Source organism: Aphelocoma coerulescens, chromosome 1, assembly GCF_041296385.1.
Source record: "Aphelocoma coerulescens isolate FSJ_1873_10779 chromosome 1, UR_Acoe_1.0, whole genome shotgun sequence".
Lineage (NCBI taxonomy): Eukaryota > Metazoa > Chordata > Aves > Passeriformes > Corvidae > Aphelocoma > Aphelocoma coerulescens.
Window position 1 is genome coordinate 20,928,413 of NC_091013.1, and position 72,089 is coordinate 21,000,501.

The 72,089-nt window shown below is 39.0% G+C and overlaps 1 long non-coding RNA gene across 1 annotated transcript; it reads left to right on the forward strand.

Moving 5' to 3' along the window:
- Positions 1-14,220: 14,220 nt before the first annotated feature.
- LOC138118040 (uncharacterized) lies at positions 14,221-54,185 on the forward strand. Its single transcript, XR_011154970.1, has 3 exons — positions 14,221-14,294; positions 38,947-39,040; positions 53,938-54,185. It is a non-coding gene; the product is annotated as an uncharacterized lncRNA (long non-coding RNA).
- Positions 54,186-72,089: the final 17,904 nt, after the last annotated feature.

The window sequence follows — 72,089 nt, forward strand, 5'->3', positions numbered from 1 at the left end:
CATCACTCAGCAGCTATTTTAGTATAAATAGATAGGTTATTTGGGCCATTGAGATAAATGTGTATTTCTGACCTTTTGCTGTCCTGGGAAGGCTGTTGGAGACTGATGCATGAGGCATTCTCCCTTGCCCTTGGCCGTGCAGTGCAACCCATCCCAGCCCAGCCTCTTTGGCTCGTCTCAGAAGGCTACTTGATTTATGAACAGACTTTTTCCTTTGTCCAGTTCACCACTCTGGTAGATTTTTCAACTTTCATCATGTTCAACACCATAGGAACTTGCAAAGTTTGTCTAATAAAAAATACTGTTTTTGTTCCAGAGTGACTGTAATGAACCTCAAGGTAGCTAAAAAAGTTTGCAGGATTGCAGAAAAAAAAAATCACTTGATGGGTGAAAACTTTCACTGAACAATTGGATAGAAAGGAATGAACTCTTCCACTGAAGTCAGAACAGCTGCAGAAACACTGGTGCTTTGGTGACATCAAAGAGCAGGTGGTGAAGTTCTCTGACAAGGTGGAGACTGCTGAGCAGTCAGCCTCAGATCATAGCTGCACAGTGTGCACAGAACACCATCTGCCAAGAAATGGAGAGGGTCTCCCAGAGGACTGACAAATGGGTCTTTTAGGGTCCTGACAAGAGCCAGTGATAGGTAAGGGGTTTGTTAAGAGTGTGCCAAGGAGACTCCATGGAGGCTTCTGGGCTGTAGACCTTTGAGAGCCAGGCTAGAGAATATGAGAAAGGTGGAAGTGAGCTTAGGGAAGGACTGGAGAATGTTTCTTTTCACTGCTGTACATTAGCAGAAGACTTGCTCTGGAATGGCTGCTAAATAAGAGATGCCTTCTAATGGGGTGAATGGAGATAATTTTTAAATATTTACTGTGACATTATGTGCAGTGTGTGTTTTATGTTTTGTGCAGCTTTTCATGCATTTTTAACAGAAAATATAGAAAATAAATTAATGAAATATTTCATACCATCATTTAAGCATACGATGTGTCTCCTCATGAAATATATTATACTTTTTAGTCTTAATATTACTTTTCCTGATGAATTTTAAAGCCAGAGGCAATGTTTCAAGTGGTATTGTTTCATACTGAAAATACCAAATCTTAAAAATCCTTGAAGCCTTTTTCTGAAGTTCTGAAGTCCTGAAGTTTTTCATTATGTCAAGCTTGTCTAGGGAAATTTTTAGAAGATATATTTCCACTGGGTAAAGCTATTTTTTTAACTAAAGTTCTGGCTCTGTGATATCATGAATAGGAAGATGTTAGAAGTAACATTAAGGATAAAGGAAAATTAAGACAACAGTGAAAATATTTGAAATTAAAATTTCAAACTCTTGTGCTTTAGAGTATTTTGTTAAAAATATATGTAGTTTTTTGCCTTAAAGCTTTCAACTCTATGATTTTTAAAAATATAGGCCTAATTATCATTTAGAAAGCTTCAGAGTTACAATAGTGGGACAGCAACCTGGCTGGAGCAAGAAAAGGGCATTTCAGAAATAATTTTTAATTTCCAGTGGAAGAGCAGTGCCTGCAAAACTGAAGATAGAGCAGCACAAAAGTTGTGTGGTTTCTTCCAATCCTTTATCCCTCTTCTCTGTGCCCTGCTCTCTCCACTACAATTTCAAGCTGCCATTCTTAGGAGCACTGAGAACCCATAAAGATGATAAATGATTTTTTTATGTTGCCTCGTGTGTTTCTTGACACCACATCCCTCAATGCACTGCTGCAGTGTCTTGCAGAGGGTTATTGGTTTGAATGGTGTGACAATATCCTGTGAGTCCCACAGGACACACTGGTTTCAGGCTCCCCACTGCCCTCCTTTCCTTTTTTGGGGTGCGTGCAGAGTGTGGGTGGCATGGCAGCTCTGTGCAGGAATGCTAACACCCCCACGGGGCACTTTGAGCTCAGTTTCTATTTTCTTTTATTCCTGCAGACATGCATAAAGTTCTCAGCTTGAAAGACTGACAATATCTCATATTTCTGACTTACTGATGTGATGCAACCTATTTATTTCCTAATGGCATTCAGCCAGCTTCTGTGTCCATAAAGGCAAATTAAATTGTATGGAAATCCTATGCTTAGTACTTGAAAATGCAACTGTAAAATATGCCATGTATTTGAAGGTGGAATGCTTTTAAAGGCAATTAATAAAATGACTTGAAAACTGTGGTGTCCAAAAAAAGGCCAAACTACGAGATAGATAGTAGCCAAGCTGTATCTGTCCTTCATCAAATGTAACATTCTTCCCCCAACAGGTTTTCATGATAAGGTTTTCTAACGTGAATGTGTGTGCAAAGGCTGAGGTAGTCACAGGGCTGAGTTCAAAGGGAAGGATTGCAAGGTGGGCTGGAAGCTGTGACAGTTTCTGGTGGAGGGCTGAGAGTGTTCAAATGCACACATGGAACCTGATCTGGGACAGAGTCACCCATTGTGGTCAGTATTTTGGCCAGATGGGAGTGTGCATGAAACTCAGGTATGGCAGCTCCTCAGATGCCATGATACCTCACATGCACTTAAATAAAGCCCAGGGAATGTCACAACAGGCAGTACCTTTTTCTTTTTAAAATAAACACTGTGACTTTAATGAACAGAGTTCAGATGAGCAGTTTTCCTCTGCAAATTACTAGTGCTGGTATCTACAGAATTGGAGGCCCAAGTTTTCCAGGGGCTGGGTATCCATGGCAGCATCTGGTCTTCCTACTTGTCTTGTCTCTGCTTGGCTTTTGCACTGCATTAAGGTTTTACTTCTTCCTTTCTGTTTGTAGAGGTCCTGAACTGCCACCAGTTCTGGAGGCTGAAGCTATGTCTGCCTCTCCTTACTGCTGTGGGATTAAATTCTGCTCAATCCCTTGTAATAGTCATAAAATTGTAGAATCATAGAATGGTTTGGGTTGAAAGAGATTTAATGTTCATCAGGTTCCAAAACCCCTGCTATAGGCATGGGACCTGCCAATAGACAAGGTTGCTTTATCCAACCTGACCTTGAACACTTCCAGGGATGGGGCATCCACCACTGCTCTGGGCAACCTGTTCCAGTGACTCACATGTGAGGGTGGTGATATTGACACATGATCTAATAATTCCTTGTGATCCTGGAGTTTCCTCTGAAACTTTTTTTCTGCACTGGCATTGTAAACTGGATTTGTAGTTTTGATGTCAAGCAGCTAGTCCAGTAGTGAGGGCTTTCAAAAGTGTCCTTGTGATAACAGTATATCCTCAGGAATCTCTGAACCTTCATTTCTTCTGCCTGGGCAAAGAGATCCTTACTCTGCAGAAGACATCAGTTATGCTGCCTGCAGTTTGCAGATGCTGAGTGCAGGAGCAGTGACAATGTAGGGAGTGACAAAAGCTCTTTGCCAGCACTGAAACTGTGGGAAAGCCTTGGGATGGCACATCGTTATTGAAGCAGCAGGGTAGGTCAGCCAGGCAGGGGGTTTTCCTTTGTGTATAAGACAGACAGAACACCACTATGCCACTACAACACATTTATAATGGAGAAATGAAATCCCACTATGCATAGGGAATTTTAGAAAACCACATTAGAAATGGTGCAAACCTGAAATTCTGAGACTCAGGAAAACATTCTCCTAAACTCTGAATTTCATTGCTTATGCACATATCTTATTTCAGAGCAAGAAATAATCTGGGCCTGATTTCTAATATGTAACAAAACCCCCAATCAGTCACAGAGTACACACACACACACACAAGAAATGCAGCAATAATTTCTTTTCTGATGAGGAAATCCAAATTGCATAAACTTTCAAATGTAAAGGGAAGAATAAAGTAGATGCAAAAATATTTAAAACGTGACAAAAACCATCTACTGCATCATGGGAGGAAAATTCTACAAATTAATATTTTCCTCCAGTTCACTTCTCCTTCAGAGAAATCTATTTAAATGTATGTGAAAATATTATGTCAGACACTCTAAGAAAGCAAAAAACACCCTCCTTGTATATAAAAAATTTCTGAAGAGAGAGAAAATCAACTTATCTTCCAAGTAACACGTGATTTCATTACACCTGTATGAATTAGAAGGGTTTATTAAGATATTAGAGTTTGCAGTTATGAGAATAATGCTGGCTAATTGTGTTTTGAAGAGCTTTTAAAAAGTTGGAAAGAGGAGGAAACCACTTTAAGACCTCTTCTATTTGAAAACTAATTGTTTTTATAAAATACAACTTACATTAACTGCAACTGCATCTGTCATTGGCTTTTTTTTTTTAAGTATATATTAAATATCTTCTCTTCCCTGCTGCAGCATGAAATGTCCACAAACATAGACTAGGGAATTGACTGACTAATTATGTAGTGAAAGCAGTAAAATGGAATATGGATAAAATATTATCAAATGAACAGGGTTATCAGCTTCAAAGATGGGGCTATTTTTATTTAAGTTATATTACATTTGATTTTCTTTATGAACTGTGCAAAGTACAATATGTTCAGACAGAATGTCACTCTAAAGCAGACAATAGCCTTTCAATAATTCAGTCTCTATCAGAAAAACTCAAGATCAAACTTGACACTATTTCTCAGTTTAGAGATGTATTTCATAGAATCTCTACAGGCTTGCTAGCCAATCACCCCTCTTGACTTTCTGAAAAGAGGGCACAATAGGAAAATGATGGAAGGAGAATACATGAGAGATAATGTTGGAAATATATTGTTTATTACAGTCAAGACATACTGTTTTTTTGCTTGACTTCCCAGTCAAGGAAATAAGGCTTATTCAACTGTGTGTGTAACTCTGAAATCCATTTCATAACTTCAGTTTCATCTAAATGGGAACAAGGAGTTCCCTACTATTTTTATATATGTACAAAACTATGCAGTGGAGTAGAGGAAAAGGAACAAATTCCAACAAGGAAAGACATCAGTTTAGGATGAAGAACAATGCTTTCTGTCCACTGTGCCAGTCACCTGACAACATGCTCATACTGACCAGCCAGTTGCTATGTGTGGATTGCAGTATAGGATACCACAATCTTTTCCCCTGACTGCATTTCAGTCAGTCAGGGAAAAAGAGACAGAGATTGATGGGGGAAAACAGTTACGAAGTACATACTGATTTTAAGGGCTTTAGGGTTGATAAGAGTATTGAGACAATCACAGACCTAAAGAAGCCTAGATTATATGTTGGAGATTCCCAATTAAGAGATGGGGTAAATGTTCCCTCTCTTGAGAATAAGAGTACATTGCAGAAGAACACTGGAGGGAAGACGTGTGAGGGAGGTCACAGAGCAGCACTCACCTGTATTAGAGCTGCTGCTCCTAGCACGATTTCCTTTTACTCCAAATTATGCTTTAAGGTGATGCTGCTATATCTATCTCCAGTGATATTTCTTCCACTGCAAGTATATATGGGGAGAATCATTGCACTACTCATCTACAGTTTAGTCTTCTAATCAAATTATCTGGATCCTTTTATTTCAGTGAAGGTGGGTATGTCGTTCCATGGGATCATTCACGATGTCTGTCCAAGGGTGAAATGAATTTTCTTCTGAAGAAACCATTCTCTTCGTGATGATAGAGGTCATCTAAATGACTGGCTTAGACTTGACAGCTGACTTCAGGTAATATCAAATATTCTAATACTGATGAGCATCTTCTGTTCTCACTCAATAAGGCTGGAAACAGAAGGTCTCTACACTTGCAAGAAGTTAACCAAAGGGCCTTGACTTTCTGGAGTCCTTCCTTGAAGAAGCAAAAAGCCTCCTAGCTGTCTAGTGTAGCTACAAGAAACATAATGGTGACAGATCTTCACATTTGATTTCTATGCTAGTTATACTGCCAAAAATGTCAGTGTGGGAGAGTAGTTATATTAGGAGATTGGCTTGAAACCAAACAGCCAGTCTTGTAAATAGAAGGAGTATTCTCAACATATTTCCCTGTTTTCCATAGAGGGGATGAACAGTGGGATGATGAAGTTTGCTGTTAATAAAAAAGTGTCATCACAGTCTCAAGATACATCAAATGTGATGATGATTCAGAGAGTAACAGAAAGATGATAGCATGCAGTGCAGTGCACATATACTCTACTGATCAGTGCAATGACATAAAATTTAATGTCTGCATGTGTAAAAGAAATTTTATTTGTTGAGCAAACCAAAAACAGGCCCTGTCCATACCTGAATTGGGGGAGTCCTAGAAAAAGGGCTTGGGAAAAGGCAACTGCAAAGGGCATATGACAGGGCAGGCGGATGGTTAATGAGCAGTAACAGTTTACTCTTTTTCAAAGAAGAAGAACTACCATGTCTCTTGAGATGACTAAAGAAAACACTTTTTAGTGACCAGATGAAATGATGCCATGTAACTCTTCCATGGGATCTGTGGAGGTCAAAACCACTGTCAGGTTACAGTAATTGTTGAATATAGCATGTACAACGCAGTCCCTTAGACACTGGGTGCTGCAAGCTGAGGGGCCACATCCTCTCTGGGCTCTCTCCTATGTAGCAGACTTTTCCTAGTTACTCACTGCTGCTGCTGCTGCCAGAGACAGGTCCCCAGCCTGGGTGACACCGTGGCTTATCTGCTGCAGCTGTTCCTGTGGCCTGTACATCAGTACAGCCAGAGCCATCCTACAGCCACAGCATCAGCTGCCCAGAACCATTCCAAGCAACCCCACAGATGCATGGCATCACTCTTTAACATTTATTATTGTAACCTGTGTTAGATTTTCCCGAGTACCCAAGTTACTGAAGGTGAGTGCAGCACCGCCTGAGGAAGCAAACAAACCTGAACATCTGAAAAATCTGCAGGATAAATAGATTCAGGAATACTTTAGCTTTCACCTTCACAAGACAAAAACCTGATTTTTATGGATAATAAACTTAGTAGCAGAGTTGGTGTTTATATGGGAACATATCCATGCAAATGTTAGACATGACAAATCTATTTTGCCTTTTACATTTTCTGCTATTTAATCAGTAGCTATTTTTCCTCTTTTTTTTTTTTTTTTATTTTAACACAGAATTGTTAGATTCACTTACCAGTGCAAAATGATAAGAGAAAGCCTTATGATTGATATGACAGTTTCTTAATTGTGAAATTGTTTGGTTGCACCTAGTGATCACATAATGTTCCTGTTATTAGACATCATATTGCTACTTTTGCATCTAAAAATGTCTAAGCATGGTACAGTTTCTAATTTCTTTCCAAAGTTATATATCCTAAGCAGAATAATGTGAAAGGGATGAAGGGATTGATTGAGCACCTAAACGAGATTGGCTGTGTGCACCTTTGTGACTGTATCAAAAAAGTACACAGTATCCCCAGTCAAAGATTAGGTCAATGAAGTACATACTGATTTTAAGGGCTTTAGGGTTGATAAGAGTATTGAGACAATCACAGACCTAAAAAAACCTAGATTATGTGTTGGAGATTCCCAATTAAGAGATGGGGTAAATGTTCCCTCTCGAGAATAAGAGTACATTGCAGAAGGTCTCATTATTCCTTCCCTTACTGGATTTTCTCCAGGTACCAGCATGGTTCATGGGTCTCTAAACAGCCAGGATTGGTCTAATTTTACAAGTTCCTCACGTCCTTGCAGTAGAGTGTTTTAGGTAGGTATGTTAAATTTCAGGAAGAAGAATATAAATACAGCTTGATATATGTCATATGTATTCACAATGACAAGAAGATGTGCATTTGCAGAGTGGCTGTGAAAATGTGAGTTTGGTTCCAATAATTATACCTGCACCTATGAAAAAGAAGTTGTAATAATAGAGTAGAGCTTTCCATCCTGTTTTTGAAGGAAAATAGGCAGCAGGTTGACATAAATCTTGTAAATTCTTGGGAAATATTTTTTGCATATATTGTCCAAGCAACAGTGACAATGTACTGGTAAACATACTCCTGCTGTTTAATGTGGATTTCTGCCTGGGTTCACTACAAATTTTAACAAATGACAGGAAAGAACTTGTTTTTCTTGGTATTGCTGGAATATGCAAGCAGCTATACTGAAGAGAGTATTATTTTACTCATCTGTACTAGGGAGGTTCAGAGTGGTTTCTGTATAATTTAGTTCTTAACAGCTCCATGAGTGGCAGCAGTGTGAAGTTGTAACAGCCTTTCAGCTCTGTTTTTTGCACTGCAGTGAAGCATCTCTGCCTTTTGTTATGAAATTTTAAAATGTATTTAGTGATTTGGGACTACAGGCACATAATGTATCTGAAACTCTTTAGGCACTCAAAAGTGAACAGCGCACATTCAGATGCCAGCCTCAGCCTCAGCCTCCTTTCAGGAGAGCTGGTTCCTCATGGGTGCTCGTGCCGTGTCTGAGAGGGTGAGGCTATACCCCGAGATGGGATCCCTTAGCAGAGGGCTAATGTAGGTGTTGTCAGATAAATATTTTCAAGGGATGCTGCAGCCTCACTGGATTCTGTTCCCAGCCTTTTACCTGACACTTAACAGTAAGACTGCATCGTGGGGGTCAGTGTATTTTAATCAGATACTTTAAATTAGACTGCTAAAGCCATATTTCAGTTTGGAAGTCTACACTGTATTTCTGAGATGCTTGGATGTTTTTGAAAATTCTCTGTGCCTATTCTGTGATGAGCTGTAACCTGACAAAAGTATCTCATAAATCTGTAATATTATTCTTTAATGTTATTCACAAACTTCAGCGCCTCTCTTCCTTGCACTTTAAATTTCTACCATTTTTATTTGATTTCTAATAAAAAATCCCATTAGTAATAATGGTCCCTTGAAATGTTCAGCTTCAGATTTCACCCAGCTACAGTCTGGCACTCTTAGGCATTTTGAGTGCTGCTGAGTAACAGGCAAAGTGCATTTCTCAGTGTCAAATGTCTCACCTGATAGGGCTCACAAGAGAGGGAATAGGGATGAGTGAAATTATTTTAATCCAATTACTCTTAAGGACAGAATCAATACAAATATCCTTTTTTCTGAGACAACAAGGTAGAGTGACCCTCCCCCTCCCAAATCTTTGCTGCAATTTTGAGCTTTTTAAAAATCTGTTTGTGTGACTGGAAGAGTGAGATGTGTCACTTTTGACTGGGAGCATCAAGCCATGAAAGTGACTTGAAAAACAAGGCATCCATGCTTCTGCCAACATAAAATAGAGATCTGGTTTGGCTGACTTTAAAGCTTGCAGCCTAGTCTGTAGTAGCAAATACGCCTGGGGACTTGGAAAAGTCAGAAATTTACTACAATTAAAAAAGAGTAAAAGGATTAAAAGAAACCCTTGGTAAATTTGCTTGCAGAAATCAGGGAGAAAACCTTATCCCCAATAAAACCAGTGACTCTTGTGGAGTTAGGCCTTCATCCTTCACACTCCTTGTGGGAAACATGCCCAGGGGCAGTTCTCCAGGGCTTTTTTCAGGCACTCACCTTTGGGCATCTCGAGCAGTCTGAGCCTGTGCTCTGGGCTGGTTTCAGGCACATTCACTGTTCTCACAAGGGAACAAAAATCCCCATAAATACTCTGTTGGAAAAACCCATGTAATATTCTCATATATAAGCACAGAATTCTGTGTACATTCTTAAAGGGTTTTTTTTTTCATTTTTATAAATGAAAGGGAAATGCTCTCAGACTCTTGTCTCAAAGGATGCAAATGTACATCTCTTCAGATCGACTGTCATCTCTCAGCTGTATGTGCCATGTCATACTTCTGACAACAGTCATATCAACACAGCAAGATATTGGTGTGACACGTGGTAGAGAAATGTGTCAACAGGGGAGTCTGAGCAAATGTCTGAAAATATTTCATACTTCATGGAGGTAAAAAAGAGAAGGATGTAAAATTGATTCATTTATGTCCAGATAGATTGTTGTTTAAATCTGGGTAGATGAATTCAGCTCAGGTGAGTATTTATGTCTGTGATGTAAAAAGTAAGCAGCTGCATTAGGATACAAGCCTATCTGGATAGGGACTCAAGGATGAGCCAGGCTAGGGTAATCAGTCTGCCACTCCTGGAGGCATTGACTCCTCCTCCCCCATCACTGACATTCAACTAAAACCCTAATGGCAGGGCTGCAATTAGTGCTGGGCTGGGGGAAGCCTGAGCCCTTGTGACTGGTCTAATGTTGTCCATTTGAAAATCAACCACATAAACCCACAATATTTTTTAGTTCTATAGATTAGCTCAAAATCTGAACTCTCATATTCTTTCATAGTTACTTATTCAAACACCATTGCTAACTATATATTGAATTTTTTTAGGCTTGATGTGGCTTGCAGGAGGCAACATCTTTAGATAAATGAATCAAATGAAATGGGTGGGTGCTCATTCAGGTAGGCAGTGTCTGACAGTAGTCAGGCAAAGTCTGCAGCTCCTTGATTTTCCAACTTTTCATTCGGATTGTGGTGAGACTAATGATACTAATTTTATAATTGAAGTAAGTTTGCTCTAGCATAATTTGTATAAGTGGCTCGCCATCTATAGTGGTAATTAGTGTTTTCTTCTTTTTTGATTTGGTGTTTATTTTGGTCTTAAATCTATTTTCACATCATCACTCCTGTGCACTATTTATGTTTGAAGTAACTGCCTTTTTAGCTCCCTACTCAGACTGCTTCCCATGCATCAGTGTCAAATGTGCTTAAAGAGCAGTACATGCAGCATGACAGCAGATTACTGATTGTAGTGTCCTTTGTGAAAGCAGCAAATCCTTCTGACCCCACTGATCTTGCTCTGCAACCCCGTGATTTAGTCTTTGACCTTTCTGTACTTTCTTTCATCCCCCCAAAAAGCAAAACTGCCACCAAAACTGCTGATGGTGTATGATACAGTTCTCTAAACTCTGGATATCTCACAGGGTTAGCATGAAATTGCTTGGCATTTAAAATTATCCCTTATTTAACTTTATAAAATCAGCAGGGAGGTTTATAAACTGCATAATAGCAAAATGATTCCTATAGCACTACTGACTAAAGAACATGTACCTGAAAAAGTTATTCATGTGTTTATATAGATGTGAAAAAATTATTGGTCCCTTTGAAAATTAAAGCTCATGCCCTGATGATGGTAGTTCTGTCATCAATATTCTCTTTATTTAGGGGGGAAAAATATGAAAGAAAATCTAATGCAAGTGTACCCAACTCTTGATTCTAAGGGAGAGGTGCATATGTACAGTCAGGGCAGTATCAGGCTCAAACAGTTTTATTTCATATTTTGTCTCTTGGATACATTTGGAAATTGTTTTTGAAGGATTACAGGGAATTGTAAGGACTGTTGTAAAATTGTCTTCTTTGATAACTGCATTACTACAAAATAAAATGCAAGAGTGATTTTATTGGATTGCTCCTGATACAGGGTGATAGTAGCATTACAGCTGCACATGAGACATTTTCCATGGAATGAAAAACTAATAACAGTTTCAATACCAATATCTGATGAAATTTTAAGGGCTGAAGCCTGAAATTCCAGATTTCTTCATCAAGAATCAAAAAAGGTTTTAGAAACTGATCAAAAAATTTAAAAGGGACTGTGTATTTCCAGACTGGTAGAACCAGCACCATAGAACCGAAGAGTTTAAAGACAACAATAGAAAAATATATGTTGACTTCCTGCTAATATCCTTTCCAAACCAGTGAAGGATAAACCAAGTTGAATGAACTCATGTTGATGTGTCAGGTTATGCAATGACATGAGACAAAATAAAATCTAATTCTGGGATGACATTGTAGCCTCCTGTCACAGCTGAAGATAACAATCATCTCGTCTAAAAGTATTTGATGGGTCTGGTCCTAAATGGGGAAAATTGCTTGAGACATTAAAATTGAACACACAAAGGGGCTGGCAGAACTGTGAAGGGAGACCTCATGACAACTTACAAGCTGAAAGACTCTTTATTCTCCAAATGTGTGCTCTGTTGGTGGGAATTTGAAGACGTCCTCATAAGGCAGATTCTTCATTTGCAGACACTTTGGGTTTGAAATGTCATCTTTCTTGTGATTATCTGTCAAGGACGTGAGCTTAGAATAAAACACCATATCCACTGATGTGTATTCTCAGTGGATCTGATTTGTTTGTTGAAAAGGGTAAAAACTCCTCCAATACAGATGTAAGAAAAGCTTTCCTTATTGCCTCTGGGAGACAGACTGTAGTCTGCAGTTTTGTTTCTTCAAAACAGGAGATACCCATGGTTTTGACCTGAATAATTAGATGAATAAATTCTTGCAAACACAACTGTTATGCTATTCTCAAATTAATTTCTTAAAGTTATGTTGAGATTTTTGTTTTAGTTCATGAATTGGCTTTGAAACAGAACACAGGGAACTCACAGTCATATTGGTATGAACCTGGCTCTGCTCCTAAGCTACTAAATTATGCCTGGATTTTGCTCTTTGGGTTTTGGAAACTTCTTTATTTATTTATTTTTAAAAACAAAGCCTGCACATGGTTTTATCTCTTTCAGCCAACTTCAGGAGGTAAATATTTGGAATGGCATAGGTGGATTTATGTTGTAAAGCATTTGAACCTTGATTGTGTGCCCCAGCCAAACCATTTTTAGTTATTTTTACCAGAGCCCTCAGAGTAGGACCAGGCTGGAATTACCCTCACTGGTTTCACCCGGCCTTTCCACCTTCAGCTGCAGCACATCAGCTCCAAGAGGGTTTTTAACTTCCAGTCTGAAGGCTGGAGGGGGGAGGTGGGATAGGCTTATATCTGCTTCCTGTTCTTTGCTGTCTTGTTTGGATTTCCTGGACTAACTTGGCTGCTGATCACTGGGTGGGTTTTGTTGCTGTCATCATCTTGATGGTGCTTGCCTGGATCAGGCGCCTCACCTGTTAGAGCCCTCAGAAATTCATCAAGGACTGAAAGGTAAGCTGTGCTAAATTGGGAAAGAAGAAGCTGAAAAGCTAAATACCAAGACATAAAGGAATAGCTAAAAAAGGACTGTGCTGCACCAGATTAAAGCCAATCATATTATCAGAAAAGTGCATGCAGAGCTCATGGACAAAATAGAGAGACCAATCAAGCAATGTGAGATCTCATGCACAGCAGTTACAAAATGTATGTGTACATGGATAAGTTGCAAAATGTATAAGTAAAAGGTGTAAGTAAGAAAATGTATAGGTAATGTGTACATGTATAAGATAAGTAAGTAAAATGCACAAGTACTGTATTAGGTAAAAGTTGTAAAAGGTATGAGTAACTAAGATGTATAAGTAGTGTGATATATGGAAGTTATAAGTTATAGAATGTATAAGTAAGTGAACTGTATATGTTACGTATAAGTGGGTAGAATGTGTAAGTAAGCAAAGTGTACAAATAGGGTATGATGTCCAAGTTGTGAGATGTGTGAATGGAGTGTATTTTAAACAATAAGAAGCTTCTGCATAATCCCATTGATTCGTTGATCAGAAGGCGTGAGTTCCTGCAGATTTAGATTATTGATTCTTTCTGGCTAAATCGTGAGGTTAAATTCCCTAGACAGTGAACTGAAAATATCCTCCCAGGATTTTTCCTTCTGCTGCATCATTAGCATTTTTTAGAACTAGAAATTTTCTCTGAGTTGGAGATATCATACAAGTAATAAATAGAATGATTTACAGCTTTGATATCCTTCTCTTCTTTCAGTGATAGTGACACCCGTCACAGAAGAAGAAAGATTATGCCAGAGGTTTAATGAGAGTGAAACATCTAATACTTATGACATCCTTCAAACAAACATCCCCATGGCCAAATCTAGCTGCTAGGTGCTGTCTGGGTTTCTATTTTTATTTTAGCAGTCCTTGATCAATAGCAGGACAGTTGTCAATCTATTAGATTTAGTCAATTATTTTGGTTTGGACTTCAATATTATAAAACAATGTTTGGATGGACCACCCTATTCACTGTCTCTGACAGAGAAGCAAAAAAAGCCTCCTAGAGAGGTAGGTGATACTTCAAGGTTTTTATGGGATGTAGGTGTCATAGGTTAGTAAGCTAAGTCTCGGAAGTGATGTTCTTCCTACAGCTTTCTCTATGACCTGATAGAACCTATCAGCTGGCCAGTTTGAATATGGACAATTCTTTAAGCCACTTAAAGTTGTGACCGCCTCTGTGATCCACACTTAAGAATAGACAAACTCCCACCTCAGCTCTCTCTCATTTCCGGCGCTGGGACAGGTGGCTGCAGGCCCCGTGCGGGGACCAGCGGGCCCGGCCAGGCCCTGCTTGGGCCAGGCCGGGCCGGGCCACGGCCAGCCTGGAGCCATGGGCCTGTTCCAGCCATGGAACCCCCCCCCCCCCCCCCACTGCCTTGCCGTGGGCAGCCGGAGCGGCTCGGAACCACCCCCTCTCCACTGCGATAAGCCGAATTCCAGCTGCAAGGCTGAGGTGAGATTAACCCTTTTATTGCTGTGAAGAGCTGAAAACCTGAGGGAAGAGAAAGAGGAGATGCTTAAAGCTGAAAGTCTGTTGTGAAGCTATGATGTATCAGAGTACCCATTGTAATTTCATGAAGGCATGGGGGGTGGAGTGTTCAACTTGTGAGCAAAAGCACCTGCGCTGAGATAGGCAGATGCTGACGCAGCTGTATTTTCATGAGAAGTTTGGACAGGGAGAGATGGAAGCGATGAGGACTTTTGCTCCAAATGGGAAAGGAGAAAACCTCAGTTCCTAGAGATGCTCCCAGAGATAGTCCTAGAGATGAAGATGAGGAAGACCCTTTGCTCCCAGGGAAGGTGAAGGGCCTCTGTTCTTAGAGATGAAATGCTCCCAGAGATGGGTGAAGAGAACTTTTGTTTCTGAATGGCTCAACCTTAAAATTGTACCCCAAAAACCTTCAAGAAAGCAGTTGTGGGAAAAGCTGCAAGTCGGGGGAAGGGATTCACATCACGAGCAGAGAGACCTCTTCCTAAATGGACTGAACAATATTTGGAAGTGGGTGGCTGTCTCGGTGTGATACTGTTTTCATAGCACGAGCAAGAAGAGACTTCTCTTTCTAAATGGACTGAACAAGGTTATTATAGAAGTGGTAAACAGACTGAACAACTTAAGGGTTGTCTTTTTTTACATTGTCAGTGGGAGAAGGGAGGAAGATGGGGGGAGGAGAAGAGTTCTTAAGGTGTGGTATAATTTTTTTTCCCTTCTTTTAGGTCTGTTAATAAACTTCTTTATATTCTTTCAAAGTTGGTGCCTGCTTTGCTTTTCTCCTAATTCTTATCTCACAGAAGATAAACAGTAATGGGTATTTTGGGCCAAACCACTACACTAAATTGGTGTTTCTGCCCGGTTACAGAACCAAACCCACTACAGTAGGGAAACTGTCATGGCTAATTTTTATGCTGAAATACGTAAGATAAAAGTCAACCATAGTAGATGGCTGTACAGCTTGCATATCCAATATCTCCAACACCCCCCTATGACTATCCATCATTCTTTCTGATTAACAGACTAGCCAGTTGACACCAGCCAATATTAGGAGCTCATTCATCTATTAATAAGTTTTCTTCAATTGTATTATTTGCAGAACATATTACACCAAAAGACAGTGTACAAACTCACAGGCTTATTTTAAAACAAACAGCATTAAAATGCAGCAATTAATGTAGAAAGTTTTTTTTCAACCATGTCTTTCTGAATTTCTTTAAAGGGTTTGAAAACATTGTGTTCAGTGTTACTAGATAAAAAATAATCTATTTATACCACATTTAATCCTAAGCAAAAAATTCAGCTGAACCTCAGAAAGCATCCAGGAATCTTGTAAACTCGAGGGTAAGGCAGCCCTTCTGGCACAGGCTAGATCTGCACTCTTCAAGCTGCCTGTAACATATTTCCTCTCCCAACGCATGTAGGCATCTGCACCTCTTCTGCATGCATTTGTCCTCCAGGGAAGGAAAATTTGGGGATGAATTGTGGACCAGGTGAAGGAGGCAGCAAGGGCAGAAGTGGTCTGATGGGACAGGGATGGGAGCAGCACATACAACCAGCACAGAAGGGATCTGCTGGGTCCTGGGAACCTTTGAGAAATTATAGATGCACAGGAACACAGAATGATTTAGGTTGGAAGGGACCTCTAAAGTTAATCGACTCCATTACACCTGCCGTGGGCAGAGACAACATTTACCTGATCAGGCTGGGTTGCTCAAAGCATCATCCAGCCTGACCTTGAACACTTCTGATGATGGGGCATCCACTGCTTCTTTGTTCCAGTGTCTTTCTAATCTATAGTTCCTGGGGTCCCTTTGACCAGGGTGGTCACCTGTCCTGGGGGACCTGCTAGGACACAGCTGTAAATCCAGTGCAAGCTAAAACTATAAAAGAGTAAAGCCTTCTCACAGCTGTTCCTTCCTCCATCTTGCCCCTCTCAGAGATGTGTTGTCTTGGGAATGCTTTTTTCCTCTCCATTTCAAGGTAAACTTGTCAGTGTGCTTCTCCTAGACCTGGTCATAAACAAGAAAGGCTGGGTAGAAAGCATGCATTCCTTAGACTGGGAAAAAGTAATATATTTGTGCATGGCAAATTTACACAGGACTTGGCTTTCTACCAACCCTAGTGCAGGTTTGATCATCCCTTTGACAATAAAAATTGTAAATGTAAGAGGAATTTATATAGGCAGGATGCAGTGACCTTAGGCATGAGCAAAATCCTGGCCTCGAGGAAGACAGTGGAAGCTTTGCCATTGATCTTAGTGGAGACAGGATTATACTTGCAGTTTTGTCAAGATTCTATAATTAACATTATTGTTTTTAAAGTGTCATTGGATATTTAATTGCATCAAGTGTGAGAGCTTTTACTGTATGATTGAAAAAGAGGGGAAAAATACCATTAGGCTGAGAGTTCTGTCAAGGCTGAACAGTTATATTCAATATGTGCTTAAGAGGTAAATCCTCTGGGAGAGTGATATTTAATAATGTTTAGAAGGTATTATCTTTCAGGAAATCTAGCTGCTGCAGAATCCTCCAGCAAATCCTTGTAGCACTGTATCCAGAATAATTTTGTTTCTACTGAGCATGACAGTCTTAGATGTAGAGAGCCAAGTCAAAGAAGAGTATCTTAAATTTATTGGCATAAGATTGTATTTAAAGCCTGATCTGACAAACCACTTAACTGTATTTTTAAACTCAAGCATGCTAATTGTCTTTGCAACTTTATTCTTGGCTGAAAGGAATATTTAGGCAGTTTAAAACCCCTCCTGATTTCCAAGAATAATGGTCTCTTAGCATGCTATGTTTCATTAGAATGAAAGATACAAAGAAATGGAATGGAAGTGGGAAAAGGAAACTGGAGGACTTCAGCTCATAAAGTGAAAATATGATCAGAAAAGTGCTGGATCTGTAGTATTCAATGGATAAAACACAATTAAAAAGTGACATTTTAACAGAGATGTACTTTTGTCCACTGTAAATATTTGTATATGTTTGGTAACTAAAACCACAAGGGGGACTATAATTAACCAGGACTATCTGGATAGGATGTCAGGAAGATCAAAGGATTGTTATTTTCTCTTTTTCCATCTCCTCACAGATTAAGTTCCAGTCACCTGCTTTTCAGCGCTTAACCCAACTCATTCCACTTCATCCTTCAAGGCTTTGGTCTTGTTCTCCTAATAAGGAAACAGAAAAGGTTTGCTTGGGAGCCTGACTATAGTATTCTTCACGTGGCCTTAACATTTGGTGTTCAGTCATGTACAAAATCCTGATGCAGCACTTGGAGGCTTTGCCAGCTTTGGGGAAAGCCACAGTCATCAAACCTGACATTTTGTCCTTTCCTCTTTTATAGGAGAACATCCATTCTATACAAGTCATTTTCTGTCATAATATAGGTAGATGGAGGAAGGAGTTGTCTCAGGAACAGCTTTTTTGAAATCCTGCATCAAAGATGTTGGTTTCTCTGCAGTTAGGGACAAGGACAATAAGGCACAATATAAATTTTTCCTATTAAAATCCTTAAATGTTATTAGCTATCACATTTTTGAACTCCTCTTATTCCTACACATCAAGGTGTTCTTTCTGACCGCACGTTTAACTCTAAGAAGCTGTGCATGCAATCTCTTTATGTTGCTTTGAAAGTAATTACTGGGCATATAATGAATTCTCCTTTATGTCTCTAAGCAGATGGGTTCCTATTATCAGGTTTTCAGAACAAACGGATTGTGTAAAGGTGTTGTGGTCACAACTAATTCCAGGAGTCAAGGAGGTAAATAACCTCATTTATTAATGATCAAGGAAAGTAAGAGAAATTTATTATCTCATACTTATTTTCTGTACCTGCTTTTTACCCCGCTAGAATGAAGGTGAGATTACATTGGTCTGAGAGCTGGTAGGGAAAGGACATGCAATTCAAAATTAGTTTATGCTTGTCAGTCTTCTTTGGAGCTCACAGAAGCCGCAGTTCAAGAACAGAAAAAATTCAAATATTCAAGTCATCATTGACTTAGTTACCTAAATTCTGACTACAAAACATATGTTAACAATATTTATGTCTGCTATGGTCCAAAGTTATGCCTGGTAGAATTTAACTAATCTCAGTAGAATTGTAGTAGTGATGTGTATAACTCAGTGGCTTTTCTCCTGGAAATACTCCAGCAGTTTTATGAGTATTAGTTGGTGTGTTGATTAGTGCTAGTTGATCAGTGGTTACACTGATAACTTAGATATTTACTGACTGATTTGGGTAGTACTGTGCAGAGCTGACAGGTAGGAGAAAGGTAAGAGGCTTTGACAGCCCTCTCTTCCAAACCAGAACCTTGGCTCCCTAGAAATGGTACAGCTTCAGACAAGGCAATTTAAAGATCAATCTATTTGAACTGAGGCAATCTGCTAATGCATGTACATTTAAATTAGCTAATGACACAGGCAACATTACAATCGATTTGAGTGTGTCTACATTAGGCTTAGCCTTGGTTCAAGATAGATCTGAGTTAAAATAAGATCAATTGTATTTAAAATCCTGTAGCTTTCCAGTGTGGACAAAGCCTGCCCCCACCCTGAACTGGGCAGCACCCTAACAATTTCTAGGAAGACTCTTTTAGTTTATTTTAAATTTTTCTCCTCACTAAGTTTATTTGGTCTATTAAAGTAAAGTGTTGTGGTCAGTTGTGTGATCCAAGAGATCCTTTAAAAACAGAAGTCTAAAAGTAAGGTTCAAAAATCTTCATCCAGACTTTCAACTTGGTCTGACTTTCAAATACCCCTCTCTGTTTGACCTCAGTAGGACTGGGGGTGCTCAGCACTTGTAAAAGACCCAAATAACTCTCAAAACAGACCATTTATTTAGGGGTTTAGCTTTGTATTTAAGATGCTATTCTGTGTTCTTAGATATTTTGGAGGCAGGATGTATTCCATTTTCTGTTTGTTGCAATTTTCTTCCTTTACAAATGACCACTCTTCCATTTTACAATAATAATTTAACAAGTCTTTAAAAAAGAGTTCTAAATATATTCTCCAAATTTTATTTCTTTTGACATTTGATACACATGGAAGCCAAACAATACACAGTTTAGCAAACTGTATATTTTTGTACAGTCATTCTCAGCTGCAGTCATCACTTGGCTGACAACCATCTGTGTAAACCTGCTTTTTCCTTCCCATTTTGCTCAGCTGAAATGAAAATAAATTGACAGAAACAACTTCTGCAGGGAAAGTACAAAAAAGTTAATAGAGTGGTGGGCATCTCTCATCATTTCTAAGCACATTTTTTTCTATGTTAAGGTTTATTTGTATTCAAAATTAAAATGCTATTTATTTCAAATGGAAGAAGGAAAAGTTTGAAAGAAGGAAACCACAGCTTGTTTGCCTACAAAGCAAAAAGCTATTGCCGGCACAAGTGGTCCAGCAGAACACAACATCTTGACTGTTGAGCAGCACAAGGTGAGGGCTGTGGAGGCTGCCACAGGTGATGTCCCAGGGCTGGCAATAGGAAAGGGCTTGGAGAACCAGACCAGCTTAAGAAATGCTTAATTTCCTTTCTGCATAGACCAACCTCTTCTCTGTGTTCCACAAGCTTCTCTTTGCCTACTTTCATCTTGTGCTTAAGGTTCCCTTATAAGGTTATTTATCTGTGAAATCAGGGTTTGGAGAAAAGGGACACAAGAGAGAAGGTAAAAATGTTGCCTTGAGGCTGGAAATCAAGCTAGACTTATTGGAATGTGGATTTGGTTTCAGATGTGAAAAGATGTGTCTTTTGCGAAGACAACTGAAAAGCATTTTAGTGACTTGGAGAGTCATGTTATCCAACAGCCCTTATGATTAGATTCTAAGCTGACTACCTGTGTCTATTACAAATATTTCATTACTATAATCTGTACCTGTAAATTTCTTCAGTTTGAACCAGATAGGGATACCATGGAAATAATATTGTGTAGCAGTGTTAACAGAGACTGTATCAGAAGGTGTTTGCATAAAAAAACCCCAGAACTAAGGTTGCACAGGATTCTGACTTTTGCTTGCCCAACTTCTATAAGAATTGTAAAATTAGTACACCTTTTTTTCTCTCAATAAGCATACACACTAATATGAAGGATGAATTTCTGATCCTATTTAATTCAGTGGGAATTCAGTTTCAGAGAATCAGAATTTGACATATTCCCATGCTTCTCTTCCTTTTCCATCCGTACTGCAAGACTACACCCCTGCATCATCTGAATTTTGCCAGTCTCTCAGAGCCATGTCAAATCCCTATGAAAGCTCTCAGCATTTAGTCACTGACTCATAGTTCACAGCAATATTTTTTCTCTTTCTATCATAAAGAAAGATTGCCAATAAACATTACCTTAGTCTAAATCAGACATGTTCAACACCAATTCAGAAATATGTTTAGGCTCTATTATAGTCATATAACCAGAACTAAGATTAGAAATGTATATGTTACAAATCCACATGGTTATGGCAGTTTTCTAAGATGTGCTAAAAATTGTTCTTTCAGCCTTAGAAAGTTTCATGCTATTGAGGATATGAAAACTGTGGTCCAAGGATACTCTACTGCAGACTGACTTGTCCATCTCAGAGTCTTTTAACGAGTTTTGTTTAAAATTTAGTCTTGGTGCTAAGAGCAACCCTGAGAAGTTTCAGCAGAGTTTGAATCATGAATGGTGAAAGAAATTTGTGCACTAGAGTGCAGATTTCTCTAATGCAGCTACCATTAAGCTAATAAAACATGGCATGCCTAATCCAGCTGTAATTCATGGAGGTCAAATGGCAGATGCGTGGGAGCTCGCGGCCAACTCCAACATTTCGTCAAAAGATAGAATAACCATCCAAGTCTGTGGCAGGTTTTATGGGGCAAGGCTCAGGGCCAGTATAAACATAATTAAAAAGTGAAAGGAGAAAAATATAGAATGAAGTCACTAAGCAGAAGCTCTCAATGTCTCTTCAAAAATCTATAAAATAATATTTTAATGTTATACCTTTAAGAGTTTAATGCATTGAGTCAAAATATTACTTTTGTTGGCATTCCCCTACATATTTTTACATATTTTTGTCCTCTTTGTATTCACAATATTCATGCCATTTCTAAAAAACCCCAAAGTCTGTGAGGCAATCATGATAAAGATCTCTTTACAAATAATGAATGACTGAGGAGAGGACATCTACATGGAAGCATAGGTGCCACCAGCACTGCCTCACCCTAAAATTCACCGGGTCAAATAACAGGAGATATTCCATATAAAGTGACTTTAGTAGGAACTGTAGTCAGTCTGCAGCTGTCATTGATATTCTTACTGCATTTTATGGCTGGACATGGATTTAATACAGAAGAATAAATGGGGCAGTTCATTTGCCATTAGTGTTATGGGCAAAAGACTGGAGTACATGGTGAAGGACTCTCTGCTGAGCCCTGCTTCACCCCATGAATTTCAGCATAGGTTAAGGGCTTCAGTTCCAGTCTGGCTCCTCAGCACTGGTCAGTATATTAAGCAAATGAAATAATAAAGGAGATTGATAGAAACAAGCTTCTTTGCTGAAGAGTAGTAGAATGGAGCCAGCACTATCCTCACTTTTGGCTATGGAGTGGGATTGTGAAGAGATGATGCTATTTAGGAAGGAGTCCAACACACATAAACAATTTGTCACAAGCAAGAGACACTTTGACTGAAAGACTTGGTTGTGCTTTCACCCAGGAGGTCTAAGCCAAAGGTCTTCAGCAATCAAATATAGAACTAGTGTTTAGTCTGTTAGCACAATTTCAAGAGTCAACTGACTAATGAATGTCAATACGCAATTACGTGGGATGCCAACAGTCTGCAGCTCAGCTTGTGCTATTCACCTTTATACTGTACTTATATAATAAATGAATGCAGAAAAACAGCTACCTATGAATATAAAATAAATCCATTATACTAGTGGCAAATTTAAGAATACCAAGGAAATTTTGTGTTGGATTTTGTTTCATCACTGAAGCGTTTTCTTATAGACCAGTATTACTCAGCACAGTAAATATGCATATATAACTTTAATACACTTCAAACTCTATTACCTGTGTTATATTTTTGCTCTAAAAATAGCCCTACTACTTCATGGAAAGCCTCTAAGAACCTGCATATCATGACTGCTGTGAGGGAAATCCCTGCTGTGGTATTTTGTGTTCAGCACATCTGGTTCATGTTTTTCTGGCATTGTGGAAAGATAACATCATAAGGGGGCTGAAAATGCACGTGGTGGTGAAAATGCATTAAGATGATATTTACATAATTATTTCAAGAGTATTCTCGGAAGCAAAACTGCAGGAAGGAATGCAGGTCAAATGTTTAAAATATTGGAAGGGTAAAAAGGTCAGAACGGTTCTGTGCAGGTGGACTGTAATTCAGCAAAACATTTAAAACATATGCTGGGGAGGAAGCCCCTTGCTGCTGAAAGCTTCAAAGAGCAGCTCCAAAGCACATCACCTCAATCCCATACAGCTTTTTGCCATAAAATAATTATGGAAATACCTCAGGGGAAAAATCTTTCATGTATTTTTTCTGCTTTTCCTTTCTCCTGGATTTTCTCATAAAATGATATTATGATGTACCAACATAAATGATTTAGGAGGAAGTGGGAGCTTTTTTTCTGAAAATACATCTCTAAACTCCAAAGTTTATCCATCAAAACCTGCTTATTGCCTTAGTTAATGTGGTTTCTTAAATGTTTGTTGATCATTAATTCTTTAATTAAGTAGCTATGCTTTCTGCCTAAAATATTGGGAAAGCTGTGTAGGGGACCTTCTCAGTCATGAATACTTATTTTAAAATGCCTTTAAAAAAACCCTGTTAATGTTGTGTCTGAATTTCATAGAATAAATATGATGCCAAGGCAGATGTAAATCCTTCCGTTATATCAAACAAAATGATGCAATGGCCAGTATAAATGGCTCTTAATAAACAATGGGGATAAACACAACAAATTATAATGGCAATCAAATTAGCATTAACTAGTTTGGTATATTCGTGAGCATATGACTTGTTATGTTAACATCAGTGTAATATACTGACTTCCAAAAATCATTTGATATGACATCAAACACATTTAAATGAAGACATTAGGGTGGAACAGAATCATTAGTCACAGTAGCTCTTAAAAAAATGCGCAGTTGCTCAGCCTTGAAGATTGGACGGAATGGACTCTTGACCTATGTCATGAATTCAAACAAAATCTTGGGTAAGAGATTTCTGTTCCTTTGCTGTTCAGGGAAAATGAGCAGTTAAGCTGATCTGTAGTTGTATGGGAAATGACAGTTTAATAATAGTTTGCCCAACAGTGTATAATAAAAAGATACAGATGTTGGAAATGGAAGATGGACAAATTCAGAGTGAAAATAAGGCATGTCAGACCCCCTTAGGCAGCTGAGTGTTGGTCATGCAGTACTGCTGCAGATGTGGCCAGGAGTGGTCATGCTTTCCAAGGCGGAGTGTTGTGCCAGCCCACACAAGCCAAGCCAAGGTTTTTCCAAGTGTAATTAAATGTTCTCCCAGAGCAGGTCCAAAGTCTTCCCAGCAGCCAAATGATAAGGATGTGCAGTGAATCTGCCTTTCATTTCAAGAGTATCATTGGAGATAGTCCTATGAAGAAGGTAGGTTCAGCTGGTGGTTGTTGCCTTATAAGTGTTTTATCCATATTGCAAACGGGGTCTTATGAAGATGAAAGCGCTGTATACAAATAATCTAAATTTGGAACATTGCAAGCACCCAAGAAGGAAAATGGGGTTGGTTTGTTTGTTTCATGTAGACAGTGGGATCTAAGTATCTAAATCTAATCTAAGTCTCTAACTTCAGCTTCTAAGCTTCATTTTAGACCTGTTAGGTTCATCAAGATTGATGATTAAAAATGCACTAAGGCAGTAAGTTGGAAGAGTTTTTACATTTCTGTGTATTTTGCAATCAGGGAAAATAGCAAGAGCCAATATTAATACATTTTTTAATGTATTTAAACATTAATATTAAAACATTTTTTTTCTCTCTGCATAATGGTTGCTGCAGTTGTTACCTGACTGTTCATATAATTTCAGGGATACTGTCAGATACTCTTCCACTAATACATTTAGCCTCCTCCTTTTTTTTTTTAGTTATGGAAATGAAAGTACGTGATCCTGCAATAGTTATATAACAAGATTAGTTTTTATTTGATTATTTATTGCTCTCTAGTAACAGTAACTTTTTTCAGTATGCTGGATTTTGCACTCTGATTTCTCTGCGTTTCCACTTAGAGGCTGTTCCTGCTTGCAGTGATGACTCACCAAATGTACACAGTGGTGTTATTTGCTGAAACAAGAATCCAGGGCATTTCTGTAGCTTTTACAGAATTATTCTTTAGTTAAACCTTATTAATGGCTTTTAAATTACAGTACAGGTACCACATAATTTCAAACACGTCATGCACGTGTACCCTTATGTACCTTAGGTAATATAAATAGCTTAGCTTCCGAATACTTCGTTTGCTGCTGGTTTAGTGGGGTTATTGTGCTTTTTTTGTAAGGTTACATAGATTAAAATTTCCATCATAATTAATCTAGGAGATAATTAGGGACATTGCCTGACATTCTTATTGCATTTTCTTCTGCACCAAAATCTGCTTGCAAAATTTTTATGCCACTGTTGTGTATTTTGCACCTGATTCAGCTCTCCCTTTTCAACCGTCACTTCTCCAGCAATGTGCACAGCCGTGGCAGCAAACACCGCATGGGTCATTTGGAGTTTGTTATCTGCTGCTGCTTGACTGAGAGATTTTTCAGGTAATTTAACCGAATGATAAAAGGGGGTTAGTGAGGGAGCTCTGGGAAGAAAACACTTCCTGTCAGTGTCTGGCAAACATGCAGGGGACACTCTTCAAGGCAACTATGTAGGTGTGAGTATAATGTAATGCCTAAAAGGCAGAATAAAGGGCTCTTCCTTGCCCTTTATGTGGTGCACATGGACCTAACGAGGAGAGACTGAGGATGATGGCTTAAACAACCCGAGGGTGGAAAAGGACAGGCCTGGCTGCAGGGAGCTTTGGGCAGGCTTTGGGCTGCCATACTGACCCCTTGCATCTTGCAGCCAGCTCTCCAACCAGCTCCTCCTGACAACAGAGACAACAAAGTCTATGTGCTTCGTAGGACAGTGTTATAAGGCCTTAAATAATAGGAAGAGCTCTAAACTGTTTTAAAGTGTAATTCTAAATTCGTGATAATGAGACTGGTCCTTTGTCTCCCAAACCCAGGAACTTCCACACAATCATTTTTGCTAGGTGCACTCCTTCAGTGTTCATGATACATTGCCCAACTTAGAGGTGCATCAAAAGCAAAGAATCTGATTCAACAGAAATGCTGAATATTGAACAGCATACCTCAAAGATCTAGACTGAACATCAAGTCAATACCTTTTAGTTTAGTGCACCATGCAAATCTACCACTTCACCTCTTTTGCTCCTTGAGAAAAAAAAGTATTCTTTGAGGCACCTTTATTCTGTAAGGAACTTCTGAATCTTGGATTTTTCCAAACAAGAAAATCATCACCGAAGTGTTAAGAGAGTTCACAGAATTATCAATAAACCCTTTTCAGGCAATTTAAGCACAAGAATATAGCCTCAGTAACTATGACCTGTCAGATTTACAAGTGATTGAAAATCATAATAAGAAGACTTTTACAAAAATAAACATAGGAATTATTACCAATCACAATCACTAGCTTCCAGTATAGGATCTAAGTTGTTTCTAAGTGTGTTTGGTATGTATTTCATTGTGCAAATGCAACTTGAAGTCACTGGGGCCTTTTGTATCCTTGAGTGACCTTGGCTGACTGCAAGTATTCAGTGAGTTGATCATGGAGCACGGCTCCAGTCACAGCCATGGCCATGGCATCTTCAGCAGTTGCTGAGAAGTGCCCTTCAGCTGAGGAGGGAGCCACATGGCAGGTAAAATGTTCTGCTTAGGGAAAAAAGGGTTGAGATACTGATGATACCAATAACATGATATGAAAAATGACTTACAGTACTTTCTGTTTTCTGACCCTTTGTTTATTTTATATATCCCCTACCAAAATCATACATCTTTGGAAATATTAAAAAATCCAGGCTTCTGATGGAAGGTTGCTAGGGTAACAGTTTGATACTTCATTGAGCTGTCTCCCCAATCCCATCTCAGGATTCTTACTGCATCTGCATTTATATTATAAAAGCTTTCTGTGTATTTGCTCTGGAAAAGGGTATGAACTTAGTGAATTTGAAGAGACATATAGAAAAGGAGAATTATTTTTCTAGACACATTAAAAAAAGTATGAACATTTGCCAGTTAAAGAAATTTTGGGGAAAAGAAAATAGGACCATTGAAAATAATAATGTCTCTATACTTCTTTAGCTTGCTAGGATGATACACTGTGTAAAAGTGAACTGGGAAAGGTATGAAGGCTTCCTCCTTCCATGACAAAGGGAAAACAAGGTTTGTAGTAATTTATCTATAGTCAGATATTGCTGTTATTTTGACATGAAAGGAAGCAAATTGTTCTGGATGCTTTATGCTTTTCATTTTGTTTTGTTTACTGCTATTTATTTCAGATCTCAGCAAAATAGAAAAATAGTTCCTTCCTTCAAACTCTAATCAGCTTTCAGAATAATTCATACTAGCAAATTCTGATGGTGAATCTACTTGCTTATTTCAAAGACCTGAAATATATACTGAAAAGAAAAATAATCAAACAATTAAATAATTGTTGTTCAGTGCCTTCAACATAAATCTTGCCCCACATTGTAAGCATCCTTGTATTTCCAGCATTCTTGGAAAGGACTGCTCTGTGAAGGATATATGCACTGAGCTGTTTTAAAGATCTGTAGGAAATGTGAAGTGGAGGTTCAGAAGTCAAATGCATTTGATTACAATCAGTCCCAAGAAAGATGACTTGAGAGAAAGTCTATGTTTTTGTTAAAAGAATCACAATTGTAATTGCTTTTATTTCCCCAGCTCAGCAGGTAGCATTTGATCTCTGATAAACCTCTAGTTATTATTTACCATATGGTAAATCTGAATTGCTTGGATTTAATTCTATATATATTTGGTGACTTTACCTACTTGAGTCGAAAGTCTATAAGGGGGTATTTATAATCTGTAAACAGCTAATTATCAACTACAGTTCTTACCTAGATAATCACCAGGAGGTTATCAAACTGTTATGATAGTCTTTAGAAATGTAAATAAATCAGAGAAAATGGCAACAAACAAAAGCAAGTATGTTGTGCTTTGTCAATATTATTTGGGCACCAAACATAATTGTGTTTATTTTCAAGATGAAAACTGGTGAGAAAACCAAAACCAAACAGAAGCAGTATAATAGGCACACTGAGACCCCAAGTCAATGCTCTGTTTAGTCTGACATTTTGACCCAAACAGGAGAAGAGCTGCTGGAAAAGCCTATATGAATAATTTAGAGGGATCTATTATTCATGAGAAAGATTTTATGGAGTATGAAACATTGCCCAGCAGAAGGTAGGATTTAGAGGTATAGCTAGGGAAGTTCAGATGAAAATGTAAAGACACAGTGGGAGAGAGGGAGCTACACACAGGAATCTTGAGTTTTTCTGTCCCCATTTCCTGACACAGGACTCCCTTGTGAGGGACACGGTAAGGCATACCTCAGTGAGTGTCGCTGGATAAAATTGAAAGAGAGGTTGACTGAAGGAGGAAAAATGAAGCTGAGGAGCTCTGTGCTCCACAAGGAAGGAAAGAGAAAGGAGAGAATGACAAGGGAGAAGCAAAAGAAAGATATTCCCATCCATTGGAAGTGCTGGTGGAAGGAGTCAGGAGGGAGACTCCCAAGGGGTGATGAGGCAGAACAGGAGACACATGTCTGTAAGCAGCTCTGCAGGTGCATGCTGCAGCTGAGATGGGAGATTTGTATGATTTCTGATTATTTGACTAGGTTCATCTTAAAAATTATGTCTGGCAGTCTAGAGTTATGAAACAGAAAGGTGAGTCATTTCCTGGCCACAAGGACGCAAGCAATGAATACACCACTTTTCACAATTACAGCTGATGGCAGCCGCAGCGCCCACTCATAAAAGTGCCTCATTTTCCCAGCCCAGACACTGCTCAGTTGGAAACACACACATGCAGTGCTGAGGGAGTTGGCAGCCCTGCTTCCCTCTCAGACAAAAGGGTGTTTTTTGTGATGGTAAAAGGAAGAGTAATTTTTCTGATACAGAATAATATTCCTCAGTATCAGGACCCCCAGGGAAAAAGGGTCCTTCCTTCCCCTTGAGGACATTTGCACTCCTCCCTTCTCAAGCTTTCTAAGGGAATTGCATCAATATCTTGGGAGCTAGGGAAGCTTGTGCACTTTGGAAAGAGCTGATGCTAGAGAGTCGTGCTGACCCAGACCTCAAAGGAAATGGTACAATCTTGGAAAAGCTGAGTGGGGAATAAAAGCAGTTCAGTTCGACTTTGAAGGTTAATATAATTAATGACATTATTTGGCTGGCTGTGTGTCAGGGTGTTTCCTTCTCCTTATCCTTGCTGCATGAAGAGCAAAAAGCAGAAGAGGGATAGAAAAGTTGGGAAAGGGGTATTTTGCAAATTGAAAACAGTTTCCCAAGGGTGATTCAAGACTCTAATTCTCAGAAACAGCCAGAAATCCTCCACTACTGGCTCTTCCCTTCAGCCTTAGTAATAGAAGAAAACCCCAGCAAATGCCCTGGACATAGCAGTAGCTGGGCTGCAAAATATCACTACAATATTTTGTATGCTGAAAGTACTGGGAAGTACACACACCATTGTTTTTAACCAGGAAAAGAGCAAGGGGGATATATAAAGGCAGCATTGCAGTTAATGCAGTCCTTGTGTTTGTTGCAATGCATTCTGCTTTGGGGCACGGACAGGGCAGGTGCTATTTAACCCCAGCATTTCCGAAGTATGGTCCTATGAAGTCTAAATTGGCTGCATAAGTTGGAAGGGGTTTTTGAGGCTGCATTTTAAACTGCCTGTTAAACTCTCCTGTTCTTTTGTCTCCTCTGAGCAGTGGAAGATATTTTCCAATCAGTATTGGTTTCATCAAAACTGGGCTGCTAGTCTTGCTTTTGTGCAGATGAGAGTACACGGCTGGTAGCTGTAAGCACTCTTCTGACATCCTTAATATCTCTCTTTGTACTTTATTGCCTTTTCAGCCTGACAGGTGGCATCTCTACCAATATGATTGGCAGTGTGGGTGCAGGATTTGTGTGAGCTAATCATAAAGGGTTTTTTCTTTCACTTACAGTGTTAAATGTTCTGTACTTTCTGTAAACAAATTTGTAGCTGGTTGTTTTTTTTTTTTTCCCTTTTGTTACTCTCACTGTTTAGGAGAAAGTGACATCTATTAGATTCATGCTTCTTCTTCAGTTATATATTTGAGAAACAGAACAAAGTTATGGTGCCTGATCTATGTGGACACAAAACATCATGAAGGTCACTGCACCGAAGGGCTTGCAATCTAAATCTAAGCTGCACGAGAGTGACAACAGCAGTCTTTTTATCTGTAGAAATCAGCTTGCCATCCAGTCCCAAGTGCCTTATGTCACTGTAAAAATGCTAAGGGACATTTTAGAACCATTTTAGGGAAACCTAAAAGATAATTCTGTTTCAGAAGAAGTTAATATATAACAGCATTCTATTTATGGCTTTCATTCTTTGTTTATTGATATAAAGTAAAAAGGAATGACCTCACTAGAGTCATAGTTATTTTTCCACATAAGGTCATCTTTTTTTTCTCCCTATATTCTCTAGCTAGCTGGGTGTACTGTAGCATTGGGAAATGCTTTACAGGTATCCAAGCTGGTTGTTTGCATCAGCTCACGTCTCTTTCAATGAGATTTTCATGCTCTAATGAGGCAAGAAGTATCTTTTGCTGTGATTAGGTCTCTCCCTCTGGTGTAATAGGAAGATATGTGGTGTACCTTTGGTACAGTTCTTGGCATTTTCAAGAGGACTAGTGAGATTACTAAACTGATCAAGAAGCCTCAGTAATACTGGGATTAAGAAAGGATTAACCTTGCCCAAGGAAAAGAGTTGATCACACTACTTGTTTGGGGTTTTTTGTTTGTTTGCTTGTGTTTTTTTGGTTGGGTTGGTTTGTTTTTGTGTGTGGGGTTTTTTTTTTTATTTTTGTGGTTTCTGTTTTGTTTTGCTTTGCTTTGTTTTTGCTTTTTTTATCCTTCACTTCTTGGCGTTATAACTTACATCAGGGAATTAAACTGCACTGCCATCTCTCACCTTTTCTTCATTTTACACTCCAATTTTTTTAGGTATAAAAGCACAAAGAAATTATTTTTTCTGTTTTAAGGCAGCAGTAATGGAGTGGTAACATAGAAGATGCTCATTAGCATATACACTGTCTCTGAAAAATCCTAATTGCACTGGGACATCCTGGTTTAGATTATCTCCCACCAGCTTCCCTTGGGCCCTGTCTGTGCCTAATTATTTGTCATAAAGAATCTATACAGTAACAGACAGCTCTCTGTGTATATACCCACAGGAAAACCAAAACAAAACACTTTGCAGCTCACTGGCAGTATAACTGTGTGCAATGCAGCACATACATCGTCTGAAGTATTTCCCTTGGCAATATCTCCCTTGGTCATACTGCCCTGCCTGGGAGCCCACCTTGGAGAGGACTGCTAAGTCTCTGGCCCTGCTTACACAGCCAGGTAATCCTTTGGGAAGAACAGAAAGTGGCTGCAATAAGCAATGGTGTTTGGGTAGCTGGTTTGTCTCCCCAGCAGAAACCTCTTTAGGGAGATTAGAACAAAGCCTCTCTCTCAAAAAGGCCTTATGTTTTGAAGCAGTGTATCAGAAAGGATAACCATCTTCTTGTTCTTTGATTTCAAAGCCCGACCAAATTATGCATATGACAGAGCAAGCAATTTTTGCTGTGTTCCTGGATGTGCTCTGGATACTCTTCAGTATTGCAGAGGAATACATATAAATGCTCTCACCCCTCCCTTGAAAAGCCCTGGTATTAATAACACAGCAAAGCTGCCTCTTTTACAGGCAGTTGGGTTCATGCAATTCCTTCTAATTTGCCTGACGTATAAAAAAACAAGAAACAAAAATAAAAAAGAAATTCAGCAAACCCATAGAAAGTCTTCTTTTCTAGGTCATAACACATCCTGGAGTTATTTTCTCTCACCTAGACTTCTGAAAGAATGTAATTTTTTCATCTGTGATGTTTTTTTTTGACACAGTTTCCAGTTGTTAGACCTGTCCCATTGATGGCAATTCCTGCTTCTCAGGGAGAACAGAAAAGTTAATCTCACACTCTCATTGCCAGTCTGGTTTCCCAGCTCAGATGCCCATTTGCATGGGGGCTAATACCTGGTGATGAACTGTAGCCACAAGGATTTCAGGTTGTGCCTTGCTGTATCAAATCTCTCAGAAGGTATGAATTTCTGGCATGAGGCTGGCTGATAGCTGGGAACAATCCCCATGCTTTTCATGTTAGTCTTGCAGTTTAGATGAGCTGGGCTCTTTTGAAAGGTTTACCAAGCTCTGTCTCAGATTATACACTGGTTCAAGAGTGCACGAACTGGATGTCTTTCAGATGAAACTGAGATGTAAGATGTCCTCCAGAAAATCATGTTCAGAAGATGGCTGAGCTGAAAATAGGCATCTTCGTGGAGCTACTGCGGTGAGGCAAGAGTCACTCTAAAGTAACAATCCCCTGTCCGCATATTGAGTCTGGCTTGGATGGAGTTAACTTTCTTCACAGCAGACCCTAGGGTGCTTTTTGGATTTGTGCCTTAACCACTGCTGATCACACATTGGTGTTTGGCTATTGCTGAATGCCTGCTGGACACCAGCTCGATGCTTACTATTTTCAATCTGTCCTTCTGGAAAGTCATCTGGAGGTGAGCAAGAGAGTGGGAGGGGCCACAGCCAGGACAGCTGACCTGAACTGGTCAAAAGGATATTCTGTGCTATATAACTTCATGCTCAGCAATAAAATCCGGGGTATTGGAAGAAGAAAGGGAGTTTTCAGCTTCCAGGGCAGCCATTGCTTGGAGACTGGCAGGGCACTGTCTGTGAGAGGTGGTGAGTCACTTCTTTTGCATCACTTTTTTTCCCCCGTTCATCTGTTTAGCTTGTCCAGACCCAAAAGTTTAATTGCTTTTGCTTTTCCAATTCTCTCCAATGTCCCCCTGGGAGTGGGAATTGGACAAGCAGCTGTGTGGGTGCTTGGCTGCTGGCTGGGGTCAAACCTCCATCCCCTGCCTCCACATGCTTGTAGAGTGGGGAGGGGATTCTCTGCACCAGTGGTTACTACTGATGTGCTCCTTTTGTGCAGGGCATCTTGCTGCTGTAGACACAGACAAAATCTCGTGTCACTGCCAGAATTTGGCTCTCTGAATCTGAATATTAATCTCAGAATGACATGAATAAATTGAGAAGTAAGTGGGATACCAAACATACCACTTGTAGGGCACTCCAAGGTTTCTGTGTTACTTGCAGTATTTACATCCTCAGTACTGTGATCTTTTCAAATTAATATGTTTGACAAGAAAAAGTTCAATATTTCACTTTCTTTTTTTTTCTCATAGTCTTCCACAGTAAGTATTTGATAAATATAAATGATCACCCAAAGTTTGAGGAAAAGGGTAATGACCAGTATTTTTTCCTGATGGAGCTTTCTTCAAGTGAGGCCAATCTCAAGAGACAGAGGACTGACTCCCATTGAAGTTCCAGAGGCTATGAAATGATTCCCATAGGATTGCTAGCACCTATCCTATGTCAGTCAGGCACAAGTCTGAACTGCCTGTGCTGATCTTAAAGCAGTGTGTATTTACTGGCAGAAACCATTTGTGTATGGCTATTGAAATATGAAGTCAAATAGTCAGGAAACATCTCTCAAAAATGTATTAAAGGAGAAAAACCACACAGCTCTCACTCAAATTTCTTAATGCACTATTTGAGGAGACTCAAGTTGTAATGCAATGACCATGCTACAAGAAAATATGTGTAAGATCAGGTACATAAACCATGAAAAATTATTGCATCTGATTTTTTTGTCTTCAAATGAAGCATAAATACAACTTGAATTAAAATAAAGGAAAAAAAAGAAAAAAAAGAAAGGCCCAAACCATCTATATACCCTAAGAATACTGTAGAAAAACACCTGTTGTTACATTCATTAAAGCCCAGGACTGTGCTCAGACTGTAATGATAATTTCATTCAGTGAAGGCTTTTCTTGTCTGAAAGCAAAAGGCAGCATAAAACCACCCACCACTGTAAATTGCTCAGACAGAATTAGTTTTTAATTTCTGATCTGTCACGTTAGATACTGTTGTTTATGTTTCATCTGATGCAGTCACCCTGGAGGCCCACTGATGCTCAGTAATGCAACATTCGGTTTGTAGCCTGAGGGTCGGCACAGATTTCACTTCTTTTCCAGCTCTCACCCTTCGTATCACAGTGACAGTTTTGACTGTGCACTAAGAGGGTAAATTTGTCCCCCTTCCACCTTATGGTAAATCAAGCGAGACTCAAATCCTCGGCGAGACTACGCAGACATGATGGCGGGGAGGGAAGTAACAAGAGGGAGATAAGGATAGAGGGTAGAAATCCAGTTCTAATTTTTGTCCTATTCATCATGGATGTGGAGAACAAATTATTCCTTCTGACCCTGTAGCAGCCTTTTATATTTTGTGTGCCTTCTGTTGCTTTTAGGGTTTTTTGTTTGTTTGTTTGTTTGTTTTGTTTTTTTTTTTTTGTTTTTTTAAATTTTTCTCTATGAGAAAAAAATATCCCCAGATCTTTCTGTCTTTCCAGACAATTTTTAAATTCTGACTGCTCTTATGACTCTGCTATGCCAAAGGAGGGCAAACCTCCCAGTCATCCCACTGCCCCTGTTACGTACCTGCACCTTACCCAAGGAACAGCAATGGAGAGATGCTCAACAGTACCTTGGTGCATGAAAGTACTGCAGGATGGGAATGTGGCTGCTGCTGCTGTGGAATAATGTCTTCTGAGTGATTCGACTATTTTGATAATATTAATAAATTTTTGGCGCTGTTTTCAGCTGAAATATGTCAGGAAAAAGAATCAGTGTATGGTGTGAGAATATACCTTAATAAATGCATTTCCCAGGTCTGCACTAAAATGTCAGAGGCAGAAGCCGAATCTCCATATTCTTTCCTTATTCTTTCAGGAGCAAAAAGAACTGCTAACACAGAGCTATTAACACTAATATTATATGAAGAGACTAAGGGAATTGATGATGCACGCTGAAATAATTAGTGAATTATTAGAATAATAATGTAAGTACATGCCTTTTTGGTTAACTGTCCTCCTTTCCTTCCTTTGCCTGTTTGTTCACCCTGTGTGTCATGAAGAGAGCTCTCAGGGAAGGAGCTGTTTTTCTGCTGCTGTTCACAGAGCATCTAGTGCAATGAGACAGGTATTGATCCCTGTTTGATACCCTAAGTATCACTGCAGATAAAGTAAAAACATCAGTATCTTTGTTGAATGGATCTCCATTTCCTTCCTTATGACAAAAAGACATACTCTGTATGATATTGTTGAAAATGTCAGTGCTGAGAGATAATGAGTGAAATAGAGCTGGATGAAGACAGAAAAAATAAGGTAAATTACAATTTTGAAAGTTTGGATATTAATGAAAGAACAGAAATTTCAATGCAATATTGTCTTAATTTTTATTAATCTTTCAGTGCAGATCCTGAGTATTTCTGTCATAATAAGAATGTAGTGTTTACTAAGTAAATATTACCAGGTATTTTTAGAATATGATCCCATTTTCAGGTTTTGAGAAAATTTCATTGCACCAAAATCCTCAGAGAAAAAGACTTGCAATTAATAGAGATTTCTTTTATATATTTAGGAATATTAGGGTAGGAGCAGCTCCTATCCTAGTGAGCTGTTATTTATAGCTGAGATTTATATATTTATATATTTGTATATTTATATATTTATATATTTGTATATTTATATATTTTTATATATATAGATATCTCTATATATTACATTTATACATATATATAATATTTTACATATCTCTATATACAATGTTTATCTAAATATATCTATATTGATGTTTATATATTTATAGCTGGTGATGGCAATGGGCTGATATTTTTTGGGAAGTTTCAGAGAAAATTTGCTGAGAATTTGAGATATAAGCTTCCCATAAGTAAGAGCTACTGTATTTTACTTTCCCTTTTTTTCCATAATAAATGACTTTAACAAGGCAGCAGAAGACCATGTCAAATCCCAAGAGCTGGAACATGGCAGGTCTTCTGAAATGCTGCTCCTGTCCTCTGGTGTTGCAGAAAATGGTGTTCCAGAGTGGCACCATGAAACCAAGCTCATTATCTGACCGCTGTTCCTCCAGTGAGCTCTGCGTGTCGAACTCATTGTCAGTGTTCAGCCTAAATAAATGTATGGGCATATATTTGTTCTTGTGCTCATATTGTTCATGTTCCTCCCTATGTTTGTTTCTGTCTTAATTAATCTTTCCTTGGCAATGGTAAGCAGAACTTAGAACATCTCACTATGAACTCTATGGCACTATTCATCATTCCCTGTCTGCACTGGAAAGGTTTTCCCACCATACCCTGTGATTTAATTTATCCCACTCATTGCAATATCCCACTAGTGCTTGTACACATCTCTGATCAACAGACGCTCACAGTTTCTTTCCCCTCACCATTGCTCTTACCTGACAAGTTTTCTCTTCATAACATTTAATCCTGAGGTTCAAATTCTATTTTTAAATTGCTGTTTAACTGTTGAGCCATTCTCACTCTGAGTATTCTAGTTCACTTCTCCTCAAATGATATCCCAATCATTCTCTGTATTAATAACAAAACTTTTCCCGATTTTATGTTGTCTACTCATTTCACCAGCTTTTTCTGCTAATGCCATTAAGAAAGCCACTCACTGTTCCAAGATGCATCTTATTTGTAAACTTTTCTCATGAATTGGCAGTCTGTATTTTAGAAATTATTTAACAATTCTGGAAGGTAGCTAAACTAAGTGAAAGTACTTTGAGTACTAGCATCTATTTCCATTGTTTATGCATTCTTCAATAGTATGTACTTGGCTATCTCCTCATCGATAATGGGCGTCAGTGTCCTTTTGGCACTTTCTCTTTGATAAGGGAATATGTTTCGTTTTTTTTTTAATTTTTATTTTTTTAAATTTTATTTTTATTTTTTAATGTTTTAAATAAACATAAACATGTTAAATAAATATGTTTAAAATTTTTTCACCACTCCACCAAAGCTAGTCTTATCCAATGAGGATGTGAAACATTGCTGTATTACAGAAGTCTTCTCAATTCTCTGCTCATAACACTGAGCATGTTAGTTTGATGCCATGTATCTCTCCCCTCATGCAGGCGTAGGCTTCAGCTCTCAGTTCTCACCAAGGTGATGAATGAACCAAGGTGATATTCCTCTACTTAAAATAACAAAGCTACTTTCCATTTGGGCATCATTCAGAATAGTAACACACTTGCTTCTAAATTCCTATTTCTAACTGCTTGTCTAAAATGGTTTCCCTAATTTTCTTAGCAAAAACTAATTAAAACGGATTTTTGGGCAATTATTCACTTTTTCCTTGCACTTGCTGGCTTTTCAGATAGAGCTTTCATTGTTGACTAGTCGTTTTAGAACCAGAACTCCCTCATTAAATACTACACAGTCTGAAAGGACTTTATAGTTCTCATGTAACAGCATGAAAACAGGGGGGAGAAGTCTCGTAAGGAGAAATAGGGGTCTCCATGGAAATGAGGTCATGGAAATGGCACGAAAAATAATTCACTGGAGTCAGGAGGCTGTTAATACTCCTCAGATGTTTCTCATGACAAATGACAAATGCTACAAGTGTTCTGAGAGCTGAGCTTTGATATTAAATCATCTGTGGGAATACCCTCTTTTTACAAAATAAACAAAACAAAAAGTCAGCCTCTTGCCAAGACAGTCTAGAGTTAGATGAATCACCTCCTCAGCTGACTTCTCAGCATGAACCAGAAGACGACATAAACTATTATGCAGGGAATATGAGTAAACTAAAAACTAGATAGTGATTACTAGTTACACTTGAGAACACTAGTAATATGAGAGCAACTTTTTTTTTTCCAAGAAAAGATACCATTAAAAAAACTATACAGAAGTAAAGAAAACTCCAAAAAACAAAACCAAAAACCAAAACCAAACCAAACAAACAAATCCAGATTTTTTATTAGTTTAAATGAACTATGCCATTATAAATATGTCAATTTCTTGTGAACCATAATCAGATTTAAGAACGTTACTGTTGTTTAAATTCTGGTGTAGATGTGGTGTACCTAAGTATTAGTCTAAGGCATTCAGCCTTTGTCTTATGAGTGTCTGGCATTACTGGAATCTTCTGACAACTAGGAAGGGTACTGGAGAGGGGCTGAATCTGACAAAGCATCCTATATATCTACAGCATACTGCATTAGATGCATGGAGGTCTGCTTCTTGAGGGATTCAAGATGATGTGTATGACAGGATACTGTATATGAATTAACTCTTTTGGGACACTTCAGATTTTAGAAACTTGGTTCCTTGTGCAGTTTGTCAACAAAAACACACACACAAAAAGTAAGAATGAGAAAGAAAACATATGGCAGAATTGGAAAGTTAGAGCTATGTCCAAATTTGGGTATCCCCTGAGAATTACATATCACTATTTTGCATATTATCTGGATTTTGAAAAGAACTTCAACCTCTTGATGTTCAGTTGATTCAATTGCTTGACGGACGTTTTGTATGAGCATTTTGTTCTGTGGGTATATGAATGAAACATATTTTAAGTAGTCATCAGAAAAATGCTCCTTATGACAGCACTGCAAATTATTCTTCACCTATATGCCTGTAGTTAAATTATGGGAAAGGCTGTAGTGTGACAGTTCTGTGGGACTTGAAAATATGGATCTGATACACATATTTGTAAAATTATCCTCAAATTAGTTTCTGCTTCTGCTGAGAGTGCAGAGACAAAGATTTAACTCTCATTAGGTGGTGCATTTCCCTAGCTTCACAAGAAGGTGGCCCTTGTGGAATTCCTGTTTCTGGCTTGAACATCCTTGCTTACAGTTTGGCAACTAGCATTTAGTCCACAAATTTTCACTGTATTACTTGTTTCTACTATATCCCCACTACTGATTACTGATCTTTTTTCCCTGCTTATCTCATGCCAGTGATATCCTCCAGGGAGTACCATACCCTGGATTCATATATCACGCTCTTTGGCATTCGTGGTCTAGCATCTGTTTGTGCCTTACTAAACAAACCCTCATTTAACTGCTTCCCTGGACTGTTGGAGCTGTTACCAGAGCAATTGCTAGACCCAGCAGTTTCAATGAGTTTTGCCCCCTGTGAGAGCTGGGAACAAAAATAAACAATAAGCCAGCCCAAATTGCATGGTAAGGCATGGTGCCAGATCTAGGAGACTCCCTTTTCTCCTGAGCTACATGGTGTTACTATTACCAGCTTTGTAGAAGACAGCTGTTAGGGAGGAATGCTGAGACCAAATCAACCATGCATGTTTTTCTTAACTCTTCCATCTCTGGCTCTTCTTTTTCCCCAGTCCTTGAGATGCAGAGAAGAGACAGAGCTGCATCTGAAAGAACAGATCCCCCAGAGCCACACCTTGTGTTCTCCCAGAGAAGGAAATTTTTAAGGTCAGTGCAGAAAAACTCACGCAAAATGGCCAAGACCTATATCCTTGTAATGCTGACATGGGTACAATTCTCATTTTGACAGGTTTATAAACTTAAATGTTTTCCACGAATTACCAAAAAAATTCTTTTTGCTCTACCTAAAGTAGCACCTTCACATCTTCTGCAGATATAAAAGGAAAATGACTTTCTGACACATCTTGCTTGAAGACCAGACATATATCCCTGGAGATCTGGGGAGCAGATGACACACGCTAGCATCAGGCAGGATTTACTGGCAGCTGCTCCTGTGACAGTCGTCTCCTTCAGGACTTGCAGTCCCTTCTAAAGCTGCTTTTTATTCTCTGCAAAGATTCCTGCTGCAGAAGTGTTGCCTACATTGCAAGAAATATTTGTAACCTGTAAGGCAGATGGATGTACTGATTCCTACACAAGGAGATAATTAAAAGTGTTTCTCTCCTGTCCCAGATGAGGCAAGTTCTAGCACTTGTTATCTCAAATCAGATTTTTATAATAACCATTTCTTATTTAAATAATATACATATTTCCTGTGGATATGCTATATTAGTATTTTTAAAATAACCTTGCAAAAATACATAGCCAACACTGAAATATTGATGGGTCATTGTATTCAGAAGGTACCTGTTTTACAAGTGGGAACACTTAGCATCTCTGACTGTGAGCATTTATTCTTTAAATCGTAAAAAGAGGCCCCCCTTCCATCTTAGACTGGATGAAAGCACGACATTTTATAGAATAATAAAATGAGGAAGAAATTTATCTGTATTATTTGTGCACTAGATATAAATGACATTCTGGGTTTAAAAAGAGGAAACCAAGAAATCAATCTGTATATTTTTTTAAAGACTAATCCTTTATTTTCATGATTTGGGGTTGTTAGTATATTTGATATGCGGCAACTGTTAGACTAAACCGATTTATCCTCATCAAGCTAATCTGGGATCAGCATAATTTTTCAGTAAAATAGTCAGAAAGGAAGTTACTTTGACACTGGTTTAAGATCAAGATACTTTGGTTTTTTGGGCCAAAACCAGACAAATAGGACATGTAAGGAACTTCCTTGTCTGTAAAAGGCAAATACTGCATCAACACTCCAGTCCCAAATTTCTTCGAAAATGGCTTGTTTAGCCAAGAAGGAACTCCTGCCTGCCATACTTCCAACTAAATAAAAGTGCTTAGTTCAGAATTGATTTAATGAACAAAGCTGTGTGTACACTGTGACATACAGGAAATCAGATTAATATACCAGAATGGGTTTTTATGCCTTCAGACCTCTAAATTAAGTTCAAGAGTGGAGCCAGGATCAATAGCCCAAGATTGTTCTACTGCAAAGCACCTCTGGCCAGGCTGTCTCCCTGAATCTCCCCCTCCAATAACCACAGAGGCTTCTTTTCCAGCCGAAAAGCTGGGGACTGTGAGGCAAAATCACTGCAGCAGGAGAGAAATTCTTGCCAGTTTCTGTGTTACTTTGGCCAGAGGATGCATGCTGGAACCAGCTGTGTTTTCAGGGAGAGGGAGACAACAGCTGGCCTGAGACAGAACTGCCTGACATGACAAAGGTGTGCAGGAGAGGTGGGAATCTCCCAGCCCCCACTGCTGCCAGGACGGGTGTTCTCCTGGAGATCCACATGACTAATCTCTGCAGGGCTTTTCCTGCAGTAGAGACCTCTGTTTTCATCCTATCAATATACCTGCAATCAATCTCTCTGAACAGCCTGCAGCAGAACTGCCTCTATAACCCCTACAATAACTGCCACGAAACATTCCTGCTGCCATGGAGCAGTAAAGCTCCAGTGGGGCACAGGATCAGGGAATCAGTAATTCCTGTTATACTTTAATCTAACACCTACATTTTCAGAGCTGTCCAGGTCTGTAACTGTGCAGATTCATATGCCTGAACTTTTAGAGAAAAAGAGTGGCCAAATTGCTTCACAATTCTGAGTATATCTGAGCTACATGTATCTCCAGGTTGTATTTTCTTGTAGATTTATTAAAGCAACTAAATACCTACGAGCAGGCTAGCAATGAATAAATTGCATAACAACCATTAAGGTCTCCTGATATCCTAGCAATCTACAATCAGTATTTCTGCACAATCAATTGATAAACAGTATAATTCTTATAAAAGATAAATATCGCGATGTAACACTTTCAGACAGGGAGTTTTCTTCAACTACAGGGCTAGATGACCCCCATGTAGAGGCCTTCTCAGGTGCCATTAAGTTTTTGAGTACAGACAAAGGGAAAATCACACTGCTAGAGCAGACATGTTCTCCTGGCACTGCTCATCTGGTGTTATTCCAAACAGAAGGATGTGTTCTGTTCTTGATGCTGCTCCATCTGCATTGTGCAGGGACCTGGGTGTTAGGCTTTGACCTCATCTGGTCTCATCATCAAGAACAACCAGAGGAGTCCCTCAAAAAATGCTTATCTTATCACTTTCCCACTCCCTTCTGCTTGTGTGTTAGGATGTCAGATGGGGTGCCAGAGCCCTAGGGCAAGGCTTTAGCTGGGACACAATAAACTCTGAATTCAGACACAAAGCCAAGCCTCGGTGACAATGACACACACATAGACACCACATCCCTTTTCATCTCCATGCCCACCTCTTGGAAAAACACCAGCTGGGATGAATTTCTTAGATCACCATGGTGCATGCTTTTGATGGGGAGAGGTTTGGCCTGGTAGCTGCTTCTGTCCACTTCTACAAACCTTCCCCTCACAGTGGTACTCTCTGCACCACTACAGAAAATTCCAGAAGCCTAAATATATGCCATTTGATTCTGCTCATCCAGTTTCTAACAAATAGCACATATTAATTTTTAAGCCTGACTGAACATTCTGATTTTAAAATTGAGGTTAGATTTAAATTAGTATTCTGCACAATAAACTGTTTTAAAAGGCTTTAAATTATGAATATTTACAATGTTATTAATTTGTGGTGCTACCAGTATTTTTATTTAATGGTTAATTTTCACAACTAATGTGCTTGAATTATTCTAGGAATCTTTCCATTATTTTTTCTGTAAATATTCATTCTTTCACTTGCACCTTCTAATTTAATGCTCAGACTGAAGTGAAACATGATTAGAGTCTTTTAAAGGAAAAAAAAAAAACCTCAAAGTCAACATTCTCTCTCCCTAAGCACTAGCTTGCTGTTTTGGGTTTTTAGTTTTTTTTTTTAATCAGCTTAACACTAACTGATACTCAGGTTTTTCACCCTGTAAGTAGGTTTTGCTATGGGTCATGCATTCAGAGATCTGCTGGCAGATAACAAAAAGAGCCAGACTGTGTGCTAGAAAATTCCATAAGGCATTAAAAAAGAAGCAGTGCTTTCCACAAGCTGCTTCCTAGCAGCTCTTCCAGCTACAAGCACGTTACTGGACACCCACCAGTGCTGCCACTAGGGGTTTGCGTTTAGTTCATTCTGTTAAAGATGAGGCATGAGTTTAAATACAATAATCCTAATCCTAAAAACAAACAAACAAACAAACAAACAAACAAACAAACAAACAAGAATACCCCTCCCATTGGAATGCTATTATTCCTAAATACAAATACTTTCAAACTTCTCTTTCTGATCAGATTAAATCCTGGTGAAACAGGTGGTACAACCACCATTTTTAAGGTATGTGTAAGAAATTACTGTGCTATCATTCCAGCAGTCATTGCCATCTTCCTTCCCTGGCCTTTCCACCTATGTTTGAGATGTCAAAGTTTTAGATAGCCACTTTAGGTCAAATGAGAGCATAATACTGAACAAATGATAGCATCACTGTACTCTAGTCATATTTGAAATGGGAGAATGTCACATGAACCAGTTCCAAATTATGGTACAGAAAATGAACAGAAATGAACATTTGAGTAAGAGGACAGGAAAAAACCCCTTCTGTCAAAACCAGAGTCCCTTGGGATGTTTCACATTCACAAAATGCAGACCAGATTTTATATGTCAAGGATACAAAAATGTATCTCATGGTAGAAACATCCAAATCATCATTATATAGTGGTATATAGTGCCAGCAGTTTATACATCAAAACACTTCAGGGAAAAAAGAAAAAGAGATTTTATCTATAGCCCTTGTAATTTGCTTGCTTGCCTTAGCCTGGACAATGTCTTACCTGTGTTTCTCATTCTCCAGCACCGAGGACCATTTCTGGGCTGACATCCCAGTACAGGCTGGCACTTTCCTTGCTTGCTGGGGAAAGACCAGAAAGCTGCTTCGGGTGAGAAGCTCTAAGCACGCAAGGCTTGCCACAACTATTTGCCTTACTGGCACCTACCTGAGTCTGGAAAAAACCTGATCCTCTGATGTCATATATATTACTGTGGTATGTCTAGAAAAGAAAGAAGGGAATGTAAGAAGTAATTTGGGAAAGAGTCAGACTGCTGTTTATAGGAAGGAATAAAGCATTTTGGAAAAGAATGTAAGGGGTTTAAATTGTGGTAAGGGAGATTCTAATTAGACATTTAGGAAAGCATTCCATTTGCAAAAATAGAAATGAGCAGTAGAATGGGTTGCCTGAGGATGTCATTGTTATATAATTGGTCTTACTTTAAAGCAGAAGTCTGAGTTAGCTGTCTCATGAGGTATGTTTACAATACAAGACTTGGGTATGCATCACCAGCCATGCCATGCCTGAGCCCTGGTGCTGTTGAAATGCCAAGTGGTTGAGGGCAGGGAAGTGCTGGTCTCCATCAGTATCCCTGCTCAAGATGGGCAGGACATGGGCACTGTTGCACCCTGACATTGAAAATACCAGTCATGATTCTTCCTTTTCACTATTGCTTTCTGTAAACATCTAGCACTAAAAGGCAGAACCAAAATTAGTTTGTAAAGCTTTGAAAGTAGAATTGACTAGAAGGGAAGCAATAAAAAATTCATTGTAACAATCAACAATAGTGTAAAGTCATTTCTAGCAAACCTAATGATCCTTAGCTAAATATTCATCAAGGTATTTAAGCTTAATTTCAAAGTGACCTGAAACATGTCTGAGTCTTGATCTCCAGTTCAGATTTCAGTATAACAATATGACATCCTTAGGGGAAAATGAAATATTTGCACATAAAACTATGTAGAAAAGCTTTTCCCCACTCTGATAAAATAATCAAGATTTAAAAATATAATCTTATTCCACACTGAGATGAACGTCTAAAAGCTTTTCATAAGAAAAAATGAAAGAGAGACTGATTTTTATGTCATCTCAGAATTGTCAGCTGAGGCCAAAGCTCGCTGCAGGGTCTTGCACATCACAGAGAAGTGCGTGGGCGTGAGGGTTTCCCTGATTTGGCCTGCCCTTCCCAGGCTCTCCTTTACACACAGCAAAAGTGTTTGAGTATAACCAAGAAACATGGGGAATCCAAGTACAAACTTATTTGAACCAGAAGACCAAAGACTTGAACCCTGTTCTACCAAGCCTCAGATGAGTGTTTCTTCCCTTAGGCTCTTGTGGATTTGGGGTTGAGTTTGATGTCCACCCCTGCACTCACCACTTTTCCTTTCCTCTCATCTTCCCCATGTGCACCTACCTTTTATCTTCCCTGTCCTCCTGGAACTGGTGCCTAAAAGCTGTGGCAGGTTTTATCTATAACAAGGTGCCTTTTCTTATGAAAAAAGAATTTTTTTGCAAAATACCAACTCCCTGTATTTATGTCCTATCAATATAACAACTTTAGCTGTTCAGAAATATTTAAATGGAGGGGCAGATAGCCCTGGAGTGCACCATACACACACTCACACTGTATGCCTTCTGCTGTTCCAGCACAGTGACCGCTGCTAGGTAGATCTCGTTCAAAGTCATCTCATCAATCACCTTAAAAGCCATGAAAACTAATTTCTAAACTAAAGCATTTTCAATTCATCTTTTATGTGTCATCAAGATACTTTGAGTTGAAATTTCTTATTATCTCTCTCTTACCTCCCACCCCTCCAATCACAGTACTCATCACTCAGAGAGAGAAAGCAGCAGAAGGCTACACTTTAATAAAACTGTTTGGGATCTTTTTTAAAGATAGCTCTTATTAAGAAGTCAATGGAAGTGACATAGCTGAAATAACGGTAAAACAATTTGAAAATTCAGTCCTGTGTGTGAGTTTAACTGTGGAAATGAAAAGACTGAGGAAATAAAGCCTGGAAAAGCAATAGGATAGAGAAAAAGTTTAACAAATTAAATTTTGTTATCAGTTGTGTGCATGCTTTAATAAGCAGTGCATGTCTTATAATAAGCAGATTTTCTAACTGACCTATCTTTAGGGGCTTCAGACCTATCAGCATCTTCACAGTATACTGTAGAAGACATTGTGCTTTGTCTTTTGTATAACTGTAGAAAGTTTCAAAATATTTGGAAGTGAATGTATTACAAAAGAAGGATAATCTTTTAATGCTGAAAGCAGTTAGCGAAAACTCTTCATAGACTACACATTCTGTGTATTTTTCTTAGCTAATGAAATGAAAAAGAAAGAAAGTCTGGTTGGGGATAGTCCCAGTCTATAAAAGTGACACATTCCAGTTTTTAGCCTCTGGAAGGTCAGGTCTGTGTCAAAACTTTACAAGATGTCCCTGTTTTTAGAGAGATTACTCATGCTTTCACATTATCCTTGAGTTTTACATGGCACATAAAAACTGTAAAAGAAGAGATCTTTTTGATTTGTCAGTATTATGAAGTATTTTGGGGGAAAGATTTTTCATACCTTACCATTTTGTTATACTTTCTGCTTGTACTGAATTTTTGTTTTCAGTTGTCTCACACCATGGTGCATCAATGCACTCCAACATCTTGGCAATTCAGACCAAATAGTAACTATTTCGTATCTAAAGAGAATGGGATATGCTTGATAACATGAGGTCTGATAACCTCTCCGTAGGAAATAAAACCCTAACCACTGTCATGATAATCCTGACTGTAGAAAGTCTAAAGGATGGAATTTTAAAGCTGACTTAGTTTTGCAGTATGATGTTATTTTATAAAAAAACAAGTGTCCATAAGTAAGATAAATATGCCCAATAACTACAAACAGGAAAAATTATAAAGACATACTGGTTTCTCTTTGCATTTCATGTACCGCCCTCTTGTAGGATGAAAGTACCTATCCTCTGTTCTAAGGAATTTACTTTTAATTCAGAGATTATCAGGTTCTTCATAGATAAATGCAATCCCCTGCAGATGCAATTATTTCAATGAATAGTGCAACTGAGCAGCCTGTGCTGATTCCCAACATTGACCTGTCCTTTGTCTGGTAGAAAATCTTGCTTTTTTTCTTCACAGACAGAGCTAAAGCAATTTTTCACATGGATCAATATGTAATTTTTGGTTTAAGGTTTATTTTGCCTTTTTTTTTTTTTTTTTTAAATTCCTCTCCATAAATTGAACCTAACAGCAAGAAGCAAGGAAAACCAGAAAGACATGTTCTGTAAGATTTCAGCTGAACATTGGTACATTAGGGTTAGGCTGTTGGTGGGCTAAAACATTTCCTTTCCTTTTTTTTCTGGCAAATATTTACTTTTGCAGTTGGAAAATACATAGTTGAACATGACTCTAAAGAATTATTGGACAAAATGCATCTGGTGTGAGTTTATGTTATTAGTGGCAAGGATACTGCTAAAATGTTAAGTTTGTTAAGTTTCCTGGTAATACTCTCTAAATTATATTGCCTATCAAAAAGGAACAAGTTTTGAAAACGGCTTTCCCAGATTTCTTTAAATAAGGAAGACCTACCGCCCAATATAACATAGACAATCCTTTGGAGATGGGAGAAATTTAACATAACATAACATAGCATAAATTTGGGACATTCATACTTAAAAAAAAATGGGGCAAAAAGAAAACCCTAAAAAGAAAACAGAAACCATTTATTTTCTAAAGATATTCTTAGTCTTTTCTATATTAGCTTAACATTTATCTTCCTCTTTAACTTGATTTTAAAACTAAATTCTGTGAGGTAATTTTGGTTTAAGAAGTTCAGATTTTATAATTTTTTGTGTTCATTTGCTCTCTTCCACTATGAAGGAAGAGAGAAAGGAAATAAAAAACCATATTCATAACTGCTTTGGATTTATTAAATAGTACAACTCATAGAGTGGATAGTACCTGACACTGAAAAACCCCCCTGCGAGATATCTGTTATTCCCCAGTGTGATACAAGCACTTCAGTAAAGCTGAAAGTTAGGATTATTACTCATCCATTAATGAGACCATATATTTTATTCTGAGATAAATATCAATACATCTTGCTGCTCAAGAGATAGCCCAGCTCACAGGGAAAAAAGATACCTCCGTCTCCCTGCCAGCCCATCCCATAAGATCTATTGTGGATTACTAAGCTCCAAATGCTCCTGGCTGCCTGCAAGGGAGCTCCTGCTCTGTGGACACCTGCAGACTGCACTGAAGTTCACCAACATTGTGGGAAATCACAGAACCACAGAACCATTTAGGCTGGAAAGGACCTCTGAAATCACTGAATCCAACCTTTGACCGAGCACCACCTTGTTAACCAGACCATGGCACTGGGTGCCACATCCAGTAATTTCTTGAACATTTCCAGGGAGGGTGACTCCACCTCCTCCTTGGACAGCCCATTCCAGTGTTTAAATGCCCAATACAGGGTGACAGCCAAATCTGTGGGAGGCTGGCAGCAAGGACACAGGACTCTCTGATGCACCCACAGCTGTGGTGCAAGGACACCAAGTGTTTGTCAACTTGGCAGGGAAGAAAGAGGGGAGAGATTCAGAAAGGCTTTCAGGCAGCATCTCTTTGGATATCTGGGTGTTTGTTCTCTCTGGTCAGGGGATCTATGGCATAAGCCAAACTGTGTGATCTCAAGAATTTTTGTTGAATTAGATTGTGTAGGCAATGAGTACAGGGAGCGACGGACATCAGGCAATGTGAGCCCAGTCTTAGAAACTACAAGAGCTTTATTCACTTTTTACTTTGGCTTGTTTTAGAAAACAAAGCTTGTAGCACCTTTCACACTAGCAGGATGTTCACAAACATGGTGATTTTTTTCAGGATATGTCCCTTTTCTCCCCAGGAACACCTGAGGTGTCCTGGCCCCTCAGGAAGCTCAGTCAATGCTTCCCAACCCAAAGGCAGCTCTTCCTCAGGTGGCCACACTGAGCCTATTTCCAAATCCATTTCTTCTAGAGATGAGATGTTTTTAACACTCCCTAGCAGCACAGTTTACCTCATCACTGACTCTTTTTTGCCCAGGTTATTTTTATTCAGAGCAGTGTCACTGTGATGGACAAGCATAATGCTTTTGACAGGGCACACAGTAGGGTCTAACTTCCAAACTCTAGCTATGTGCCTCTCCTTTGTGGGAGTGCAATCAGTGGCATGTACAGTGCACCATGCCTTCTCTATCAGCTATCATCTTTTATCATGCACATTTTAACTTGCTAATTACCCTATCCGTATGTTACACGTCCTCTTAAGCTTCAATTAGTAGCAGCACCTGTTCAGTTCCCACTGCATATTTTTTAATATTATGTTTGGACATTATTGGTGGGGTAGAGTGGGGATTTATTTCCAAACTAAGACACATTTGGGATCTGCTTGTGTTCAGGTGGGTGCTATTTTAAGAAAAGTTCTGGGCAATGAAAATCAGCGGAGAAATTAAATTCACCATTCATTCACCCGGAAAGAAATTCAGCTGCTTAAACAAAGGTGTCTAGTTTCATTTGAGCTGCCATCAGATGGAACCCTTCTCTGAGGAGCACTCCTACTGAGTTTTGACTATTAATGGATGAAGCCCTCATGTCCTCAGTAGAGCTCAGCAGAGTTGTACCCCCGATAAGTGCACAGTTTAAAGACCTGGGTTATCAGAACCACTGATAGGTCTGTTGTACTGCCTCACACTGCTTGCCTTGGATGGAGACAGGTCTGGCAGGTGTGACAGCGGAGCTGAGGGTGCTTCAGACCCTTCTGGTTGAGAGTGTGAGGTCAGGCAGAATTCCTCAGGGTGCAGGTAGGAATGCTTGGCAGCTGTGTTGGGAGAGCTGAGTCCTGCTGTTTGTGGATATTGTCAGTGGGACTGTTTTCCATCACTGTTGCCTGGCACCTACAGACTATACTGTGAACTTAGATGCCCATACATAAACCCTTTAAATCCAGAGTCTCAGTTGTGAACCAAATTCCTTCCTTTCAAGCTTTCATTCTCCTTTATGCAGCAGCACCTGAGTCTTACGTGGAAGTTTGCTAGACCTCTGACAGGTCACAATGTGATGCTCCTTAGTGTATTTCTATTTTCTTTTCAGTCAAAATATCACTTGGGTGCACCACTTCTGTGGTGGGTTATGTGGTTTAGGCCTTCATAGCATTTTTTCAGACCGTGAGAGTACTACATATATCATTTTTTTCACTTAGTAGAAAATCCTCACCTCTCAGTGTTCTAAATAAGGATGAAAAGTTGTAAGAAAGCCAAAAACATGTATTCTTTTCAGTAGTTATTTTAGTATCCCAGTCTGTGGAGTTTTTTGTGTTTGGTGTTTGTTTGGTTTTTTGTTTGTTTTACTATAGCTCCTGATAAAATGCTTTCTATTCAGTTTCGCACAACTTCTCATGTTTATCACATTCCTTCGAGATGGATAATATTTACTGGGCTGGCAGAGCAGAATGCCTAATTACCATTTAAACCTCTGACAAGAATTTTCCCAACTCTGTTCCTGACTTAAAAGCTAAAAATAGGGGAAAAAAATGTATTTCATTCGGTTTTCTTGGGCAGGTTTTGAATAGTATCCTGCATGTTGGAAAACCATATTCCTGTGCTGTTTAATTATGTGTTTTCAATTTATTTTCTCTGTTTCTCCAAAGGCAAGTGCATTTTTTTGTGTCGTTACATAATTCACAGCCATGTGGAAAAGCAGCAGACACACCACTGGCAAGTGTCTGCATAAGTCTCCAAGGTTTTCACCCATGTTTTCACAGATGTCCTCTTAGAACCCATCTAATCCCCCACATCAAGGTTTTATAGATTATTTGCACTCACTGGGACTGGTGTAGTATAGAGCCAAGTATGCAAAGACTGCCAGCTGGCCAGAATATTTGATAAATGTGAGAACAAAAAAAATCCCACTCATAGCAGTGAAGTGATCTATTCCTGGAACACCAGATGGATTGCTCTAATAAGCTATTAAAGCAGTGTAGTAAAATGAAACCCAGATTCACTATGAAGATTATAGAGCAGATCTATTTCCTTCTGCAGCAAGGTAGCAAGGTTTCATTTTTTTTTTAAATTTTAGATTATTGGTCACTTGCAAGGTTTACAAAAATATGCAATAGGTTGACCTTTTCATTCACAAATTTTGAACTGGAATGAGCCAAATTAAACTTGAACAGGATTGTGCTCCAGCACCCATAAGTATCTGCTTCAGTGTCAAATGACTGGCAGACTAAAAAACTTTAAAGAAAATTTTAAGGAAATTTTATAAGAGACTATATCTCAGACCTGGAACTGAGGTAATGATTACAAATATTATTTGAGAAAAAAATCTGAGGAAAATCTCAAGTGCACACTACTTTATAGTAGTATCTCTTTTGCAATAAAGAAAAATTTGAAATTCCAAAAGGAGATGAGAATTGATCTTCATGGCCATATTTAATAGCACCATCTTGTGATCCCTGCCAAAACCAATCAAAACCAAATCTTTTGACTGGAAACTGTGCTCTCTGATAGCTCAGTCTTTCAATTTGTGATTCTAATTAGCTTGGGACTGAGATATGACAATAAACTAAACATCCATAGAGAGTTTAGTAAATGAAAGTAATGAACTTAATAAGAGCTGGCAAGGTTGAGATGCCCAACTTTTTTACTGTTCTTTCTTGATGGAAAAAAAATAAGAAAAGCACCAAAGAGATCCTAGGCCTCCTATCATTTGAGAAGAATCAAGTGCTTCCTAGTTAAACATACTATTTCTAATAAAATAATATCACCGAGGATACCTCAGGAATCACAATTCAACACCAACTCAGTGGTGGTTTAGTATCACCACCACTAAAAGAATACTGGACTGTTTGTTCTTGCTTGAAGCTTTACACAATGAGGCCTTTAATATTTTGTTCCTCTGGTGACTGAGAAACTGTAGGGGTGACAAACTAAACGCCCTTGGGTCTGTTGGTTATTATGGCTTCTAAACTCCAGATGCCATAGAGGAAGAACAGACATCTGAAGGTACTAACAGAAAAAACCCCAAACCACATTGGGTAGACAAAGCACTACATTTTCAAACAAAAAATGAGTAAGGCAAGAAGGGTCAGTTGCAGATATATCTATTTAAAGCTACTCAGGAATATGAACTCACATTTCTCAGGTGACACAACCTATAACAAATTTAAGGTGTGTTTACAGGTAATGAGTGTCACCAATGGGAAAAGGAAGCAGGTTACAGATGATTTCCTTACTACACCTGATTACCTTCCAGAGTATGGGGAATGGAAACAGGCCAGTGGCCAGGAGGATTATCCTTTGAGGCTGGATATAGCCAGGGGTTATCCATCTGGTGCCTTTGCTTTGTAATGCTGTCAGATTTTAAGGCTGTCATAGGCAGTATTTCATATATGACCCTTTTCCTGGCAATCGAGAGAATTCTAGTTTAGTTCAGTGGATTTAAGAATGCCTAGTATTTTCCAAAAAAACAGCTGGTAAAAGCTGTAAGAACTGGAGATCATCTCTGCAGCTTTCATCTCCCATGTGAGATTTTGGTGAGACTAATTAGAGATAAAAAAGGCTGAATTTTGAGTCAAATCTCTCTGGTTGACATTTCAAACATAACAGATATTTAAAATACTATCAGGGATTTATTTATTGTGTTCTCTGATTCCCTTAGTGAGTAATACGTGACACCTTTACTAACAGACACAGAAACCAGCCATCATTTCTGGTGTGGCCAGCCACAGGTCCTCTGTGTCATGGATCTGTTACAGACCTCACATAAGCCTTGCGAAGCCTTCTTAGTTGCAGTGGCAAGGAAGGAATTTTTTTTAATTTAAATGCTGATTTTTCTGGCTTGGTAAATTAAAGCCATTGATCTGTTACAGCTGCCTATATCATAAATCAAAATCACTATTTATATGTATTAACCTGGGGACCTTAGCAGCCAGGGAAAGAGCTTTGTAGGGGTGGCTTTTGTGCCTTTAGAAGCCCTTCCTCCCTCCCATTGAAACAGTCTATATTTGGCACAGGTTAACAAGATTTCAGTTTTTCCTGATGCAAAGAGCTTTACTGTGGGTGGGGAGGTTTGCAGAAGCTACCTCATTATGAATTTCTGAAGAGAGGAAAGTTATATTTCTTTCTGTTGCAAGACTTCAATTAAATTGCTGGGCACTCCTTTTGTTTCCTTTTTTTGTTGTTGCTGAGGTGTTTACTGCAACTGCAACCACTGAATATGTCTTCCTGCTCTGTCCTTCAGAGCAGACAGCTTCTGTTTTGTCAGTGCTTACAAATGACTGAATAAGTGTTTAGAAATATTTTTGAAAATAAGGTCTTGTAACAAAAAAAGAAAAAGGCAGGTTGTTTCATCACCAGTGTTACTGTGTATATTAATAAGGTTAGGGGCCAAATATGCAAGAGAAGTGTTGCTATCTAGCAATTTCTTTTCTATCTACCTATCATTCCCACAGATGGTTTACTTTAGTTCCTGAGGTTGTTAAATTAGGGTTTAGTACACTTACCTGTGCCTAAAGAGATACATAAAACATGAAAACAGCAAGCCAACAAAACAAACCAAGAAAACATCAGAAAAAGAGAAACACAGATTTCTGGTGCCTGGATGGGGATTAGTTGCCCTGGGAAGGCAGTTCACATCCCAAGCAATCCTTCATGACACTCAACAGGCATTACTGATGTGAACAAAGGCAACGAGAAGGTAAATAATGCTCATGAGCAGGTTTAGAATTTATTGACAACTACTGTGGCTCCTTGGTGCTTGGTATCCTTTTAGTTTTTGATCTGGCATGGCCTGATCTACCTCAAGTCCCAAAACATCCTGCCTTGGGTGAGTTCTAGGTCTACACTAACAAGCTCTGTTTCTTAGCTGTGCAGACTCTTGATCAGAGAACAGTACCTTGCAGAAATAATAGCTTGGGTTAATGCTAATTTGAGGATATCTGCACTTTTGCCTTATTATATACTGTGGGTAAGCTTTAAAAATTGTGAACACTTTGGAGCAGTTGAAACATGTACTAATAAAGTCAGTAGCAACGTATAGGAGCAGCCATGCTAACTGAGGCTTGGGACAGCAAAATCCAAAAAGCTCAAATAGTAATTTGTGGCACATCTTTAAGAATGAAAAAAGAAAGCTCTTACAAACAGGCAGAGATATGTGATGCCCCCCAGCAAATTGCAAAGATTCAATCCAGATCATTGATTTTACCTAAAGGTTACCAATATGCAAATTAAATTTTGTTTTTGTCATTTTTCAAGGCTTATGAGTTTAAAAATCCAGTTGGCCAGTATTAGTTGGCATGTTTTAAATTCCTGGGCTGATTTAAGATCAGCCAGTACTAGCAAATGCTGTTTTCCTTTCCTGGATGTGTCCCCTTGAGGGAAAACTCTCATTTTTACGTCATTTTTTTTTTCTTTGAAACAGAGGTCTAAAAAAAAGTCTGTCACCAGAGTTAGTGAATATATTTCAGTGTACAACTGCCTCAAAGTAATCTTATGTACTCATCCGACTGGCACAGGTGCCTGGCAGTGGCTTTTGGCACATATGGAAGTTCATTTTACAGCTTCTAAATTCCTACTGTGGGCAAATGGAAGGTGTATTAATTTTATGCCAGTGTGTAAAACCACCACAGTATTTCACTATTTTGCTTGAATATGTAGAGCAGAAAAATCAGTCACCTTCAAAAAAAATCTTAAAATCTGCAATTTCATATTTTTGTAGGTACTCCTGTACTGAAGAAGAGAAACCCTTGCAAACTGGGAGTTCTATTAGGAATAGAAGTTAATTACCCATAGGTGTTATCATAAACCTGTGTTTGAATTTCAGACATAAACATGAAGAAAAGAAAATACAAGTCAACAAGAAAATGCCATACAACCCTTGAGACAGAAATTGTTTGAGAGACATCTGGGAATATACATTTTACTTAATATAAATTTATAAATTTTACTTAATCTGACCTATTTACTGTGTGCTTCTACTATTATTTTCAGTTAATTACTGCAATTATTCACTGAAAAACAGATTTATTAATTATGTTCCAAAAATAAAATCATGCTAAGCTTATTTTCTAACCACTGATCATTGTTTTTAGACTTGCATGGTGGAGATGAATACATTAAATATCAGTATGTCATGTTTATTAGTCTATATTTATCATTTAAGCTCGGCATCGCATTATAAGATTAAATCACCCTCTGTCACAAGCATAGAAAAGAACTAAAAATTGGAATTATGCAAAACAGTTCATCAGGATGGGACAACTGAATATTTTCTGGCTAGGCCTGAATAGCTGTTAAAATACTTAAGCCACAGGGTTGCACAAGGAGACTTTAACAGCAGCGTTGGGAAAGAGGCTGGAACTTGGGCTCTCCCTACCAGAACTACCCCCAGCTCAAGGGCTGAAAACAGAGGATCTGTGTCTGCCCTAACATTGATACTGGCAGCAGCCCAATTAGAAATGTGTGAGGTATGTTGTTCACTGTCTGCTAATACAAGCACTCATGTGGAGCACAATTAATGCAAGTCTACCCTTTCTGACTACGTAGCTTTTTTCCCTTTGTTGCTAAAACTGATGGTGAGCAAATCTAAAATCATTCGTTAACAAATGATGTGTATAAGTAGCTTCGGTGGGAAGGGAATTGCCTGTCCTGAGCATGAAAAGAATAAAGGATGCAGACATCCTAGAAGTTCTTGCTCTCCTGAGAAATAGTATCCTCCTTATTTTTTAAAATTCTTAAATAAAGGCTTAGCAAGTTTATTCAACACTGTGTAGAGGACAGCTGAGATGCCTTTGTATCATTATATTCTTAGGACTCATTTGATCAAAATTTGGGATATTATAGGCTACTTCAGAAAAAATTGCCATTGCAACAGCATGTTCCTGACAATCTTCTGTTTAATTTAGAAGAATATGTAAACTCCTGACAGTTCACAGGAAAAATATGGCTTCTAGCAACTGTTCCAGCTGGAAATCTATATTGATATAATGAGCTAAAATCTAACTCCCAAGGCTCCTTTCATTGTGTCACACCCATGCTGGGTCAAGTTTTCTTTTCAGTCATGTTTCCTGTATTTTCAAACAGCCTTTCTCAGATCTCAGCAAAAGCCAAGCCAAAACAAAACAAAACTGTACCTCTTCCTGGAGATGATTTAAATTGCTGAGCAATGTTACATTCACATACTGGGAGGTGGGGAGGAAGCAAAAGGGAAAGGAGCAGAAATATATGTTTAGCAGCCTCAGAAAATTTTCCTAAATGACAGACAGCAGTTAAGGTCCGTCTCAGAAAAGCTCAATACAAGCCAGATGAATTCTCTATTTCCACAGAGCACCAGATGGCTGGAGCTGTTCCACACCATTCGTGGTCCAAGTCTTCTCTCTTGTAGGAGACAAATGAGCTGGGGTGGTACCAATGAAAGCTGCTACACAAAATATCTTCCCCTGCATTATGGTCTTCACCATTTGGTAATTGACTGGCATTTCTGCCAAAGAAAATGCACATGACAGTAGAGTAGGTATGAACTGTAGTCTGCCTAAAGCCCTTTTGTTCTGTTCTCTGTTCTTTACAAGGTTTCAATCCCAAATCATCCTCCCAAATATAAGCCTGTCCATTTCCTGTGCTCAGTTAGTTCATTGTTCAGGGTTAAAAGTTAGAAGCAAATGCCACGTTTTTGTGACAGTACAGGTATAAGGGATGTCTCTCTATTGATTGAAAGTCCATCTACAGAAGCACCATAAACAATGATGGACATTTAATCAATTGTTTAGATCCAAAGAATTCATTCTGCTTATGAAAGAAAGTGGGAAAAGCTTCTCACCACAGCTTTTCCTTATTCCAAAATGAAATTACTCTGGCGATTAAGAAAAGCTGCTATTAAATTCTCTGCAGTTGACAGAATTAAAGTGAAGACAGGAGAGGGTGAAGAAGGATTGAGTTCAGAGCATAGTTTATACAGATTGATTGCATATGACAGATGAATACCTTAGTGTAATAAGGAGCAGCTTTGTAACTTACTAAGAGTGTAAGTAATTCTCACTTTCAACTTGCCATCTGTATGTGTGTATGTGCACAGAACTCTAGGCAGGCATTCTAGATTAGTATAGCCTCCAAATAATGCATGTAGAAATGCTGAAAGTCCAGTCAGGCTCAATGTGCCTGAAGCATTTGGAAACCTTGAAGTAAATGCTTTCGTCATCCCATCAGCTTTGATATACAATTCCAGAGGAACTGGAAAGAGGAGTGTGATGGCCCTTTGTGGGAGAGCTTTCTCAGACATTTTAATGATGATGTGCTTATGTCAAAGGATAAATTTTAATTTCATAAGCCAAATAGTATTTACCCTGACCTCCACCGTAGTTTTGAGAAATAGCCACTAGACCAAGACTGTAAATGTTACTGTGGGAATCACCTAGTCTATAACACAGATGATGAATTTGGAATTAATCATAATTCAAAATTCAAATAAAATTTAAAATCCAGTCTAGAGATAAGGAATACTGCTGCTGTTGTTTTCAAAAAAAATGGGAAATCACTTTTGCTTTCATTGTCAAAAATAGAACAGATGAACAAATTTCTGTTCCCAGAGGAGGGAGTACGGTCACCCCTTAATCTTTTCTTTAAAGTGATCAAGTAAAATGTTGTGGGTTTTCTTTTTTTTCTCAGTTGTGTGTTTCCCAGTTGTGTGTCTGCTCTGAGAACCCCTTTCACTGTTTTAGTGGCTCTTTTGAACAGTGGTTTCATGACCAGGTACAGCAATTCAGTGGTAATACCAGCACCAACTGGTCTGCATTATGACAGAAGTATACTGGGTAGCTCTGATGGAAATGATATTAACTTAAAAAATCTACAGAACCTCTATGATACATACTTGGAAAATAAGCAAGAGAAATCAGAGAAGATGTACTTGTTGTGCTAATTTTTGCACTTATAATGTCCAACACAAACTCCTGTTGCTAAATCCTTATTATGATGCCTCTGGTAAATTCTGCATATGATGTATGTGTCAAGGGCTGTGCTGGATATGTGATGCTTTCCTTTTGTACATTCCCAGAGAGCACACACAGAAACAGAAATTACATGCTCAAACAAAGGCACCAACGGGCAAGAGTGTCCGTATTTATGTTGTTTAGTACTGGGAGATAAACAAAAACCTCAACTTGAGAAGCACATAAATGTTGTGCACTTTGTTAGGGGTAAAGGATCCCTCAAATGTTCATTCAATCTTACATTATCTAGATTTTATTTTAAATGTTGAATTGCTTGACTGGATTCTAACAAAGCCTTTATAAAATGTCAAATGCAGCTGATTCTCTGGGAGTACAATGCAACACATTTGTGTTTAACACACACTGAAAGCATTTTAATAACCCATGAAGTGTACCTGCTAGTTACATTTTAAATTTATGTAAATCCTTTTAATTCCTTCCAGGTTCTTTTTTTATATCAATGAAAGAATAAAATTTGGCATTTGAAACAAGCTACTATAATGAACAAAGCAGAAAAATCAGCTATTCAAATCTGATGATGTTTTTATTCTTCATTTTTCCTTTTGTAATTTCATGGAAACATAAAATTTTATAACAAATGACCTTACTGGTGCAGTTTGCTATATTGGAGGCAGAAGAAATTCATAGATAATTTGCAAGGTAATTACTGACCTCTTGGGTTGACTGTCAAAAGAGAGAAACTATTTTCTCTCACCTGCATTTTCTTAGTATTTTATATTCTATATTAACTTAGTGCTGGCAAAAAAACATACAGGGCAATTGAGAGACATACCACTAGGAGAAATTTACTTTGCAAAATTAAATAAGGTTGCCAGCTTTCCTACCCATTTAGTAAACATATGTACGACAATCTACTTCACCTGGGAAATAATGGGGTGATATCTACCATTATTTACACTAGGTCAGCTTTGCAATAATGAGTCAAACTCTACTTCTTATGCACTAAAAATTTATTTTCTGAAGGTGTAATAGTTGTCCCTAGACCAGAAAGGCTTTCTGAAGAACAGCTGGTGGAGTGGACATGATTGGGAGTTAGCAGTAGGGTGCAACAGGAAATCATCTAACTTGATTGATGATTTCTCAAGATACTGCAAGGGAGTATCTTGCAATTTCATGTATGAAATTGCAGAGAGAGAAACAAACAGAAAACATATTACTATGTTTACATATGTGGTGTCATTTTTCACCACATAACAGAATTTTTTAGCAGCGGCGTAAGATATAAACCAATGAGGAAATTTCTCTCTTTGGAAACTTCTGGAAATGAATTCAGGTAAACCAAACCCAATGTAAATATTAGTGGTAAGTAGCAATCCAGCAAGACTCTACTCAGAAAATTAATAATTTGACAGGCAGTGCAATGTTTTAGAAAGAAATAATCTAATATACACTAGCCATGTCAGAAAAGATGATTTCTTTAAGGCTAAAATGCTAAATGCATCATCAGTTGAACTCTGAACTCCAGCATAAGCTCATCAACTAAATTGCATCCCCTAGGTATAGATATATTTCATAACTATTTGAATTTGAATAATGATGATCACATCCAAAATGTACATTGGAGTCTAGTCCCTTTGGAGTTGATGATGCTAACTTCAAGACATGCAGAATTTTATCCTCCCTTTTATCTCCCTTTTTTAAAAGAAAATAGAGCCTTACTTATGGCAAGGCTTTCTTCTCGGGAAATAGTAAGCTGGCTAATTGTAGTGGGTTGAACCTGAGTTGATGGACAGTTTTTTAGACTAATGATGCTTCTCACAATTTACATATTTAAACCACACGGAAAGGCGGGAATGGCCTTTGGTCCAAGCTCGCCTGCTGGAAGGTGGGGGGGGCCTCCGAGCCTCCAGGCCCTGCTGGGCCAGGCCGGGGCCCCTATCCCCCCCTTTCCCAATGCCGCGGCACGGACCCTGGGTCACTGGGGGGGAACTGTCCCAGAGCCGCAGGCAGCTAAACCCAGCCATGGACTGCACACAGCTAAACCCAGCCATGGACTGCCGCACAGCTAAACCAGCCATGGACTGCCACACAGCTAAACCAGCCATGGACTGCCACACAGCTAAACCCAGCCATGGACTGCAACACAGCTAAACCCAGCCATGGACTGCCACACAGCTAAACCCAGCCATGGACTGCCACACAGCTAAAACCAGCCACGGACTGCCACACAGCTAAACCCAGCCATGGACTGCCACACAGCTAAACCCAGCCATGGACTGCCACACAGCTAAACCAGCCATGGACTGCAACACAGCTAAACCCAGCCATGGACTGCACACAGCTAAACCCAGCCATGGACTGCCGCACAGCTAAACCCAGCCATGGACTGCCACACAGCTCAAACCAGCCATGGACTGCCACACAGCTAAACCCAGCCATGGACTGCCACACAGCTAAACCAGCCATGGACTGCCACACAGCTAAACCAGCCATGGACTGCCACACAGCTAAACCCAGCCATGGACTGCCACACAGCTCAAACCAGCCATGGACTGCCACACAGCTAAACCCAGCCATGGACTGCCACACAGCTAAACCAGCCATGGACTGCCATACAGCTAAACCCAGCCATGGACTGCACACAGCTAAACCCAGCCATGGACTGCCACAGAGCTAAACCAGCCATGGACTGCCACACAGCTAAACCCAGCTATGGACTGCCACAGAGCTAAACCAGCCATGGACTGCCACACAGCTAAACCCAGCCATGGGCTGCCACACAGCTAAACCAGCCATGGACTGCCACACAGCTAAACCAGCCATGGACTGCCACACAGCTAAAACCAGCCATGGACTGCCACACAGCTAAACCCAGCCATGGACTGCCACACAGCTAAACCCAGCCATGGACTTTTGCACAGCTAACCCCATCCGGCGCGGCTTCCTGGGACTGGCGGGTTCCTCGCCTCGCGGAGCCGGCGGAGCCAACGGGAGCCGGCATAGCCTCCTGTCGGGAGCCGGCATAGCCTCCTGTCTGCAGCCAGCACACTTCATACCAAACTGAAGAAGACACCATGCAGCCAGCAGCACAAAGGGAGCGAGGCTTTCTGCACTGTAAAGCCTGAACAAGGACACTCTTCAACACGGCGGCTTCGGAGTCAGAGAGAAAGGGAAAGTGAGTCACGTGAGACGGAGCTGAGCATGGCGACGGGAGAAAAGAGGGCGGTGCCGCGGTTCTCGTGCGTAGCTTAAAAAGCTTCTTGCATGCTGTGGGAAGAAATTGTAATATCACAAACTGTTTGTCTCTTTAATCCATTTGAAGTACATGGGGGGATGAAAAGCTCACATGTGGCCCGTGAAGATTGTGAGGAGGGCCTATACCAGGCTATATAGAAGCATTAAGAGGTTTTTTTTAGAGACTTATGGCAAAAAACCCCCTTTGTGTTCAGGCCAAAGTAACTCATTCTTAAAAAGATTAATAACCTCATGTGATGACTCATGTTTTGTGGTGTGAAGGAACTGTGAGATTTTTTTTCATGGGAAGAGATGTTTTACACCACAGCAGGTTGTTTCTTTCTGGGCGGGTCTGCTGTTGGTGGCAGTTTGGGAACCATGTGCAGCTGAAGAAAACCCCTTTTTCCTTAAGCATATGAAAGAGACTTATCAAGAACTGCAACACTGATTAACATCCCATGTTCTGTTACCCTTTGTGTGAGTCGGGTGAAAGGAAGAAAGTGGCTGGAAAGGGGGAGGGGGTTTGCTTAAATTTCTTGTTATTTCTCTTTACTTTTAATTCTATTAGTAATAAAATTCTTTCTTTGTACTGCAACTGTTTAAAGTTTGTGCCTGCTTTGCTTTCTCCTAATTCTTATCTCACAGGAGGAAAATAAGTAAGTAATGGGTATTTTGAACCAAACCACTACATTAAATTGGTGTTTCTGCGCTGGTTTACGAACGGAACCTGCTACACGAATTTTTTTATCTGTGGGATTTTTTAAAGACAACCCACAACTCTCATATATAATTTCCACTTTCCTCCCTTCCTCTCCGCCCTCCCCCCCATGCTTCTTTACATCTATATCTTCTCTTGTCCTTTTAAAATTTTTGCCTCCTTTCTATCTATTTTTAAAAATCTCTCTAGCCTGCAGTGTTTCCTCATATTAATTAGCCATTTGGCCTTCATGTAACTCCATGAGTTAACCACAGAGAGCCCCAGGATGACAAACTCTCAGGGTGGACTATATCATGGTATAAAACTTTGGATTAATAGGCAATTTAAGCACTGTTCTTCCAAATCATCTTTTCTCCCCTTGCATTCTTTTCTAACCTGTGGTATTATGATATGCCTGACATATTTTGTCAGAGAAAACTCTTTTTATTTTATTTCTCCTATCCCATTTTCTGTCTTCTCATTCTTAGTGTGATTGAAAATTCTTGAATATTGGTAATTCAAATTGGACTACATGTATGGTGACTTCTCCTGGCCTGAAACTTTTTAGGTGGATCAGAGATGTTTCTTGCCCAAATAATGGAGGAATACAGGATGAAGAGACCTCTCAAATCAGCAGAAAACTTTAAGGCTTCTGCTTTTATCTATGTCCTATGTATTCCTTAATAGCCTTTGCAAGTGCTTATGTTTTAGGATACAAGGCAGCAAAGAGAAAAGAGACTGAATGGGAAAAACAATTTTCTGAAAAAAAAGTCCTGTTGAAAAATCCATTTGGTCTGGATATGAAATATCAGCATTGAAGAGGACTCAACACTGAACATAAAATTCACCCAGATCAGCAGAACACCTTTGTCTTTGCCAATTTAGCACTTTTTGGAGCAAGCAGTTGATCTACACTGCAGACACTTGACAGTGAAAAAGTTGGATCTCCCTTTAGATGTGGGATATTGTGATGAATAGCAAGGGGTATCACGAATGGAAGAGAGAAAAATCAGTAAATACGATCTGTTGATGCACTTAGCAGATAGTTGCTGTGATGTGTGAACTTTTCATGCCAGGTGCAACTATTTTGCAAGTTTCTAGTCAGAGATCAGGAACTAGTACAGTCAATTTAGAAGTACTGACAAAAGGTGGTAAGTCACATTCTTTTGATCTAAGAGTAATATAGCTTTGATAATTTTAGGAACTTTGTTTATAGTAGGAAATGAGAGCAATAGGTTTAACTACAGCACTTAGTCCTTATACAAAATCTGTTTGTATAAGACATAACACATGAAACCTATTTCCCAATCTGCAGTCTGGGCTAGAGTTGTGAAAAAAATTCTCCTAATCAGCAGTAGTGATGTATGGACCATAATTGATCTGAACAACAACGATTAGAAAAACATTAATGTAAGAACAGTTATGTGGACTGTACAACCAGAATTGTACTTTTTTACATCTATTGTTAAAGAAAGATTTTAGGTACTTCTAAAAAAAAGGATAAGAGCAAGTGAAATTCTCTCCCCTTCAACCCACATATTTCTGCTCTTCTCAGAAAACAGTTCCGTATATGCTTCTGCCCTCCCAAAATATATCTTTTTGCTTTTCTGCAAAATAAAGCCTTGTGGAGGTTTCTGAGGTGTTGCACATATTTTTAAGTATTCAAGAGGCAGCAAAAACAGAATTAATCTTTTCCTAGGGGACAGCTTAGATAATGGATGACAAGGAGAATAATCAGCTGCTAGAGCTAACCAGTCTAGTGCTAGAATCTGTTGCTACATTTTGCTTGTGTGCAAGGCAGTCTTTACCCTTCCAGCATCATCACAAAGGAAATATAAAGACAAAAATGGGAGCACTTTCCATCATGTAAATAAACACGAGTCATTGTTGTGTTTCACCTCATTGAACCCAAATTATGAGAATAGAGTTTGTTGACTCTTCTGAATTAGTTTCACACCAATCTGACAAGATATTTCAAATTTCCTTAGAAGAAAAAAAAAGAGCTTGATATCAACACATGAAATAGTTTGTTTAGAACAAGGCTCTCTTAATATCTGGGGCTGATTAAACGTGAACTTGATTTTTAAAGCAGAATGTACAACAGCTCAGGAGTCTATGAAAGTTAGTCATTGTCACCTCAGATGTTAAGTTTTAGAAACTGCAGACAAGTTGGCAATGAGGTGGAACCTTTTTCCAATGCAAGTTCAACAAGCCACTTATTTGTTCCACCTTCCTGCAGCTAACGTCCCTGACACAAACTTTTTGTTAACAATTTTTTATATTATATATATAGGAAAAGTACAATTGAAGTGAGAATCAGTCATAATTATGTGCTTTTCAGCCTTTAAAATGATCAGAAAATTCTCATTCACTAACACAATAAATTCAATGGCTGTACCAGCTTTTCTACTGCTGCTCAAGATGTCCCCTGGATGCACTCTGTTTATTTCCACTCTCTTCATAAATGTCTCTGAAATTTATAAAAGTGAAAGATCCCAGAAGCTCTTGTGAATTCTTATTTTCTTGAAGAGAAAGCACGATATGTAACACCCACCATCTCCTGGTCCAGCCAGTAAGTCTTTCCATGGAACAAAGCACTGTTTAATACCAAAATGAGAGCTTGTTCCCAAGATGGCTTTACTCTTCACTGTATGAGGACATCTATTAACCATGGACACACAAACTGAATTCCCTTTAAAATTTCTAAGGAGCGCATTTTTTTCAAAACTTTCTGAATGTAAAAATTGCAATGGAAAAACACTGGACCTAGATCTGAATTATGTATTCTTGTGTTTGGTTGGGGTTTTTTTTGGTTTCATAATTTAATTTAATTTAATTTTTTAAATTTATTTTTAATCAGAAGACTGCTTTTAAAAGTTATAGAAAGTGAAAGAGTGATTCCCTCTACCTATACCATTAACTCTTGACAACAACAGAATCACAGATGTACTCATAGAAGACAAAATGCAATTTTGTCCTTTTGGAAATATGAAGAGATATGTACTCCATTTTTGGCAGTTTATAAATCTATTTATTGTGTGTTTAAAGCCAGCTTATATATTTTTTTTCTGCTCAAAGTTTAAACCCCACAGGACATGCTAGTTTTTTGAGACAGAGACAATACATAAATAAAACTTCATGGCTGTGCCTTGTCATTTTCTTCTTTTATTTTCTACTTTGTTGCTTTATTGATTGTTACAGCAATCCATAAATATATGTACCACTGTTTTAATAACGAAAAATATTTACTTTGTAGCTAAGCCATTAATAGACATCATCAGTTGGTTTTCAAGAACATGACTAATACATCAACAATAGGGGGTTTTATAACCTTGTCATTCACAGTGAACCAATTTTCAAAGAAACTTGACTTGATTATGATTAAGGGCTTTAAAATTCTGGAGTGCCTGTCAGTATAGAGAAATTACTGCTGCAGAAGATCAGAGAGAAAAAAATAATCCAGGCATGCTTTTCTGAAACAGCTGGATATCTCCATGATCAACTGTAATGCTGCATTTGAAGATATGGTCAAACAAATGTAGTCCAAGGTATAATCAGTGAGCAGAGAACAAGAAAAGATTGCCTTAGTCATGGACCATATTCACTTAGCTAGTTTGTTCTGAAGTAACAGATTTGTCCAGTAACAGATTTGGACAGTAACAATTTGTCCAAGTAACTTTGTAACATCCCATGTTGGACAATCCCAGGGCATGTGATACAGAATATGGCACAACATGGGGAGCATAACTTGTTCTTAGGGAAGCACATAGAAATGCGCATTTTCTATATATTTTTTCAGTGTTTGAAACTTGTTAACTTCACAATGGTGGCTCTGAGATGATCTGCACAATAAGGAAAGCTGGTACTGAAGCAGGACCACAGCATTGCTGTCTCCTGTAGAAGCTAGGGATTGTGAGCAAAGATTAGATCTACTGGATCCCCATCCTCTTGCAAACGTAGAGAGTATTTATGCGTTAAGGGTGTTACAGATGATGAGGTGTAACAGAGTAGTAAAAACAAGCCTGGGTAGCAGTCATTGTAATTTTAGATGTACAATCTAGAAAAGACTGCTTCTAATGCAGATGAAAAACATGAGATTTTGTGGAACAATATTTACCATTTTCATATGGCAATGTTTGCATTTTATCTGGAATACAAGTGGGTAGAAAGTATTTTGGTTCTGTTCCTAAACAGGGAAAATTGATGGAATCAAGATGCAAAAAGCATCTTGTTCAAAAATATTAAATTTTGATGAGATCAAAAAGTTGAAAAAAGACCTCCTATCAAATTAGAACCCCATTTATTCTATTTATTTAACCTAAAATTATTTATCTTAAAATAATCAAAATTCAACTTAAAATAGGCCCTTTCAAAAGGGAAATTTAAACAACATGTTGTATGTTTTATATAAAGGCACTTGGACAAGGAGAATTCTCTGCAAGGTTTAAAAGAATAGGCATGGTATCAGCAGATGGCTGGTATGCTCCATTTCTGTCCTGGGATAGGCATAATCTTTTTCTCATCATTGTTTCTTTCACTAGTCACAGAGAAGTGATAAAACTAATCTTTTTATGTTCCTGCAAATTAATCTTTGGTGGTGAAAACACCAAATTAAATACAGAATTGAATACATCAACTCCACAGAATTTGTGTTGTCTTGCCCTGTTACTTGATTATCCCAGAACCACAGAATATGTTGAGTTGGAAGGGACCCACAAGGGTCATCGAGTCCTGCTCCTGGCCATCTCCAACACTCACACCATGTGACCAAGTACCAGACTTCACCCTGTCAGGTTCGATGCTGTTACCACACCTCTGAGGAGCCTGTTCCAGTGTCCACGCCCTCTCTAGGTGAAGAACCTCTTTCTAATATCCAACCTCAACCTCCCCTGACACAACTTCAGGCTGTTTCCACGGGTCCTGTCACTGGTCATCACAGAGAAGAGATCAATGCCTGCCTCTCCTCTTCCCCTCACTATGAAGTTGCAACTGCAATGAGGTCTCTTTTCCAGGCTGACCAAGTGACCTCAGCCACTCCTCATACAGCTTCCCCTCAAGACACTTCACACCTTTAGGGTTCTCCTTTGGCCACTCCAATACTTCAATGTCTTTCTTATGCTGCGTCACACAAGACTTCCCCCAGCACCCGAGGTGAGGCCACCCCAGTGCAGAGCAGAGCAGGACAATCCCCTCCCCTGCCCGGCTGGTGCTGCTGTGCCTGATGCCCCTCAGCACACGCTTGGCCCTCCTGGCTGCCCGGGCACTGCTGACTCATGTTCAACTTTCCATTGACCAGGACCCCCAGGTCCCTTTCCTGGCACTGCTTTCCAGCATCTCATTCCCCAGTCTGTACATCCAGGGTTGCTCCAACCCAGGTGAAAAATCCAGGAATTTCCCTTGTTAAAATTCATACAGTTGATGATAGCTCAGTCCTCCAATTTATCAAGGTCGCTCTACAGGGCCTCCCTGCGCTCAAGGGAATCAACAGCTCCTCCCAATTTTGTATTGTCTGTGAACTTGCTTAGTGTCCCTTCCAGTCCTGTGTCCAAGTCATTTATGAAGTTGCTGAAGAGCACAGGGCCGAGGGTGGATCACTGCAGAACCCCCCTAGTGACAGGTCACCAGTCTGATGTCACCTCATGCACTGTAACCCTTTGTGTCTGACCCATCAGCCAGTTGCTCACCCCATCCCATGATGTGTTTATCCAGCTGTGTGCTGGACAGTTTTTCCAGAAGGAGAAATTTTCTGTGAGAGAGAGTATCAAAAGCTTTATTGAAATGCAAAAAGATTATATCAAGCGCTTTCCTTGATCAGCTAGGTGGGTTACCTTGCCATAAAAGGAAATTAGGTTTGATAAGCAGGACTTTTCTCTCATGAAGCCCTGCTGGCTGTGACAAGTGACTGTATTGTCTTTCAGGTCTTTTTCAATACCTGCCAGAACAATTTTCTCCATAACTTTACCAGGCACTGCATATACATTATCCTGCAATGATGCCTTTGTGATGGACACTAACCCAGGAGGCACACAGACAGATTTTCGTATGGGAATATGCTGTTTCATTCGTTTGAGGGGAGGGCATTATTTGAAGTCACATTAAGCACAGGCTTCTTTCCCACTGTGGGTGGTCAGAAGAGGAAAAAGAAGGAGATATATTTTTTTGCAGAAGCAGTTCATAACAGTAATGACTTCCTAGAAACGAGTGTGCTGGTACCAAGGCGAACTATTTAGGCAATCTAACACAGTAACTCCTGGCTTCTAAATTATAAACGGCAATCTACTTCTTTGTACACTCTAGCAATTGAAGGCAGTGGGAAATCCCAGAAGCTGATGTGAAACAAATATCTTCATAAGTACTGGAAAATATAGGAGAAAAGTGACTATGCTACTTAAAACTTAAAATGTAGGCATTTTACTATGTGTTTTTTAAAGACTTCAGGAGAGGATAATCTTGTTCAAGGAGGCAACTTCCTCTGAGCTGAGATCTTAAAAATAACAGCTTTGTTTTTCTCTCTTATGCACCATCTCATCTCTGTAAACAATATGAGGTCTGAGATGGGTTTACAACCAGCTAAAAGGAAAAAGGCAACAAAAAAGTTTCCCCTTTGCAAGAGAGTTATGACCTTTAAAAACTGTCACATCTCAAACAGTGTGACAAAAACACAGGGGGTGAATCTGAAGTTATTACAGAAAATTTTGCTTTACCTCTATATGTAACCCCTTCATGAGCAGAAGGCAGCCACTGAACTTTCTGCTGCTACAGCTTTGTTCCACCACCCCAATGCATCAATGGGATATCTGCTCATGCTTGAAAATTCCTATGGTACATTACTAAACCTATGTATGACTGTAGCCAGGACAACACTGTGGCTGCTAGTGGAATTAAAAGAAAATGAAGAGCCAAATACCAAAATTTTAGTCCACAGAGAAGTTCCCCACAAAATTAGAAACAAAAAGGTACGATGGATCACCTTGTACATATTCTCCAATTCATTATTATTTATCCTTCAGAGTTATGTACTGGAAAAAGAAAAAAAATCAGCAAAGCAGCCATCCAGCCTTGGTGTTCACTGTCTGATATGTGTCTTAGAAGTATATGCATCATGTAATTCTTCAGTCCAGCTTCTTCTTTCAAATAGTTGTTCTAAATAGATGTTCATTGCTCTTTAATGCTAAACCTCCTAAATTCACAACACAGTTTTGAGTCATTAAAGTCTTATTCTGAGTAAAATGAGAGTATGAGAACACTACAGGAAATACTGCTTTGAGAGATCCCACTCTTCCTTGGGTCCACCTCTGTTAGTGGTTTTAGTCAGATCAGATGGGCTCCTTGGAAGCAAAATCTCCCATTTTTCTCCACTGATTGTGCTTCAGTTCACGTTATGCAGTGGTCTCTGAGTCCTTTTTTGAGAAAGAGAAGAAGGTCTATTCCCTTTTTTTTTGGATGGGAAGATGCACCACAATAGCATAAGCAACACTCTTCAGACATCAGCAGGGGTTCAGTCCATGGGATCATATGAAAGCAAATGTGATGCAAAATCTCATAAGGATCATCATCATCTTAAACCCTTGGACTTTCATCTTAGAATGTACTCTATTTTTAATTCCACAAATGACGTCAAGACATAAAACAAATAGAATTTTTATTTAAAGTTCAAAATTTATATGGCCATTTTTGCTGTAGATTTCTGTTTCAAAAGAAAGTATTTTTTATTATATGTTTGAAAGTTTTTTTCTTGAACTGGTTCCTGTTGTAATGTGTATTTTTATTAAATCTGAAGTTATTTACACAGAGGAGAATGGCAACCTGGCTGCTGTCCAGTCAGAACTGGACAATAATAATAACTGGATAAATAATGTTCAGACAATCAAATACCACAGAGATGTATCTGATCTAAGAATAAAACAGGAAGGCTGAGGAAAAAAAAGATCAGTATCCTCACAAGACAGGGACCTAAATGGAGGAATTCCTGCCCTAAACATGTGTGCATGACAGAAGTTATCACCACAGGTGGGCAGATTTCTTGCAGAGCAATTCAGTTAAAAACTCCAGAATTTTTAAGTAGGGTGTGTATGTGCAAAAAATAATAGAAATGTCAAAATCAAAGACTGAGAAGCATTTTGGCTTTCTAGTAGCTAATGGGAGCCCTTCAGGCCATTTGGAAAGTAAATTCAAATAAAATGATTCTCTGTCTCAGCTCACGGGAGGGGGCCTCATATGTCAGTTGCAATCAGTCTAAAAAGCTCTCTTAACTTCATGGAGGCTTTGCTGAGCAGCTGTCTAGGAATAACAGTGTTCTGGCTCTGTTCTTGGACAAGTACACTGAGAGGTTTAGGAAAGGGGCAGGGAATGTCTGTCAAAATGCTTGCTCTCAGAGATCCGACTCAGACTTGTACATCTTATGATGGGATGCTCTTCAGTGCAGTGAGCAAGACAGGGAAGGTTTCCTGCATTAGCAGGGCCAGTGAAATAATTTTAAAATTGAATACTGGCTCTCCATGAAAATTATCTCTAGGAAGTAACTTGTAAATCAGCTGCAAAAAATGTAGTATCAGAGCACAGCATAAAAGCTGTCTCATTTGCAAATACTAAGATTTGTATCGTGGGGAATAAACTTAAACTTTACTACAAGAGTATTGCAGGTGAAGAAAAGCAGCATTTCATCCTTTTGCCCTCCAATCTTCTTGGAAAAAGGACAGGTGGGACAAAAATTTTGGCTTACAAGTCTGAGCTGAATGCATGTTCACAAGTCTCTCTGCTTAGGAACTGGTCAGCAAGAAGAGATGATGGAAAAAAGATCTCCTCCTCCTGAATTCATCCATGTGTTTCACTTGCTTACAAGATGGAGTCTGTTTCCATTTCACATAAGGCCAATGAATCTCATTCATTTACACAAAAACAGAGCTGTTTGGATCTCATCATAGTGTGCTAAACTCAAGCCAAGGGGAATCAGTACTGTGACATTGCCTGATATTGCATGGAATGAACATTCACTTATGAGTTCAGGAGATGAAATATGGGGAATTTGTCAAAGCTTTATAAGTGTTGAAAGGAATTCACACAGTGGTCAAGTCTAAACCAAAAGTTAGTCCTCTTCAATCCTACCTGGTTTTGTCCTTTCAAGCCTTGGGATGGTAATAGGCTGTGGAGGTGCTAAGATGCTTCTGGTAAGAGCATCACAGGATTTTATTTTTCACTCAAGTTCAAAAATCTTGTCACTGTTCACTTTGACTTGAGAGTGATCCCATAAAATGTGAACTATTATGTTTTAGTTTAAAAATATCTCACACACTCAAGCAATATAGCATTCCTTTTTTTATTGTACAAGAGTAATGAGTTGTCAGCTTCCTCCCCACTCTTTCCTTTACAGAACAAGATACATGCATCATCTTTCAAAAGAAGTAGTGCTGCCGTGACATGTAGAAAATGTTTTTCTGGTGTATGTGTCTATATATTTAAAGAGACTGAAATTTATGAAGTTAAATTTCTTAAAGAATAAGAATAAAGCTCTTTTCTTTATGCACACTTTGTACAGCAACTGTGATGCCTCTAAAGGTTATACTCATCTCACTACAATAAAGAAGTCACAGGAAGGATGGTCTATTTTCACCCCTGGCATTGGCTAGAGTTCCTTTTTCCAGTCATATGCAGGAGCACTGTACCTCAGTGCTGAAAGGTTTTCCCAAGATTTGGGTGTAGAGCAATGTCATCAAGAGCAGATTCATAGCAGGGTAAGTGCCGGGGAAGAGCACCTGAAAACTCCAAGGAGAGGATTGTGAACTTCTCACATACTCAGTGGCCAAATCTAAATGGCTCATGTCATACCAGTGTGCAAGGCAGGGGATGGCAGGGGCCCAGCAAACTGGAAAGAATAATCTTTGAGCAATCTTTTGACTCTCATAGTCCTGTGCCACCCACCAGGGGCAATGAGGACAGATGCAAGACAGAAGAACAGTGTCTTTGGAGGGGCAGCTCTGGAAGGAGATCACTTTAAGAGATAATTGGCTTTCCTCCAGCTCAGGGATGATGTTTTTCTGCATTTGCCAGGCTGATGCACTATTGTCTTGAATTTTGATCCAACTGTCCAATGTTACACTTAAGGCTATTGCCCTGCACTGTGTGCTGAAATTCCTCTCAGATAAACTCATCACTGTAGCATAGGACTGGATGTTGCTCTCTTCCCACATAGAGTCCAGGATAGTGCCTGACACACAATTTTCTTCTCTTTGTAGAACAGACCTGCTTAAAAAAGCAAAATGGCAGCTTCCACACCAGCTCTGTATGCATATCCCACCACCATTAAATGATGCAAATAAACTTGTCTGTTTACATTGCAAATACAGTTGAACTGGTAGGTTAATAAGGAATTAATTGAAGAACTTACTTGACAATGAAGACCCTTATGAAAGGGAACTCAGCCATTAAATTACTTGCAAAGAGAACAGTGATGGTGATTGGAGCCTTACTGAAAAAAAAAGACCAAATGAGATGGAATGAGTATTTCCCAGAATTTAAGCACAGTACCTTGTACTCCAGATTTTCTTGCATAACTAAACCAACTTAAAGAGAAATAAATTGCAAAAGGGAATTGTGTTAAAAAAAAAAAAAGGAAAAGCATATAAATGTCTCTGAGGAAGATAAAACAGAAATAGCAGCAGCAAACCAGACTGCATTTTTCATGGCTATTGGTACTTAAATACCTGACAGCTCAAATATATCATACCCTATCTCTGAACCGAAACTTTTTTCTTTCCTTCTCCATACAGATAAGTTTTACCATCTGCTATTTCATGGGGGAAGATACTGAGGTAAAGGAGGAAATTTAAATTGCCCAATATTATCCACTTCTTTGTGTGTGACCGTAAGAAAATACAGGCATGTTGGCTGTCTGAAGGAGCTGCTCAAATCACACTACCCTGCTTTGTGAGTAGAGAAGAAAGTAAACTAGAGGTAAATCCTGCTGCATTGGCTATGAGACTGTTGTGATTGTGTGGT